Source organism: Dasypus novemcinctus, chromosome 8, assembly GCF_030445035.2.
Source record: "Dasypus novemcinctus isolate mDasNov1 chromosome 8, mDasNov1.1.hap2, whole genome shotgun sequence".
Lineage (NCBI taxonomy): Eukaryota > Metazoa > Chordata > Mammalia > Cingulata > Dasypodidae > Dasypus > Dasypus novemcinctus.
Genome location: NC_080680.1, coordinates 13,442,488 through 13,514,576, shown reverse-complemented (window position 1 = coordinate 13,514,576; position 72,089 = coordinate 13,442,488). Strand labels below are relative to the sequence as shown.

Genomic DNA, 72,089 nt, shown 5'->3' with positions numbered 1-72,089 from the left:
GCTGGCCTCACGCCTCGGATGGAGATGGCGGCCGTGCTGGAGGGAGGGCGGCGAGGACCCTGCCCTGCCTGGCCCGCGGGCACGAAGCCTGCTCTCCGCGCGGCCGGGCCATCGCGCCCTCCTCTTCCCGGAGGGAGCGCGCCGAGAAAGGGGCCCGGGAGGCGCGCCCAGAGCTGCGCGCGGGAGGCGGCGCCGGGACCCGAGCCTCGGCGGCCCTCGGAGGGCGCGGCTCGTTCCCGCCCGCGAGTCCCGCCCGCGGCGCCCGCGGCTGCCCGCACGTACCCAGGTGGCTGTGGAAGGGCCGCGCCGCCAGCAGCGCCTGCACGCCGAACTTGAGCAGCTCCCCCGCGGCGGCGGCGGCGGCGGCGGCGGGCGCGGCGCCCTTGGGTCCCGGCGGCTCGGTGAGGATCTCCTCGATCATGAAGCTGCGGTAACGGTGCGGCCGGTGGTCGGCGCAGCCCTCGGCCGGGCCGTAGCGCGCGGCGCCCGGCTCCCCCGGCCTCTGCATCGCGGCGCCCCGCGGCGGCGGCTCGGGCTCGGCGGCGGCGGGGCCCGCACGGAGCTCTAGGCCGGCCCGCAGCTCGGGGCCGCGGGCGGGCGCCGGCTCATGCCCCCTCCCCGCGGCCGGGCGGAGGCGCTGGGCGCGGGCGGGGCGCGAGCAGGGCTCGGCCGGTCGGACCCGGGACTGCGCCCCCGCCCCGAGCCGCCGCGCCTCTTGCCCGGCCCGGCCCGCGTCACCGCCCCGCCCCGCCCGGCCCGCCCCGCCCTGCGCCGCGCCGCCGGGGTCGGGAAGGCCCGAGCCGGGAGGGAGGGTGGGAGTGGCGGGAGCCCGCGCGAGAGGGGGGCAGGCCGACCGAGACCGGGGAGACCCAGCGAGCAGAGCGCCGGCAACCCACCCAGGCAGCAGGGGGGCGCGAGCGCGCGCGAAAGGGTGGCAGGCCGCGGGAAGACGCTCGGGAGAGACCCGGAGAGGCCGGGAGATGGAACCCCCCAGAATGGGAGCCACGGAGAGGTGAGAGATGGGGCCCGGGGGAGACGGTCAGGGCCAAGGGAGATACCAGACGACGGTTGGGGGGGGCGAGCACACAGGAGAGTGCGAGAGAGGGCGCCGAGAGACAGCGGGCCGCGTCGTGCGGGAGGGCAGGAGAGGTGCTGAATTAGACGCAGGGCCCCGGCACAGGGAGGGCTGCCAGGCAGGAGGAAGGGCCCGAGAAGAGAGGAACGACCTGGGATGCCAGGGGTGGGAGACAAAGACCCCCCAGCCTGGCTTTGAAGAGGGGATTGTCCAAAGGTCCGGGGAGGTGCAGGGGGTCCCCATCACAGAGCGGCAGTGGCACCTGTCTGCCCCTGCCTCAGTTTACCATGCCTGTCCTCATTCCTCCTGCGTGCAGCCCTGAGCGCCAAATTTTCTCCAACTGGTTTTGGCTTCACGTGTCCTGTGAAGCCAAAACGCTGTGAGTTGGGACTGTGACCCCTCCTTAGAGGAGGAGATGCAAGGAGGAAGACTGACACTTTGCCTTTTTAGATATCTGAAGCCTTAGAGAAAGAGGGTGCTGGGCAGAGTTGGGGTGAGGGGTTACAGGGGGCACTGGGAATCTGGGGCCCGAGCTCCAGTGTGACCCTGATCGTCTCGAGTCCCAGACGACGGACGTGACTGAGGAAGGCGCTGTGCCTTCTCCAGCCCCTTCTTCATCGTCATCGCAGTCTTTAGGAGAAAGCTCCCCAGGCTAAACACCCTGCCTAGTTCCTATCACCGGCCCTGCCGCTCCTGGGCAAGCCACTGACCCTTTCTGGGCCTCAGTCTCCTGTCCTGTCCTGTCTGGAGGTAATGATGATATTTGGCCCCAGGGAGGCTGTGAAGACACCCACGATGGGTGGGGGTGGGCTGCCCTGCCCCTCCTTTTAGGAGTTCCATCTCCCAGCCCTTCCCACCGCTGCCAGTCAGCACCACCGGGTTCACCCCCAGGGCTTGGGCTACTTCTGTTCTCCTGTGTGAGCTCTGCCTGGGCCTCAGTCTTCACCTCTGGGAAATGGACTTTATTATACCCACTGCCCTACCCCTCCTTGAGTTCATGGAGCTTCTCTAGCTCCAGCTGCTTGCAGAGAGGCCTTGAGGCTGGCCCCGGGCCCCTAGCACCTGCCCACCAGATCCTGTGAGGACTAGGAGATGGCTTGAGACCCTCTGTCCTTAGGGGCTGGGGCAGGGCACATAGGAGCACCCTTAGGAGTGAATGTCTTACCAGATGCTCTGTCAAGACGGAGACCCTGAGAGCCCAGCTGCTCCCACCCCCCAGGGGTTGGGGTCCCACTGTGTTGTGTGACTCTGGCCAGGAGCTGCCGCTTTCCAAACCTCAAGTCATCATCAAGACTGAAAGAAAGGTGGCCTTGGTGGCCTCCAGTTGCTTCAGACTCCACAGGGGCTAGTTCTGTGAGACAAAATGGCTCTTTGGGAAGGGGAGCTGCAGGGGTGCTCTGAGAGCCATCTATCCCAACTGATCAGGCCCTTTAGGGAGCAGTGGAGAAGGTGGGGGGCCACACCCATCAGTGCTGGCCCAACAGGCACCCCAGCTTCCTACCTGCAGACTGAGACACGGGAGTGTTTCCAGAGGGTCTGGACCGGCTGGCTGAGGCCCCTCCTCACTTTTAACTCAGAGAACCCCTCCCTGGAAGGGCTCTTGTATGTCACCCAGCCCAACCTCCTCCTTTCTCAGATGGGGAAACTGAGGCCCAACAAGAAGAAGGGACGTGGCCCAGGAACTAAGGTGAGGGGGGTTGGGCTCCATTTTTTCTGTTGCTCCCTCTACATACCAAGTCCTTCTTCCTGCCTCCACGCTCACCCTCCCTTCACCCCCAGTTAGGGCCTGCGTGGTCTCCTCTTCCCGACTGAGCCTCAACTTCCACATCTCCCCAGGGCTGTGACCTGAGGGGGTGCTCCCTGGAGGCAGCCGCTCTCGTCAGGCCCAGCCAGCCTTCCCCACCCTGTCCTCTTACCTCCTCTCTGGGCCCCTGGCAAAAGCCATCCCAGCTTTTAATCATTTCTGTCCGGATCCCACCCACTGCAGCCTTGGTGGTCTCGTGTCCTCGAGATTCCTTGCGGGCCCCAGCTCAGAAGGCCTCAGGATCACAGTGTCTGCCTCCCATCTCCAAACCTCCTTGCCCATCCGTCGCCTCCTTGGGTGGCTGGCCTGTCAAGCTGGGGGGCATCTTTTTCAGGATGGGAGGCCTCACCTCTAGCTATGGGGGAACCAGCAGACTAGCGTGGTCCAGCCCCCACCCCATCTCCAGGAGGCAGAGGTGGCAGAGTGGCGGTTGTGGCCAGCTCCTTGGACGCCGGCCAGAGCCGGTTCCCTGGCTGGCCTGCCCAGTTTCAGCAGCCCCAGGCCCGCTGCTGCGGATGGGGGCTGGGAATGGCTCTTTGGGAAATGTCCTCCGTGAGGGGAAGTGCCTTTCAAGGCCTTGTCTGGTCGGAAGGGCAGAGACCCAGGCCCTCTCTACAAGCCCTAGGTCCTCGAAGCAAACCGGGAGATAAACCCCTTTTAGGCGAAAAATACACATAAACGGCGGCGGGGGCCTCCTCTCCGGAATTGCAGCCTTGGCGGCAGAAAAGTTTACAGAAAGCCAGGTTGCCTCCCCGCATCCCCCCCCACTCCCCCCACTTCCCGTCGAGGACATGTCCCAGAAAAGAGAAGCCATCTCGGCAGGAGGCGTCGAGGCAGGCACCCGGGCCCCTCGGGCCCCTGGTCCCCCTGCCCTTTGCAGCCCCCTCCCCTGGGTTGCAGCCGTCCTGCCCGGCGCTCCGGTCTGCGCTGGGGCCTCTCTCCTCGCGCCGCCTCGAAAATCCCGGAAACCGTCAGCTCGCGGTGGGCGCCGTGGAAAAGGTGACCTCAGCGCCCGAGGCCCATCCGCCCTCCCCTAGGAGGCGGTTCGAGAGAGGGGCTACGGCGTTGGGGGGTGGCGGCTGGGGAGGGTTCTTCCGCGCCACCCAACGCCGAGATGCGGTGGGGCGCCCCGGGTGCGCGGACCCCGCTCCGTTCCCACGCTTGCTTTGCCCTGCGACCCCAGAGCCCAAGGTGATGGGGTTTTCACTCCCACAGCCCCAAACCCTAAGCACCACTGTGAGTTACGGAAACGCAAGTCCTAACGCTCCCCGCTCCTCCTCCTCTTCGACCAAATCCGCCTCCTTCCCCTGAGCGCCTTGGCGACGGGGTGTCTGGAGCCGCCACGGCCTGGAAAGGGTGTCAGGACGGCTGGTGGCTCAGATGCGCGCCCGGGTGGGAAAGGCGCAACCTTGCTCGAAGCCCGTGGCCGCAGGAGGCGCCTCTGCCTTCCTGGCCTTCCCGGGGCCAAAACTCGGGGTCCTGGGCCGAGCTCTCCCCTCCCAGTCCCCGGCCGACCTCGGGCCGTTTTCTTTGACTTTCCTTTCGCAACTGCCCGCGATTTTTCAAATCCAGCTGCCTCCTCGGTTTTGTATTTCGAAGCGGGCCAACGAAGTTAAGGGCGGGGATGGAAGCGGAGTTTTCTCTAGAATGTTCAACTCCCCTCCTGTTAGAGAGCGGCCTCCTGCGGGGGGACCCCAGACCGTCCCCCGTTTGACAAGAGGGGAAACTGAGCCCACGAGGGGCCTCGCGCGCTTGCACCGCGTCAGCCCAGCGGACCAGGGCTCCCGCGCTCCGCCTCTCCCCGCGCACGCTGCTGCGGCGTCCCGCAGCGCGCGCGAGGAAGCTCGCTCTCAGCCCTCGGTGTCTTCTCTTTCGACCCCCTGCAGCCCACTTCCCCGGGGCAGGCGGCCCGGGCTGCAGGTGGTCAGCGCGGCACAGGCCGGCCGCGGCTCGCGGCCACGACTTCCCCGCCCGCGCCCGGCTCTTTCGCCTTAGTTTCCGGATCCGACACTGACATCTGTCCCGTCCTCCAAACAGGAGGCCTCCGGGGCGATCCGGTTACCCGGCTCCCACGCCGAGGCGCTTTCTCGTTGGAGACACGGGTCTCTCTGCCCCGCGTTTCTTGACGCAAACTTCGAAATCGTCCTTCCCCACGAGGACCCGGGCGGGTGTTGGGCGCGAGGGGTGCGGGGGTGCGGGGCGCGGGCGGGGCTTGGGTGCCAGGAGTCGTTACACTGTAGAGAAGGTGTGGCCGGGGCCGGGGCTGCTGCGAGCAGCTCCTCGTTGTGGGGCGCGAGTGTGGACTTTCGTTCTGAACCATTTCTAACGGGGTCACATCGCGTTGCGGGTGGCAGCGCCTTTAAACACACCCCCTCCCTCGCCTCCGTTTCCCCCCTCTTTAAGTAATTTTTAAGTTTATTCCCTTGGATTTGGTTATTTCGTTTTTGTTTTATGCGGGTATTTTTTCCTTCTTTCTGTTTTTGGTTTCGTGTGTGTTGCTGTTGTTTTTAATACGTGGGTTTCTTTGGAAGCGTGGGTTTAAATGCGTAGATGGAGAGGTAGGTAATAACGCTCCCGCGTCCCGGCGAGGGCCGGGTTCTTGGCCCACCCGAAGACCAGAGGCGACCCCCGGCCCGCTCCGGGTCCCTGGACACCCACTGTGCGGGGCTCGCCTCCACTTCACTTCCCACCCCCGGCCCCGACGACTCGGGTGCAGCGACTTCGGATCCCGAGGCGGGTTGGGCAGCCGCGGCGCCGCGGTGGCCACACGAGCCCGGGAAGTCTTGGCCGCCAGGTGCCCTGGCTCGTTGGGACAGTGCGGCATGGGGCCCAGAGCTGCGGGGCCCAGGCCCGGAGGCCGGGCGAGGGTGCCGCCGGGAAGACCCTCGGCTGCGGCCTCCCTCGCAAGCGGGCGGAGCACCCACCCGCGTGTGCCCACCTCCGCGGGCGCGCAGGGACGCATCAAAAAGGTGCGGGGGCCGCACGTCCCCGGATTCCTTCTGGGGCGCGCGTCTGCCTGGAGAGCCCCGTCCAGGCTTAGAGCGCCAGCTGGAACTTCGAGGACAGAGAAGACGCCGCGGCGCTGCCAGTCCCGCGGGGGTCGCGGGGTCCCATGGGCGCTGCCCGGCCGCGGCAGGTGCCAGGCCCGCAGGCTCGCCGCTGGGCCCCCGAGGCCGCGGAACTGGCCTCCGTGAGGGGCCTCCACCACGCAGCAGCAAAGCAGGAGCCCGAGTGACCACAGCCGGGGGCACGCCAGCCAAAAACAGAGCCAGCCCCCTCCCGAACAGGAGCAGGCCGCCTTCTCCTTCCTTTTTACCTTTTCTCTGGCTTTCTTTTTGCCCCTACTTACTTTGCTCTTCTTTCTGTCCTCCCTTCATTTCCCCCCCTCCGCTCTCCTTTCTTCTCCTTCTCTTCCTTCCCCCCTTTGCTTCTGCTGCCCTCCCTCTCTCCCTTTTGGTTTCCTTTCCTCAGAAGGACAGCCAAGCCCTGCTTTCTCGTCCTGAAAACAAGGGGGCAGGGCTGTGCCATTACCCACAAGCGCACGGGTCCAGCCGCTCCACGGATTGCTGGGCCTGGGAGCCCTTGGAGGTAAGCGCTTGCACATGCCCCCCTCAAGTTCCGGGGTGTTTGCCTCTGCGCCTGCATATCCTGGCCAGGGGTCTCCTTCCAGCTAGCCACCCCCTCCCCCAGGCAGGTGAGCAGGGACCCTCCACCACCACCACCTCCTCTTCCACCACCCAGGGTGATACTGTGGCTGCAAGTCCGGCCTCCTCCAGGGCAGAGTTGGGGGTGGGGTGGGGAGCAGTGAGCTACACAGGGACACTGACCACCTCTCATAGGGTGTCCATAGGCCCCTGGGAGGCAGGCGGAACAGCTGGCACGGTGCTTACTTTGCAGGTAAGGACTCTGGGGCCTGGAAGAGGACAGGGGGGAGGCTGCAGCCACCCCACCCCTCAGAAGCCAGGCCAGGACCAGCCTCTGGCCCCCAGGCTCCCTCCTGTTGGCCTGGGCTGATTGGAGATGACCTAGGGGATGGAGAGAGAAGCCCAGTGCTCCTGGTGCCCACATTGGGGGCTTTCCCGGGTGGCCCCCTCCTCTGCCATATCACACCTGTGATTCCCTCCTTGCCTCGTCGTTGCCCCAGGTGCCAGGAACAGACTCAGAGGCCCAAATGTCCCTGCGGAACACACCAGGGCATTCCAGCGCTGAGATCACTGCCCCTGCGCCCAGGCCTTTTTCTGCTGCTGTGCTTGGGCTTGTGCCTTCTCCTGTCCAAGTCTCAGTTTCCTCCAATGAACAAAACCGGGAGGGGATGAACCGGACAAGTCCTCCTCACCAAGTTTCAGTCTAGATCAGGGGCCTGCACACCTTTTCTGTAAAGGACCAGAGAGTAACTATTTTAGGCTTTGTGGGTCAGTCTCTGTTGCAGCTTCTCAACTCTGCCATTGTAGCGTGCAAACAGCCAAGGACCACACATAAATGAATGGGCATGACTATGTTCCAAGAAAGCTGTACTTATGGACACCAACATTTGAATTTCATGTAATTTTCTTTTGATTTTTTTTTCAACCATTTAACAATGTAAACTATGTAAAACACAAAAACAGGCAGTTTTGGCCTGTGGGTCATAGCTTGCCAATTCCTGGTCTCGACTGCACATAGCAGAAGTATTATTGTAGCTTTTAAAAATAGTTTTTTCCCATGAAAATCTCCATTAGTTTCACAGTCCTTGAACCTTAGAAACACAGAATCACCTGATTTCGTTCGTACCCCTGTGATGGCATTCTTAATTTAATTTTTTTCCTGCTACTTAATACCCAGGTACTGGGCAGAATGCTTTTTCATCATTGTCTCTCTTAATTTTCACAAATCTTTGGAGTAGATTTTGTTTTCTCCCACCATACAGATGACACAGAAGGAGAAACAGCTCCTTGCACACCCCAGTGACAGGGCGCTCACTCCCTTCAATGGCAGCCCAGGCTGTTCTGTTTGCCCTGATTGCTGTCAGGCTCCTCAGGAGATCTGGGAGGGCACTCCTGTTGGGGCCAGAAGGTCACTGCAGGTGGGGTGCTCCTTCCTAGGCACAGCCCTTTCTCATCTCCTCTCACGGTCATCTAAATCTTCTCCACATGTTGAAATCTGGATGGACAAAGGAACCAAGACCTTGACTTTCTGGGAATTTCCAAGCCCTGATCCTTTGCAGGCCAAGCTCTGTACTGTTCAGAAGGCACTTTCAGCCGCCAAGTGACAACTTTTACAAGGACTAGGCAAAAGGGAAAGAATATGACAGAAAAATGACCATGATAAATGTGTTACTCGCTGAACGTGTTTCCAGGAAATCTCACTCAGATGGAGTTCTGTCTCCCTATCCACTGGTGCGGTTTCAATGGTTCCTGCGCCCTCTGCTGGTCATTTTGAGTCTCCTCCCCCCACCGACTAAGAAAAGTCGTATTTTCCTCTTTAAAAGGAAAAGCAATACTTTCTAGCCTCTGTAATGTACCAGACCACCTTGCTAGGAGCTGAGGATACAAAGAAAGAGGCTTTTATCTGTCCTTGGGGAGTGAGGTTTAATTGGATGGAGAGATAGGCGTGCGCAGAGCTGATAACCAGGGTAAAGCAGAGGCAAGTGAGGTCAAAGGGGGTGAAGAGGGAGGGTTTCTCAGGGACAGGGAGGGACGCAGAGCCTTCAGATGCAGGCTAGGTTAAGCTCATGTCTTCTTTTGTAGGGTGTTAATGCTCAAATAAGCGGCAGGCCAGTGCATTTTGGGTTTAAATTCTTTTAATGCCAACTGCAGCTGGCCTGGGGAGACACAACAGACCTGTGCTCCATGCTCTAGCTTTTTCCTAGTGTCGGGGGGCAAGTGTTCTGGCTCCTACGGTTGAGAAGGGGCGTTTGTCAGTGCAGTTCTGGGTTCCCTGGCCCCCTCCCCAACCTGGGCTAGGCCTGGGAGCAATTTGAGGGGCATTTTCTCTGTGCCCGTAATTGTGCCATGCCCCTGATATTATCTCACATATCGCACTGCAGGAGGTCGTTATTTTTAATCCTGGCTTTATAAATGAGGAAACTGAGGCACAGAGGGATGACCTCCTCTGCCCAAGTGTCAGAGCTGGTATTTGAACCAGCACTCCCTCCACAGCACCACAGAGAGGCCTTTTCCGGGTGCTCCACCTTCGGACTCAGCTCCCATTTTCTCTCCCCGATCCCGATTTGCTATTCAGGTTCTGACCCGTGGATCCAGCTGCCCAAAGACTGCCTCCGGCAGGGTGGCCGCCGGGATCCCACGCTCTCCGTGCCCAGACCTAGGCTCATCACCTCCGCCCCTCCTCCTGCTCCACGGGCCTCGCGCTGGGTGGGGAAGACATGCTAGAGGTCTCCCCTCAGCGGGAGGGCCTTGGCCATGAGGGAGGCAGCCTCCATGCCAGAGCACCCACAGAAGACAAGGCATCTCCAGTGGGAGAGGAAAGGACACTGCAGGCTCACATCTGGCTCAGGACCCCCAGTGCTCCTGTCCCCGCCGGGTACAGCTCCTGGGCTAGCTCCGAAGGTGTGGAGATGGACCCAACCTGCTCTAGCCCAGCTCAGTCTAGGCGAGCAGAAGGGAAAAGAAAGAAGATGACAGACACGGTGGCTTTGGGAAGGTCAGGATGCCCTGGGAACACAGGGGCGGGGCCTTTGGGAGTTAAGGAAGGCTGAGGAACGGTGCCAAGCTGAGATGGGCTGATGAGTAGGTATCTGGTGTGTCAGGCAGGTAGAAGGAGTCTGAGGAGCACCATTTGCCAACCCTCTGGAGTGCTGAGCTCAGAGTGGGTCCGAAACCCTCTGGGAAATCTGGGCAGTCACCTAATTGGAGGCTGAGAAACCTGACCCAGGAAAAATCTTCTTCCCAAATGGTTTTGCATTTGATGATTCTCAGTTTGTCCTCAGCTCTCAGGGTGCTTAGGGACAGCTAAGGGAGACCCTGGGGGAATTCAGGAGACCCTCTGTTCTAACCAAAGAATCAGGACTGCATTTATAGGAGCTGTAACACTAGGGGGTGTCATTGACTCTGATATGAATAGTGCTTTCTGAATTGCACAGTGCACAACCTACACAACTGTGTCCAGAAGTCCTGTCAGGGATTTGTTTCCTTCTGTTTTCATAGAACCAAATGGGCTTAAAGAGTCTATAATTATTGTCTTAAGTGATATCAGCTTTTATGTCCCCCTTTCCCAAGATGATAAGCTACATGTTGAAATAAGGGAGGAAGACATTCTATCTGCTCACTTCCTGTTTTAAAATCTACCTTAATTTGGAAATGTACTGGCTTGCTAGTTATGCTTCTATTTTAGATTAGAGCAAAATTCATCCTCTGACATTTTGAATAAAACTAGTAGGCAGAATTCTAAGATCGCCCCCTGGTGTACATGCTCTGTATGATCCCTCCCCTTCAAGGTGGATGGGGCCTCTGAATATGATTGGATATCACTTAAGTTATGTTAGATGACAAAAGGGATTTTGCAGATATAATTAAGATTCCTAACTGGTTGGCTTTGAAAGTGATCAAAAGGGAGATTGTCCTGGGTGAGCCTGATCTAACCAGATGAATCCTTTTTTTTTTAAAAGATTTTATTTATTCCTCTCTCCTTCCCCCCGTTGTCTGCTGTGTTCTTCTGCATCCACTTCCATTATCCTGCGACACTGGGAAACTGCATTTCTTTTTTGTTGTGTCATCTTGCTGCGTCAGCTCTCCGTGTATGTGGCGCCACTCCCGGGCAGGCTGCACTTTTATCACGCAGGGCAGCTCTCCTTGAGGGGTGCACTCCTTGAGTGTGGGGGACGCCTACATGGAAATGCACCTGTGTGGCTTGGCACTCCTTGCACGTGGCAGCAGCACTGCACGTGGGCCAGCTCACCACACGGGCCAGGAGGCCCTGGGGATTGAACCCTGGACCCTCCATATGGTAGATGGATGCTCTATCAGGTGAGCCACGTCCGCTTCCCCAGTTGAATCCTTTAAATGAGGGACTGGGGCCCTCCCTGTGGTCAGAGATTCTCCGGCTAGCCTTGAAGAGGTGAGTTGCCGTATTGTGAGCTGGCCTGTGGAAGGAGCCAAGCGGCAAGACCTAAGGACAGCCTCTGGGGCCGAAAAGAAGGAATTGAATTCTGCCAACAACCAGTGAGCTTGGAAGAGGACCCCAAAGTCCAGAAAGCCACACAGGCTGCCAGCACCTTGGCCTCGCAGCCTTGTGAGATATCTGGAGCAGACGGCCCAGCTAAGCCATGCCAGAGGTCTGCCCCACTGAAACTGAGAGCTAATGAATGGACATTGTTGTAAGCCACTGAGTTTGAGGCTGATTTGTTATGCAGCGGTAGAAAACTAACTCAATAAGGAGGTTATGAGTGGATGAAACCACACACCATCACCTCTGCCTTAGGAGAGAATAAAAGAGGCAGGGCCCTTGGGTGGCTTGGAGCTACATACCCCAGGAAAACACGTTCTTAAACTCAGTCACCATGGTGTGAACCCATTCTGAGTAGGACCTTTTGATGATACCTCAGCTGAGGTGTGGCCCAGCTAAAATCAGAATGGGACTTAATCCTATTACTGGAATCCTTGTACTGAATGTCAGAGAGAGAGAGAGAGCCAGAAGCCAAAAGTCAATGGAACTGAGAAGCCAGGGGAGGCCATGTCACAGAAAAGTCACAGGCCAAGGATTGCCGGCAGCCCAGCCCTGGAGTGCCACATCACCTGGTGGAAAGCATTGCCTTGCTGATGCCTAACCTCAGAACCATGAGCCAATCTATTCCTGTTGTTGAGGGACAGCCAATGGCATATTTGCTTACCAACAAGGAAACTAAAACAGCACCTCTTTGTGACTCTGCCTAGCAGTGCCCTCAAACCCTGGAGTCTGCCCCCCAGTCAGCCTTGCCGAGGGGCCATGACTGCTTCCCTAGCTGAGAAAATCACCCCTCTGGCCTGCCTCTGGCATGGTGCATGCCTTAGATAGAGGAAAAGGGGAACACGTGTGGCCAGCCACTGTGTCTTAGTGTCCTGAAACTACTGTCTGGCTGTAATTAAGAGTGAATCTAAGGAAAACCCTGCTCAGAGAGGGGAGGCTGCCCCTCACCTGGGCAAATCTTAAGACAGGAGTGCACCATTCTCTGCTGAGACCACGAGAGCTGGCCGGGCAGTGGGGACAGACCAGTGGTTTGTATCTAGCTCCTCTTCCTGCTGGATTCTGCAATGCAGGAGAAGGTAGCAGCTGAAATGCATCCCATTTTCTCAGACCCAGGACCTAAAGGCTCTAGAGTCAGCCTGCTCTGCTCCAGATGGGGGTTTCCTTTGTGGTCCCAGTCTTACCCCCACCCCACCCCAGTCTCACACTCATTGGTTGTCTTGCTCTCATTGGTTGTTGCAAACTCCCACGCCTACCCAATCTCACCCTCCTGGCCAATGCATTGCCCACAGGAGTTCCTCTCCTGCCTCCCCATGACAGACATCAATAGTCAATCCCAGACTCTCCCCACCTGAACCCAGATGGAGGCCCCTGGGGAAGCTTCCTGGCTCTGAGGCTCTGGGCTCCACTGCCATCGCCTGACTTGGCCCGTGAGATGGACTTTTCCAGCCAGCCCACGCCCTGGTCAGCTTAACCTTGATATATCACCCTGACCAATCCTGTTAGCCCTCCCTTTAGTCTTCTCCCTTCTGCTAAGCTTTGGGGAAAAGAAGGGAATGCCTATGGGAGTGACCCCTGCTCTCTTCTACCCAGGTTTTGAAATCACAGACTATTTTAGCTGACATGAACATAGCACTAATTAACACTGAATTACGTGGCGAGAAAGTCATTCGTTTTCCAGTGATATTTTTGTCCCTCTGATTATGTGGAGTCCCAAGCCATTGCAGGAATCAGATCTGCCATGCTCCTTAGCAATGGCACAATTTAGGCCTCAACTTCAGAGCCCTGGACAGGATATATATAATATCTGGGAAAACTGAGTAATAATGTTATGTTTTGATTGGGCTCATTTTTACCGTTTATCGCTTTCCACTTCTGTTAAGCGATGTTGTTTTGCTTTTCTTTAAAATTTAGTATCCAGATCATTTAAAAACACATTAGGTAAGAAAAATGCTGTCATTAAAAAAAAAAAAATCCAATAGAGATACAGGTTGTTCAAGAGGAAATGACAAAATCATGGTGGTGCGAGAGAGACCACAGAGCTCACTGAGCTCAAATTCTGCTTGGATGCATTACCTTCCTGTGCCTCAGTTTCTTCTGCAGAAAAATGGGATAATAATAATACTTGCTTCATGGAGTTACTGTGGGTCCTCCCGGAGCCGTCCCTGGCTTGTGGTCAGTGCTGCATAAGTTCCTGGAATAAAGCTGAGGACTGAAGTTCGGGAACTCTGAATTAGGGTCCCTGCGTCAGGCTGGGAAACGCCTCCCCGAGGCCGTCGCCTGCCCCCACCCCTGGCTGACCACCCTGGGCCCTTCCAGATTCTGGCAGTTCCTCAGGGGTCCTGCCGACACACACCAGCCTGCGTGTGAGGTTACCAGCACCGAGGCCCCGCGCCCCGCGCGTTCCTCTCCCACGCGCTTTTTCTGTGTCTCCCACGGGACTGTCAGCTCCTCCGGGAAAAGCGCCGGGCCCAGCCAGCCCCCGGGGCGGGGCTAGCTGTATCCGCGACTTGCGGATGAGGGAAGGGAGGGACCCCGGCCGCTGGGGTGCCGAGGCGCGCCTCGGTCCCCGTGGGGCGGGAGCTGCCCACGCGCCTCTGCGCTGCGCTGTGGGGTGCCCTGACGCGCAGGCGGCAGTCTGCGGCTTGCGAGGGGAGAGCCCTGAGCCCGGGGTGGGGGGAGGCCACCCGAGCCCAGGAGAGGTTTACTCAGATCCGTCTGTGAGCGAAAATAATCCCTTGGCGGAGGCCCCGCGACAAGCGGGAGACAATCGTTGCGGAGGCCCGTGCGCCGCTGGGGCCCGTGCGCCGCGGGGGCATACGGAAGAGTAAGAGCGCAACCCGCTGTGGACAGGGCGTCCCCCCCAGGGTGTCAGTCACTCGGGGCACACCGGGCCGTGGGTGGCCGCTCGGGGGCTTCCCTGGGAGTCGGAGCGCCGGGCGGGGGGCCCGGGGGGCCTGGGCTGGGTGGACTTGGGAGAGGGCTGCCGAGGCCCCGGGGGTGGGGGCGGAGGCGTGAGTCTGCCGCCGCCGGGGAGGGGCCGGGGCCGGCGGGGGGGGGGGCTGCGGCTGCCCAGACGGTGCCCGACGGCGAGGCGGTGTTTGTTATTTTTGTCAATTTGCAATGCTGGAAGCCAAGCGAGCCATCTCCAGGGCTTCTGAGATGACAGCCTAATCCCCTTTCCAACCCAGGCCCTCCCGCCTTCCGCAGCACCGTGACGCAAGCCTGGAGGCTGGGCAGACGCTTTGTTCAAAATAAATCCTGGGGGGAAGTGGAAGTCTGGCTGGAATGCCCTTCCCCGGGGCCTTTGTCGCCGTGGGGGGTGCGGTGTCTGGTTCCCGCACCCCCAGCCTGGAGAGCTCCGGAGGGGTAGCTCGGGGGTGGGGAGCGGCCCGGGCTGGCCGCCTTACTCTGCTCTGCCCAGGCCCGCCCGAGTCCCTTCTCCTGCTCTCCTCTGGTCACCCTTCTCCGGCCCACAAACTTCTCCAGGCCCACGGCCCCTTTCCCCACCACCACCCCCGCCTCCCCCAGCCTGTGTCTTGGTCTCCCCACACCAGCCGCTCCCCAGACCCTCCTGCCTGCAGACCCTGTGAAGCTAAGTATCGCCGTCCTCATCTTTCCGAGAAGGCATTACAGAGCGTGCCCAAGGGGAAAGTCAAGATTTGACTTAGCCCCCTGCTAGCAAACCCGAGGGGGCCCTGCGCTGGGGCGGGCTGGGGGTGGGCGTGGGGAGATCTTAATGGCCTAATGGCTGAGATTGAAAAGTAGAATGAAGGCGTCAGAGGGCCTTCCTGGGGAGGAGACGTGGCTGGAGCCCACATCCACGTTTTCAAGAGCAGCCTCGGAGGTCGCGGTGCAAAGACGCTGTCACCACCTCACGGGCCTCGGCAGGTGCAGCCACTGGCCAGCAGGAGGCAGAGCTGCGTTAGGGCCCAGGTGTGAAATTGCCCCCCTGGCTGGAGGCTCTGGGCACATGGGTGGGGGAAGCCTCCAGCCACCCCCATGGCACGTGCCTGAAGCCCCCAAATCTCCCTAGCACAGGCCCAGCCCTGAGTTTCGGATCTTGGGGTGAAGCTGGCATTTCCCGGAATGAGTGGGGCGCGCGCCATCCCTCGCCTTGTGCCTGTCTGCAGCCTTGCCACGGGGGTGGGGGTGGGGGGGTGAGGAGACTCAAATGCCCCCTGATGGGAGCGTCGACTCGGGGGGTGAGCCCTTCCCTCCTTCTGAGCCTGAACTTTCTCCTCTGGGGCACGAGGGGTCAGATTCCGTGATCTAAAAGGTTTTTTTCCACGTATAAAATTCCTGAGTGCGGTGGACACTTTGGCAGTTGCCTCTGATGAGGACACCTTCCCCGGGGGAGTCCTGGGCCTTGGGGAGCCAGCACTGCATCCAGGGAGTTTCTGAGGAAAGGAAGAGGGGACTGGAGGAAAAGGAACCCCAAGCCCTGGCTTGGAGCTTGTTCATTGATTTGCTCACGAGTATTTTTCGGGTACCTACTGTGTGCCGTGCTTGACGCCAAGCAGAGGACGTGCGTGATGACAGCACAGATCACGCTGGCCTCTCTGCCCGGCTCTCCTGGGGCACTTGTACCACCTGACGTCTTAGCTGTGGCCTGTCCACTTCACTAGCCGGGTCTTCCTGAAGCCGGCTGGTAAGGCAGGGAATCAGTAGATGGATCTGGAAGCTGGCAGAGAGTCCACGTGGACATCAGTAACCTCCCAGATGGCTGCTGGAGGACCCCCACCCCCAAGAGCCTGCCATTCAAAGCAAAGGCTTCCTCTAAAAGCCAGGAGAAGCCCCGGATATTCCCCAAGGACTTTATCATTGGGCCCTCCTGGGGGATTGACGGGTGGGGTAATCAATCAAAACAGCAGACAGCTGGAGCTCCTCCCCTGCCATTAGCAAAGGGGTGGAATAAATAACAGTGTAAAAAGCCAGGCGCAGACTGAACGTGTGCTATCACCCTTAAGCTCTCTTGCCTCTGGACCTGTTCCTGCCCTCGGCACTCGGCACACCACTCTCGCCATTTTTCCTCTGCCACGTGCCACGCAAGTAAACCCTGGGCATTTATAACCTACAATGGGGAGTTGTAATCTGTAAACCAGCCCTCTTTTTTTTTTTTTTTTTAAAGATTTATTTATTTATTTAATTTCCCCCCCTCCCCTGGTTGTCTGTTCTTGGTGTCTATTTGTTGTGTCTTGTTTCTTTGTCTGCTTTTTGTTTCTTTGTCCGCTTCTGTTGTCGTCAGCGGCACAGGAAGTGTGGGCGGCGCCATTCCTGGGCAGGCTGCACTTTCTTTTCACGCTGGGCGGCTTTTCTCAGGGGCGCACTCCTTGCGCGTGGGGCTCCCCCACGCGGGGGACACCCTTGCGTGGCACGGCACTCCTTGCGCGCATCAGCACTGCGCATGGCCAGCTCCACACGGGTGGAGGAGGCCCAGGGTTTGAACCGCGGACCTCCCATATGGTAGACGGACGCCCTAACCACTGGGCCAAAGTCCGTTTCCCTAAACCAGCCCTCTTTATCCCTTTTCAGCCCCTTCCTCTCTACCTGGAAACCCTGCTCTGTTATTTTCTCCCGTTTTTTTTCCCTCCCTGCCTGAATAAAGTACTGGCGTAACTCACCCGGCATGCTCCTGAAATTCACTTCTGCAGCATATAGCCAAGAACCTAAATAAAATCAGGTAACATTTGGGTGGGACATAATGCCAAGGTGGAAGGAGGGGGCGTGGTGGTTTTAATCTCTGCCACTAAGTTCCTGGAGGACAAGACGCACTCCCACCTTCACCCCATGGGGGAGCCTGAAGATTTTCTAGGCAGATGGAGAAAGTCCTGATATTTGAAAGCACTGAAATGGAGGATTCTAGAACAGGGTCATTACTACCTGAGCCAAAGCCCCCCCTTCCCCCCCCCCCCCCATAGACGTGGCTGCAGCAGCAAAGCACAGAGCTTGGCAAGGACAGCTGAGGCTGGGGCTGAGCCTCGACCTCCCTAGCTGCCCGCCCTGAGCGACCGCACAACTCCAAGCAGAGACCCAGCTCCGGAAACTCCCCGTTTACAAACATAACATCCATCCTATCACAGGTGAAAACTCCAGGTGGAATTTCAAACTGAACCCGGGCCAGAAGGCGTTGCAAAGTCCCAGGAGCAGGGGCCCCAGCAGGCTGCAAGGGGGAGGCAGAGGCAGGGTCTGCCGGGGGTCAGGCCCGGAGGCGTGTACTATCTGCAAAGGATTTCACAACAAGAAAAAAACTGGCTAAAAGTTGGTCTGCTTTATATTATCACCACGCACCCATAATCCTATACATTGTCAGTAATAAAACACACCCCGGTGCCCGGCCCCAAAGCTTTGGTTGGTTTAAATTCTCAACAACTGCTGTGGTTCTTAGTGAGTTTTCATAATATCTCTGTAAGCTTCAAACAAGCACAGCCTTATAACATCTTTTCATTCACACTGTGTTCTACAGGAAGTTACTCCAGGAACTCGAAGTTATGCAGGTGGCCCCAACACATACGTGAATGTGAAGAATGAGTGTGTGAAGTTGGCAATCGTGGAGACGGCTTCTAGCACAGCCCATTTGAACGGTGGGTTCAGTGTCAACACCAGTAGCCCAGTGATTGTGAAGACAAAGAGAACTTGAGTTAGAATCTGTCATTCTGTGAGACGATCCGCAGTTTTTATTTGTGTCTACACATTTCAACAGCAAAACAGAGCCATCGTTGTAAGAGGTAATTGTTTCATATCTTGAAAGTTGTGGGGGTCCCATGAGTCTACACTGAGCTAGGCACTCACATTGACCAGTGTCGACTTCCTGTTTTTGATTCTGTACTGCTGTGAATTAATGTAGGACGTCACCAAGGGAGAATTGCGGGAAGGGTACATGGACCTCTCTCTACTACCTTTGCCACTTCCTGTGAATCTGTAATTACTTCAAAATAAAAAGTTAAAAAAAGTAACAGCAGACAGGAATGATCACCCCCCCCAACAAGCAAGCAAAGCAGCGAAACAGTGCAAATTCAAGGCATAATACTTTTGTTTGTGAGTGCAAATTTCAGTTTGTACAAGAAATATTTTTTACTGAATTTGAATATCTTTGAAATTGAAATTTAGTATTCATTCTTATTAAATTTTTATTTAATGGTTATTGAACCACAGACGACTGATATGAAGGTTTAAGGTCTCCTTCCTTCTAAAAATGCTTTGATGTAAATTAAAAGTATTGGTTTCTTTTCCTATTTTGTATTACAATAATTTTCAGTTTTAGTTTTTTACTGGTATGAAGTTCAATAAAAGTTTACTGTCTGATTTCCTTTTTGCCATCATCATCATTATTAATGTCATTTCATGATTATTACCGAAAATAGTTCTGTTGTGTCCAGGAAGGCGGATTAAGTAATGATTCCAGCTGTCAGATATGTTAGGTACGCTGCCTGGCCCAGCTGGCCCTGTTCACTGGAAGAATCTTCTCCCTCTAGTGGACTTCTAAACCAAACTCTGTCCAGTCCCTTTCAATTTCCAATGTGTCTATAAATCTCTGGGCCCCTGTAGCTGAGCAGATGATGACACAGATGGTCAAAGCAGCCTGAATTATAAAGCACACGCTTGTTCTGCATTTGGGAATCAGGAAAGCAATATACTTTAGAAAGCTTTGTCCCCAAAAGACTAAAATGGACCAGGTCTGGTGTTTAAAGACTACTGGGGGACCATGATAGGTGGCCATGGTGGGGAGAAGTTGTAGTGGGTGACGGAAAGAACACAGGTGCCTCATATGTGAAAGGGGGACCAGGAAACCTGCCCCCCACTGGAGCACAGCACATCGTGCAGGGAAGCACCAAGATAGCCACCAAAGTGGATCAGTAGAGGCGAGGCCTGTCCTAGGTGCCTCTGAATCCTTCCTGCAAACAAGGTACCTGTTCTCTGCTACTCTCAGCAAAGGCCAGGGGTCACACACATGATGACGTGCAAGCTTTAGTGTGCTGACCTGGTAGATGCTCCAGAGTGCCACTTCGAAGCTTTGTGGCCTTAGCAAAGCCATGGTTTTCCCATTTGGGTTAGGAAGGCTGGAGTCAATGGTTCTTAAGGCTCCTAATAGCTAGGGCAGTATTTTTAACCTAGCTATCATTTATTGAGCACTTATTTATCCATGCAGATATTCAATCCAAAAGCTCAATTTAAAATCCTACAACCATCCAGTGAGGTTAGGCATTAGCATCTCCTTTTTACAGATGGGGAAACTGAGGCTTAGAGAGATGATGTGATGTACCTGGCTTTCTCTGTGAGTGAGTGGCAGAGCTGGGATTGAAGCTGAGGCTCTCTCTCAAAGCCCCTTAATCACCGGGCTTCACTGTCTCCATGAGAGGTGGAGGGAAACACGAAGGTCCCAGGGCCCCGACCTCTTGGGGTCCCGAGGAGGACCTCACGGCTTCCGCTGCTGGCAGAGCTCCCTGATGCCTTGAGGGTCATAGGAGCCCAAGGGCCTGGGACACAGGTGACTCCACAGGCTGCAGGCTCATCCTGGGAGGTCCTGGGCCCCAGCTGCACCCCTGAACTCTTTTCCCACTGCTGAAGAGAGTGAATCGTGTCCCCACAAGACCCCTGATGCTGGGTCTTCAGAGGTACTGAGATATGGCCAAATTGAGTCAGGGTGGGCCTTAATCCAATATGACTGGAGTCCTTGTAAGTAGAGGAAATTGGGACATAGTCAGTTGACAGAAGTCAGAGGAGGAGACACAAGGAAACAGATAGCCATGTGACTGAGGCAGAGATCAAGTGACGGGTTGCCAGCAAGCCACCACCAGAAAGCTACAGTCTTTGGAGAAAGTATGGACCTGCAGACACCTTGATTTTGGACTTCTAGACTCCAAAACTGTGGGCTAATAAAATTCGTATTGTATAAGCCAACCAGTTTGTGGTATTTTTTACAGCAGCCCTGGCAAACTAAGACACCCAATGAGGCCGAAGGCTCTGGAGGGCCAGGCAGAGCCAAGAAGGCAGGCTGAGCTCCAGGAGGCACTAGGTAGTCAAAGAACCAGGGAAGCTCTGCCTGGCAGAGGCAGCTGTAGCATAATGGAAAGAGCAATCCCACGGTTCCAAATTCTACCCGTTACACCACTCACTGGTTGTGCAACCTCTGGACTCTTTGGCTCTAGTTTCCTCTTCTGCAAAATGGGAGTTGTGGTAAGGATAAATGAGAACATGCATGAAACGGCAAAGGTACACTGCACAAATTTGAGGGATCTATAGTGATTTCATTTGGGGCAAACTTTTGGTTTGTTCTGCAGAGGAACCAAGCTCACACCATCTGGTAGATCAGAGGGAAGAGGCTCATTCATACATGGCAGTTACAGTGGTTGGGACTGCTTGTGATAGGTCGAAGTTCAGGTTCAGACCAATATAAAATAATTTTCTAACAGTTAAACTGTCCATTAGTGAAATTGAAAGCATTGGGTTGGTGAGCTCCCTGGCACTGAAGATATGCAAGCAGAGATTGATTTGTCAGGAAAGTTGGAGAGGAGCAGACAGAGGATCGGTTAAGCCCTGCACTTCTCAATGGCAGCATCTTATTAGAGTAGCGTTTCCGGTTTTGAGAGGTGCCCCAAGTAATTCGTTCTTAGTGATGATTTGTGTATAATTTATATTTTAATATAAATGAGTGAAAACTTAAGGTTTCCTCTATAACAGGGGTTCTTAACAAGGGGTCTGTGAGCTTCAACTGAAATTCAAAAAAATATTATTCCTGTGGGGACGTGTTGGTGCGGGTGTGATATATTTATTAAATAATGCACAGCACAGTGCAGACTTAGTAAGGGTCCATGGTTTTCACCTGACTGGCAAAGGGGTCCTGGAACAAAAAAGGTTAAGAACCCATGTTCTAAAATGACACCATCCTCAGTCCCTTGTCTTCCAACACACTCTCTTGAGGGGGAGCCACTGGGGGCTACAGCCCTGGGTTTGCCTCTTCTGAGCCATCTCCTTCAATGAAAACCGTTACTCTAAGATGGCCCTGTATATTCCTTCTCATCTGGAGATGCCGAGTCCTGTGATCCAACACTGCGCTTTTCACAGCACCACAGCCTGGGGCGAGGAATTGCAGCAGCACTGGCCATATGCCCTGGGACTCTAGGCATTCTCACAGGACAGCCTGAAACCAGGACAGACAACCCCGGGGGGCCCTTTTCAACTGGGGCGTCTCAACACCTAGGACCACATCTCCTGGGCACTGCCTTTTTCCTCCTCTGTCTGATCCTACGTCCCATACTGAGTCAGCAGTTTGGACAGGATGACCTATTTCCAAAGGTTAGAGTACCACTACTTGCTTTAACAAGTGAACAACAGTTCAGTGGCTTAGCACGGCTTAACACAAGAGCAGTGAAATTGTCATTCACCTAACTGTCAGGTGTGCATGTTGCTGGGCTGTGGGTGCCTTTTCTCCATGCAGTGATTATCAGGGAGCCAGGCTTCTTCCTTCTTGCAGCTCTTCCATCCTCTGGGGACTGGGAGTCCTCTGCATCTAGGTGGTAGGTGGGGAAAGGAGTGGTGAGGCTGATCACAGTGCTTTGTATTAAGCCCTGCCCCAAAGTGCCATACTTCACTTCTGCTCATTGCCACTGGCCAGATCTAGTTACTTGGGCACAAATGGACCTGAGAAAGGTCATGTCTGGCAAGACAGCTGCCTCCCAGCAACCACTTCAAACCCTGGATTGAGAAACGCAGTTGTGGTCGGTAGCTGGTCATCTCTGCCACCCAACCTTACTCCAGGGTAAGGGCGTCTTAGGTTGGGCCTCTATTAGGCAAGTAAGGGATAGACAGGGAGTTACGAATGCTATCATTTCCTTGTTTCTTTCTCAACTCATATAAAACTGCTCTCACCTATCTCTTCCAGCCATAGAAAAGCACGGAGCAATCAGACAAATCTAGAATGGGCAATATACTCTGGGGCAACTGGCCCAGACTCTTCTATAAGTCAATGGCATGAAAAAAGGGACAAAAGAGAAATTAACAACTAAATACATGCATGGCCTTGATTGGAGCCTGGCTTTAACAAACCAGCTATAAAAGACTTTTGGAGGGGGGCTAACAAGGGAACTGGAATTTGGATTGGTGTGCTGGATATTCTCTGTCTTGATTTTCATCCTGCTCCGTGCCCCAGTAGCTGAACTCCGTAAAAGATATCAGTATAAAACTGCATTTTTCCATATATTCCATATATATATGGAAACCAGAGTTTACTTCTCTACCTACTGCCATGCAAAAGGTAGAGACGGCTCCAGCTCTCTCAACTTAATGACCGTGAGAGGGCTATGGGAGAAACAGGGTCGTTTTTACTTCTTGGTCCACTGACATCAGAACTTTTCACGTGACTCACTTTAGCCAATGGAAAGTGAGTGGCAGTGACCTGTGCCACTTTCTGGAAGGAACTTTAACAAAAACCATCCCATCACTGCATCTTCACTCTCTTCTCTGTGCCATGAGACATGAAACGGCCCAGACGGGGGCTGCTGCTTCAATCTGGTCCTGGGATGAAGCCAGTAAGTGGAGTACGTTTTCAGGCAACATATGACAGGAGCAAGAAACAAATCTACATTGCCAGAAGCCACTGAGATGTTGCGATTGTTGCTTAGCATGGTACAACCTACCTGAAGATAACTAGTCCACTAGCCCTCTGTTTCCAGTGGGCTCAGCCAATAGGAGACATTGGCAGGAGGCAAGAGGTCCAGAAGAGGAGAGGACGAGGCATATATTCTCCTCCCTCTCTCTCTCTCTGCTCTCTCCATTCCTCAGGTTGGTCGTGGGCCTCTACCAAAGGTCATGGACATCTTTGGGAGATGATTTTTCTACCTGCTACATCCTGAGAGTATGGTAACCCACTTGGGCTGTAGGACTGCAGAAGAGGTGACGTGCAAGCCAGGTGCCATCACCATGCACCAGGTTGAGTGAGGATGCTGAATAGAGAGGGTGCTGTAGGCGTGTAGGGAGTCCGGGAGGCTACGGAGCTAACTAGCATTTATGGAGGCACTACCGTGTTAGGAGCTGTGCTTGGTGCTTACACCCTGCTCTCTTTTAATCCTCCAAGCAACCCTGGGAGATCACTATATTATCCCTTTTTGGAAGAGAAAACTGAGGCTCCAACAGGTTAAACCATTTTCCAGAATTTAGTTCAAGCCATTAAGATTCCAAAATGTGTGTTATTTTTGTGATGTCACAACGAGCAATGGCACTGTGGTAGGAATTTGAGTGGCAAGCAGCCTTGGGCTTGAGCATGGGATATCCTATACATATATATGAAAAGGAGATTAATACTGAGGGCCAGCATTCACCTAGCACCAGGCAGGGCCCTTTTACATGTCCTATCTTCAGTCCTCATGAAAATCTTATGGATGAGTCTGCTCACAGCCATTTGTACAGATGAGCAAGCAGAGGCACCGAGATGTTGAAAAGCTTAACCAAGATCTGCTAAGCGAGGGGGGCTTGGCTGAGCAAGCTCCCTCATTCAGGTTTGTTTGGTTGGCCAAGGTCAGGTTGTAAAGAGTTCCCTATTCCAGTCAAAGGAACTGGGACTGTGTCCTGCGGCCCAGCAATGAAAGGCCTTGAGTGCTAAAGCAGAGGATGCCCAGCCGTGGCTTTTAGACACTTCAGAAGGGAATTCTAGGTAGTGGAGAAGGACTGGGAGAGTGTTTGGTGGGTTGCAGGATCCAGTTGGAGGCTCTAGAAGTCATGCGAATGGAAATGGACGTGGTCATTAAGGCTTGATGGTGGGATTGGAAAAAAAGGGCAAGTTTGAAGTTCTAGGGCCAAGAAATTTGTGAGGGGCGAGAACCAGGCATCACTGACGAATCCAGTTCTCTCACCTTAATGATTGTGAGAGGAATATAGGAGAAACAGGGTTTTTGTTTTTGTTTTTGAGAGATTTATTTTTTATTTCTCTCCCCTTCCCTGCCCACCCCCCTCCGCCCCAGTTGTCTGCTCTCTGTGTCCATTCACTATGTGTTCTTCGGTGTTCACTTGTGTTCTTGTCAGCGGCACTGGAAATCTGTGTCTCTTTTTGTTGCATCATCTCGCTGCATCAGCTCTCCGTGTGTGTGGTGCCACTCCTGGGCAGGCTGCACATTTTTCGCACTGGGCAGTTCTCCTTACAGGGTGCGCTCCTTACATGTGGGGCTCCCCTACACGGGGGACACCCCTGCTTGGCACAGCACTCTTTGCACACATCAGCACTGCACATGGGCCAGCTCGTCACACGGGTCAGGAGGCCCTGGGTTTGAACCCTGGATCTCCCATATGGTAGGCGGATGCTCTATCCGTTGAGCCAAATCCACTTCCCAGATTTGTTTTTATTTTAAGAGCAATTCTTTTTTTTTTTAAGTTTTTTTTTTAAGTTTTTATTTCCCCCTCCCCCTCCCCTCCCCTCTCCCTCCCCTTCCTCTCTTCCCCCTTCCCTTCCTCCCACCCTGCTGTTTTTGCTGTCTGTATCCATTAGCTGTATGATCTTCTGTGTCTATTTCTCTTTTTGTCTTCTCTTCTCATTTTTTCTTCTCTAGGATTTACTGGGATTCAGTCCTGGGGACCTCTGATGTGGAGAGAGGTTCCCTGTCAGCTGTGCTACCTGGGTTCTTTGTCTCTGCTGCACTTCACCTTGACTCTCCTCTTCATCTCTCTTTTGTTACGTCATCATCTTGCTGCATGACTCACTTGTGTGGGCTATGCCTTACCATGCAGGCACTGGCTCACTGCGTGGGCACTGGCTCACCATGTGGGCACTCACATGGGCACTCGGCTCACCACCCAGGCAGTCCTGCAGGCACTCGGCTCACCACATGGGCACTCGGCTCACCACCCAGGCAGTCCTGCAGGCACTCGGCTCACCACATGGGCACTCGGCTCACCACCCAGGCAGTCCTGCAGGCACTCGGCTCACCACATGGGCACTCGGCTCACCACCCAGGCAGTCCTGCAGGCACTCGGCTCACCACATGGGCACTCGGCTCACCACCCAGGCAGTCCTGCAGGCACTCGGCTCACCACATGGGCACTCGGCTCACCACCCAGGCAGTCCTGCAGGCACTCGGCTCACCACATGGGCACTCGGCTCACCACCCAGGCAGTCCTGCAGGCACTCGGCTCACCACATGGGCACTCGGCTCACCACCCAGGCAGTCCTGCAGGCACTCGGCTCACCACATGGGCACTCGGCTCACCACCCAGGCAGTCCTGCAGGCACTCGGCTCACCACATGGGCACTCGGCTCACCACCCAGGCAGTCCTGCAGGCACTCGGCTCACCACATGGGCACTCGGCTCACCACCCAGGCAGTCCTGCAGGCACTCGGCTCACCACATGGGCACTCGGCTCACCACCCAGGCAGTCCTGCAGGCACTCGGCTCACCACATGGGCACTCGGCTTACCATGCAGACACTGGCTCACCACACAGGCACACTTTCTCTTCTCTTTTTTCACCAGGAGGCCCCAGGTATTGAACCCAGTTCCTCCCATATGGTAGATGGAAGCTCTATCATTTGAGCCACATTCACTTCCCTTAAAAACGATTCTTGTTCATGGTTTCAAAACATTTTTTATGGGTATAGAAGAGCAAAAGGCAAAATGTGAAAACCCCCATCTCCCATTTCTACCCCTTTCCAATTCCACAGTTATCCTTTTAAGAATTTTTGCTTAAAAATAGGGATTTGGGGGAAAGATGGTAAGTTAAGAGACCTGTTGAGACAGAATTACTGTCAGACAACCAGGGGGAAGATGTCCTAGAGTTTAGGGTAAGGATTTGGGCTGACGATTTTTATGTGATATGATTAGAAACACTCAACTTGTGGGATCTGGATATGCCAACAACTGCCATTATGGCATTTCCTTTTCATGGAAATTGTGGATATTAACATTTTAGCTCCTAAGCACGTGTTATTATAGGTCACTGTATTAGTCAGCCAAAGAGGTACTGATGCAAAATACCAGAAATTGGTTGGTTTTTATAAAGGGTACTTATTTGGGGCAGGAGCTTACAGATACCAGGCCATAAAGCATAAGTTCCTTCCCTCACCAAAGTCTATTTGGAGCAGGATGGCTGCTGACGTCTATGAGGGTCCAGGCTTCCTGGGTTCCTGCGTTCCTGGGGCTGGCTTTTCTCTGGCTTCAAGGTTCCTTCCTTCCTGGTGCTGGCTTCTTCCTGGGCTCAGTGTTCCTCTCTTCCTGGGCCTGTCTTCCCTTTCCTCTGTGGGCTTACTTCTCGGTGCTCCAGCTTAAGGCTTCAGCATCAAACTCCAACATCAGAAACCCTCGCGTCAAAAGCCCCAACTCTGTCCTTTGCCAAGCCTCTTATCTGTGAGTCTCCACCCACCAAGGGGTGGGGACTGGGTGGGGACTCAATGCCCAGATGGTAACTCAATCATGCCCAGGTACAGATCAGATTACAAATATAATCCAATATTTCTTTTCGGAATTCATCAATTATATCAAACTGCTACAGCTGCTATGCCTTTTTTTCAATAAGACATTCGCACATGTCATGGTGGTAAATATCCTCTGCTTGAAATGTTTGAGTTCAAGGGTCCTGGCTCTATTTCACTTCAAGGATCCTGGCTGCCTGGCTCTACTGAAAGGTGTATCTACCAGAGCTACTTAGGGAGAGGTCTGTTCCTCATTTAATTATCTTGAGGATCAAGGAATTAGAGTTAGCCTTGAGGACAAGGAGGTGTTTAGTTGAATAGATTTCATCATTGGGCACAACCTCTGCCCTCTCAGGTTTGAAAAATATTATTAAAAAGAAATCAGGACTGAGTTTCATTTCCTGCAATGGTAGGCTATCTTGTTCCAAACTACCCCTCACACCAAGAATGACTAGAAAAGCTGGACGAAATATAAATAAACATGTTTTTGACAGAATTGTACAGCTACAAAGTCAGCAACAATTTGTAGCAAGGATTTTAAGTGGCAAGATGCCAAAGAGACCAGAAGTACAGAGAGGGGAGCCTGCCATCTGGGTACCTTTTCCCCTCAGGACATTTGCCAATCACAGATGCTACTGCCGTCGAGAGTCTGAGAAGCTGAGCACGACTTGTGGTCGTTTCATGGGCCTGGGGGGACTAGAATTGTCATTCAAAGTCTGCTAGGGAGGAGGGGTCTTGTCAAATACCCCAGGCTTTCAGCCGAATCCCAGGGTGGTTACACCCTAAGAGAAAAAGCAAACAGGAAGCAGATCAGCTCTCACAAGGACTAAACCCCAGCTATAAATCAGCTCAATCTCCGATTTGGTTAATGTAATCTGTCCCTCACTAACTGCCTGCCAGAAGCAAAAGTAAATCCTCTCTGTATGAGAAAGAATCCAAGTTTCAAATTATCTCCATAATTTTTAAATGACAAATGTCTGGCACACAATAAAAAATAGGAAGGCATACAAAAAGACAAGAATTGACCTAAAATTAAGAGAAAAAAAAAAAGACAAAAAACAGACTCAGATATTGGAATTACTAGACATGGAATTAAAAATATATATATTTCAAAAACAAACAAAGATACAAAAAAACTTATGCTTCATATTTCATATCTTCAATACACCAGACGAGAAGATGGAGAATTTTGTTGGAGAACTGGAAACTATTACAAATAATCAAATGGAAATTCTAGAATTGAAAACTATAATAACTGAAATTAAGAACCCAATGGGGAAGCGGATTTGGCTCAACTGATAGAGCATCCACCTACCATATGGGAGGTCCAGGGTTCAAACCCAGGGCCTCCTGACCCATGTGGTGAGCTGGCTCACGCTCAGTGCTGATGCGCGCAAGGAGTGCTGTGCCACGCAGGGGTGTCCCCCACGTAGTGGAGCCCCACGTGCAAGGATTGCGCCCTGCAAGGAGAGCTGCCCCTCATGAAAAAACTGTAGCCTGCCCAGGAGTGGTGTCACACACGGAGAGCTGATGCAGCAAGATGATGCAACAAAAAGAGACAACAGGTTCCCAGTGCCGCTGACAAGAATGCAAGCAAATAATAAATCTTCAAAAAAAAAAAGAACTCAATGGATGACTTTCACGTCTGTACAGGAATAATTTAATTCAATGGTAACCACCCTTTGGCCATTAAAAAATATATAAAACTGGACAAAATATCTGAAACAACATTCACAGACACTGGAAAACAACACAGGACTGAGAAAGTGAGAGAAGGGAAATAAATAAGTGAGCACTCTGATAACCCAATTTACAGCCTGGAGTCAGCTCCCAAAGTGCAGTGCAGGACAGGCTAGGGAAACGCAACAGGGTCCAGAAATCTCACTGAGTTGAGGAGACAGAAATTAGAGTTTAGGAGTATCAAGAAGGTTAGAAATTTCAGGACAGAATGCTCAAGAGGAAGGTGCTGCAGAGAGAGTTCGAGAAATATGTGGAGAGATTTCATTGACTCGTCAGATTACTTATTTGTGCATATCTCAAAACCAAGTAAAGAAATCACAGAAAGCAGTAGGCAGAACAATTCCTAGAGCTTGGATAGGGTTGGGAAGAGTTTGTGTTCCTATAACTCAAAGTTGAGAGGCTTTGTAATGTACTGAGTAGTGTTCACAAGGGTCATGCCTTACAAGTAGGGCTAAATTATCCCCAGAATAATTCTCCAGAGTATCCTGCTCTGGACTCATTATCCAAACCTTAAAATCAAACCTCAAAAGGAATAAATTGATCTGCAAATATAATTTGCAGTGAGAGCAAAATATGAGAACAATAGGAACAAAATGGAACACTCTTTAAGATTTTCCAACACTGAACAATTTAAAATTTACAAATTATAGGCATGCAGACAAACAAGAAATATGGCCGAAAATCAATCAATCAATAAAATCAATCAATAAAAACAGAATCAGAAATGGAAGAAAGGATGGAATCAACTTAAAAGGACATTAAAGCAACTATTAAAAATCTCAAATATGCTCAAAGATATAAAGAAAAATGTAAACATAATGAAGAGAGAAGTGGAAAATATTTTAAAAAACCCAAATGCAACTCAATAGAGATGGAAAATAAGATACTGGAATGAAAAAATACAATGGATGGGATTAAAAGCAAATTAGACTCTAAAGAAGAAAAGATCAGTTAACTTGAAGACATAAAGAAGCACACAGAGGAAAACAGATTGAAAAGAGAAAAACAAATCTTTTGTGACCTGTGGGACAATAACAAGTAGTCTAACATTCTTATAATTGGAATTTGGAAGGAGCAGGGAGGAAAAACAATATTTGAAAAAATGACAGCTGAAAATTTCTAAATTTTAGGATAATTATAAACCTACAAGTCCATAAAATTCAACAAACCCCAAGTAGAAGAAACATATAGGGAAGCGGACTTGGCTCAATGGATAGAGCGTCCACCTACCACATGGGAGGTCTGCAGTTCAAACACAGGACCTCCTTGACCCGTGTGGAGCTGGCCCATGTGCAGTGCTGATGTGCATAAGGAGTGCTGTACCACACAGGGGTGTCCCTGGCATAGGGAAGCCCCAAGCACAAGGAGTGCACCCCATTAGGAGAGCTGCCCAGTGCGAAAGAAAGTGCAGCCTGCCCAGGAGTGGCACTGCACACACGGAGAGCTGATGCAGCCAGATAACGCAACAAAAAAGAGACATAAATTCCCGGATCGCTGACAAGAATAGAAGTAGACTCAGAAGAACACACAGTGAATGGACACAGAGAGCAGACAACTGGGGGTTTGGGGGGAGGAAAGGGAGAGAAATAAATAAATAAATCTTAAAAAAAAAAAAACATACAATGATATACCAAGGAACCTCATAATAAATTTGCTGAAAACCAATAATAAAGAGAAAATCTTGTACAGCAGCTAGAGGAGAAAAAGGCACATTATGTATACAAGAATAAAGGTAAGACTGACAATAGACTTCTATTCAGAAATCATGCAAGTGAAAGGATACTAAAATAACATGTTTAAATGCTGAAACAAACAATTTGTCAATTCAGAATTCTATACTCAGCTCAAAATGGAGCTGAAACAAAAACTGAGATAATTTATCACTAGCAGACCTGTATAAAAATAAATATTGAAGGAAGAGAAGAAATAAAATGGTATCAGGTAGAAATTGTGTTTCTACATAAAAGAAATGAAGAGCACTTAAAATAGTAATTATGTGTATAAACCTGAAACACATTTGCCCAGTTTTTGATCTTTTAAAAAGGTAATTGACTGTTTAAAGAAAAAAAAAAAAAACATGCATTGTGGGGTTTACAACAGATATAGAATTAAAATGTATTACAACAATAGCACAAAGGGAGGAGAGGGGGAAATGCAAATATATTATTATAAAGTTCATATACTATATGTGAAGTGATATAACATTACTTTAATGTAGACCATCAAATCAGTGAACATTATGGTTCAGTGAAACAATAGAACAACCAATAAAAAACAAAAGAGGTTTAACTAATAAGCCAAACATGGAGATAAAATGGGATCATAAAAAGTACTCATCCCAAAAGAAGACACGGAAAGAAGAAAAAAGCAACAGAGAACAATTAAAAATCAATATTTTAGATGTAAATCTAGCAATATTGTTAATTACATCAAATGTAAATGGCTTAAGCATTCATATTAAAAGACAGAGATGGATGAAAAAGCAAGACCTAATAATATGTTGATTATAAGAAACTCAATTATATATTAAAACACAGATAAGCTGAAAGATTTTTTAAAATGGAAAAAGATATTGTGATGGTTACGCTAATGTGTCAAATCGGCCAGGTAATGGTGCCCAGTTGTTTGATCAAGCAAGCACTGTACTTCTGTAATACAAGGGCATTTCATGGACTTTAATCATCAAATCATCAATGAATTGATTGCATAGATGGTTGATTACATCTACAATCACTGAGGAGACTGCTGTGCGCGATGAGAGACATCTCATCCAATTAGTTGAAGGCCTTAAAAGAAGTGATTTCAACACTCAGAGGGAGAATTCCCATCTCCATTTCAGATAGACAGCATCTCCTGGGAACTCATCGAGGACCTTCACTGCAGTCCCTGGCTTGCCCTACAGAATTTGAACTTGTCATGTGAGACAATTTCACAAAATCTCATACTATTTATAGATATCTCTTTTTGGTTCTATTTCCCTAGAGAACCCCAACTAATACAGTTATACAATACAAACGCTAATCAAAATAAAGCTAGAGTGGCTATATTGATATTAGAAAAAGTTGATTTCAGAAGAAGGAATATAAACAGGGATGATAAAGGCCAATACATAATAAGAAGGGGGTTGATTCATGAAAAAGACAGAACAATGCTAAATGGGTATGTACCTCAAAACAGACCTTCAAAATACGTGAAGCATAACTGATAGAACAAAAAGGCGAAACAGAAAAATCCTCATCTATAGTTGGAGAATTATATATTTTTCTCTGAGTAACTTATAGAACAAGTTGACAAAAACAAAATCGGAAAAGGATATAGAATACTTAAATAACACTATCAACCAACTGACTGTGTGAGTTTTTTATAGAAAACTCACACAATAGGATTATGCACAGTGTGTTCCAAAGCATATGGAATATTCATCAAAATAAACTTAATGTTGAGCAGAAAAACAAGTGTCAGTAAACTTAAATGAAATGAAATCATATAGAGCATGTTGTCTGACCACAAGTAAATTAAACTACAAATAAATAAGACTAAGATAACTGGAAAATGCCACAGATTAGAAATTAACCAATGCTTTTGGGTAACACATCAGTCACAGAAGAAATCACTGGGAGATCAGAAATATTTTAAACTAAAATAAAAGACAATAAAACATGACAAAATTTGTGGGGTGCACCTAAAACAGTGATTAGGAAGAAATTTTGGACTTTAAAGAAGAAGAAAGATCTAAAATTAATGATGTAAACTTTCGCATTAAGAAATCAGAAACAAAAAGGAGAAAAGGAAGTTAAACCCAAAGTAAGTAGATGAAAAAAATTAAAAAGATCAGAGTGAAAATCAATAAAATGTAAAATCTATAAAATAAAATTAATGAAAGTCAAGATATTTGAAAATATATATATATAAAAAAGGTAAACCTCTAGCCATACTGATGAAAAGAGATTTATCAATAGCAAGAATGAGAGGGGGGGTTTTAAAAATCCTAAATACATCAAGAAGATAATAAAGGCACCTTGTGAACTTCTTCAGGCCAATTAAATCTTTACCTTAGATAAAATGGACAAAAGGCTTGAAAGACACAAACTAACAAAACTCACTCAAGAAGAAACAGAGAACCTGAGTAACCTTGCCCCAAAACAGCCATAGACAATACATGAATGAATGGGTGGGGCTGTGTACTAAAATAATTTTATTTACAAAAACAGGTGGGGGCGGGGATTGTGGGAAGATGCCAGAACAGGAAGCTTCAGAAATCACTACCTCCACCAAAACAACTATTGAACTGGCAGGAACTTTCCGAATCAACTATTTTGAAACTCTGGGGTCTAGTGGAACACTGTGCAACTTCCAGGGAGGAGCAAGAGGAACAGGCCGTTCAATTGTGATAAAGACAGGTGAGTTTCACCCTCCCTGCAGCAGCTGCCACTCACCCTCCTCCAGCCTCGTGGCAGTCAGCAGTGAGGACTGGGACACAGGCTCCTGGCACAGCTTGCTGGTGGCAGGGTGGGAATAAAGATCTAGTCCTCCAAACTCCAGGGATGTGTGGTCTGACCCCAGATCTCTACCTTTGATCATTTACTTCAGATCACTGGGGCCAGCTCTGAGGGTAGCCATTGTTCCAACTCCCCTTGGGCAAAGGCGGCAGAGGAATGTTAGACAGTAAACTTTCTCAAAAATATGAAAACAGTTAAAGGATTGCATTTACTGGGGGAGGTGCTGAATCAAGAAAATGCAGCTTTAAAAATCAAGAAGAAGCTCCTGATGCCCTTGATGGCCACTCCTTCAACCCCTCCACAACACAGGGTGGAGCCTGCTTGGGCTCCCATCCTGGGTCCCTGTCCCTGTCCCAAAGGAACAGAGTGACTGCTGTGTGCATACTGGGGTGCATATATGTCAGTGCCAACCTATCAGGTAGAAGTCTGAGAGACTGAGCCAGGGAATATGTCTTGGGCTCACCCTCTTAGAGTTTGTCCTGAGAGCAGAGAAGCTGCTTGCAAAGAGCTAGGACAGTATAAGAAACAATTAAATTGAAGAGTCCTGGGGTGAAGGACTACCTGCATTAAATCACTCAAATGAGTACCCAAGAGGCAGAGGAGGTCTATGTCAAAGGGTATAGAAGGGGCTGTTTTGTCTGCTCAAGCAAATACCATACAATGGTGTATTAATCAGCAAAAGGGGTGCTGATGCAAAATACCAGAAATCTGTTGGCTTTTATAGAGGGTATTTATTTGTGCTAGAAGCTTAAAGGCCATAAAGCATAAGTTACTTCCCTCTCCAAAGTCTGTTGCCACGTGTTAGAGCAAGATGGCTGCTGACATCTGCCAGTGTTCAGGCTTCCTGGGTTCCTTTCTTCCCAGGGCTTATTTCTCTCTGGGCTCAGCTGCTCTGTTTCTCTGTGTGCTTACTTCCTGGGCTCCAGCTCAAAACTCCAACCTCCCTTCTCTGTGGTACAGTTTCCATGTAAGTCCCCGCCACCAAGCAGGTGGAGATGCAACATCATACTGACGTTGATCAAAACCTTAAGCATTACTTAAGCAAGTAAAAGTGAAACCTCTGAATCCAGTATAATCTAATATGCCCAGAGGAACAGACCAGTTTACAAACATAAGCCTATATCTATTTTTGGAATTCAAAAACAATACCAAACCACTGCATAACCCAACATGTAGTCCTGGAGAATGATCCATGTGCAAATGAGAAAAATGTATATCTTGCTGTTTAGGAGTACAAGGTTCTGTATATGACTCTTAGATCTATTCCATATATCATATTATTCAAGTTCTCTGTTTCCTTACTGGTTCTCTGTCTAGATGTTCTATCTACTGATGAAAGTATAGCATTGAAGCCTCTATTATTATAGAAGCAGGTGTCTATTTCTTCCTTCAGTTTAGCTAGTGTTTATCACATGTATTTTGGGGCACCCAGGTTAGATGCAAAAATATGTATGATTGCTATGTCTTGTTGGTGAATTGCCCCTTTTATTAATACATAAGTTCTTTTTTGGTTATTGTTTGCATGGAATATATTCTTTCCAACCTTTCACTTTCACCCTATTTGTATCTTTGGTCTAAGCTAAGTCTTTAGTAAACAGCATATAATTGGATCACACTATTTTTTATCCATTCTGCCAATGTATCTTTTGATTGGGGAGTTTAATCCATTAACATTTGATGTTATTACTGTATAGGTAGTACTTACTTCAGCTATTTTATCCTTTTTTATATGTCATTTCATTTTTTTGTCTCTCTTTTTATACTTTTAGTTTCCTTAACTGGTAGTCTTCATTCCTATACTCTGTTCCAAACCTCTCTCTCCTGTTTTTTTTCCCTTCCAGCCAGCAGAGCTCCCTTTAGTATTTGTCATGCAGGTCTCTTGTTGGCAAACTCTCTCAGTTTCTGTTTATGTGTGAATACTTCAAACTCTTCGTCATATTTTTTGTTTTTGTTTTTAAAATTTTCTCCTCATTTTAAAAGGACAGTTTTGTCAAATAAAGTATTTCTTGCCAGCAGTTTTTTCTGTTTCAGTACCTTTAATATATCATTCTGCTGCCTTATTGCCTCCATGGTTTCTGATGAGAAATCAGCACTTAGTTTTATTTCAGTTCCCTTGTATACGACAAATCAGTTTTCTCTTGCTGCTTTCAGGATTCTATCTTTATCTTTGGCATTTGACATTCTGATTAGTATGGTCTATTAGGATTTATTCTGCTTGGAGTACTTTGCACTTCTTGACATATATATTTATGTCATTGATTAGAGTTGGAAAATATTTGGCCATTTTATCCTCAAATATTTTTTTCTGTCTGCTTTCCTTTCCCTTCTCCTTCAGGACACCAATGACATGTATGTTTGTATGCTTCATGCTGTCACTCAAATCCATAAGATCCTGCTCAAGTTTTTCTCTTCTGCTCTCTATCTGTTCTACTGATTGTAAGATTTCAATTGTTTTGTCTTCTGGTTCACTTATTCTTCTGCCTGTTCAAATCTGGTGTTGCATGCCACTAGTGTATGTATAATCTCTTTTATTGTGCCTTTCATTCCCATTATTTTTCTTTTGTTTCTTTTTATACTTTCAAATTCTTCTTTATGCTCACAGTGTCTCTTTTTTTTTTGCTTGCGTCACTGATACATACTTTTTTTTTTCTTTAGTTTTAGAGAAGCATTAGATTACATATTTCTAGAAGGAAAGCTAAAAATTGTAACATGGGATGTATAAGATAGCAAAACCACATGTAAAGCATGAAAGTAGGCGATATTGCATATATAACACTGTTTTTACAAAATATAAATACAAATATACTAGAGAGAAGGAAAAAGAATAGCAGCTATGTATGGCAGGTGAGGCATAGATTGAGAGGGGATGAGTTTTGTTTATTATTATTATTGGAATAATGAAAGTGTTCTGGGGATGACTGGGATGATGAATGCACAAATATGTGATTACCCTGAATACCATTGATTGTAACCTTTGGGTGGATTTATGCTTTATTAACATGTAACAATAAAATTGATTTATTAAAAAAAAATATAGGGGATCCCATATACTCACCACCCCCTCCCCCCACACACAATTTCTCCCATTAACAACATCTTTCATTAGTGTGGTACATTTGTTACAATTGATGAACACATTGAAGCATTGCTACTAACCATTGTCTATACTTTACATTATGATTTACACTTTGCACCACACAATTTTACAGGTATTGACAAAATGTAGAATGGTTTGCATCTGTCATTGCAATATCATGCATAACAATTCCAATGCCCAAAATGCCCCAAGTTACACCTATTCCTTTCTCTCCCTCCCCTCAGAACCTCTGGTGACCACTGTCTTTTTATCAATGTTACAAATTTTTCTATTACTAGTATAATAATAAGCCTACTTTAGTCCATAGTTGCATTTCCACCTTAGGTTTGTCCATTCCTCAATCTTGAGGATTTGGGGATGGTGATGCCCACTCTGCTTCTGACTAAGAGGGGGCTTAGATCCCTTGGGGCAGATGAATGGAACTCTCTTGTTTGCAGTTGTAGATACTCTCTGTTTTTTGGGATGGGCATTGTCCATCATCATCGTTTTGCTAGTTGCCCTGGGTAAGTCCAATGAACTGGAGAGTTGGTGTTGACTGTAACTCTGTTGAGATTCAGGGCTCAACCAACATATAAACAATCAGAAGATTTAAGTCTCTTGGACATATATTTAATGAGTATAGTGCTAATTAGAAGTTCAAATAAAAGGGACAGAAGAACTATGTAGGAAAATTATAAATGAGTCTAACTCTGATACATTGGGGAGATGTTATATATTCTAAGGTAAGACCCACCAATGGGTTGCCAATTTTCTGAGGTTGTCTGCTATGCCTATAGTGTCTAGATGTCTCTAGAACTCTCAAGAGCAATCCTGCTTGAACCACTCTTTACTGTGGCAGTCAGTGAGATCCTTCTGAGAAATGCGTTAGTGTAACCTCTGGAATGACATTCTGATTCACTTTGAAATCTCTTAGCCATACCTCCCTTTAATCCAAACTCAACATATAAATGCATTACCTTCCCCTCAGCATGGGACACAACTCCCAGGGATGAGCCTCTGTGGCACCAACAGATTATTACCAAGTGTCAACTAGAAATGCATATGGAAAAAGACCTTGATCAAAAGGGGGAAATGGTAAATGCAAATGAGTTTTTATGGCTAAGAGATTTCAAAGTGAGTTGGGAGGTCATTCCAGAGGTTATGCTTATGCAAGTCTCAGCAGGATCTCTTTGAGTGTCACAGTAAACAGTGCCTCAAATAGTGGGGCTTCAGGGCTCTAGAGACATCCAGAAACTATAAGCAGGGCAGACAGCTCAGAAACTCAGAACCCTGTCCCTGGGCCTTACTTTGGAATTTATGCTCCCCAGTGTAGCAGAGTTAGACTCATTTATAGGTTCTCTGCCCCTTTTATTTGAACCTATAATTATCACTATGCTTGACAAGTATATGTCAAATAGACTTAAATCTTTGATCTGTCCATGAGCCAGTTGAGCTGCAAACTTACTCTGCAGTTCACTGGATCCACCCAGGACAACTAATAGGTGATGATAGACAATGCCCATCCCAAGGAACAGAGAGTGTCTGCAACTACAAGCAAGATAGTTCCATCCATCTGCCCCATGGGATGTAAGTCCCCTCTCAAGTAGAAGCAGAGTGGGCATCACCATCCCAAAATCCTCAAGATTGGGGAATGAACAGTGGAGTAAAGTAGACTTATTATTATTTTAGCAATGGAAGAACTCTTATCATTGATATAAAGGCAGTGGCCACCAGAGGTTCTGAGTGTTGGGAGAGGGAAGAATAAGTGTAATATGGGGGTATTTTTGGAACACTGGAGTTGTCCTGCACAACATTGCAGTGATGGACACAGACCATTGTATATTTTGTCAAAACCTACAAAACTGTGTGCAAAGTTAATCTATGGTCAGTAGCAATGCTTCAATATGTGCTCATTAATTGTAACAAATGCAGCACACTAATGAGGGATGTTGTTGATGTGGGAAAGTATGGAACAGGGAGGGAGTGGGGCATATGAGAATCCTTGTCTTTTTTATGTAACATTTATATAATCTAAAGCGTCTTTAAAAATTAAAAAAATTAATTAAAAAAGAAATCTCTTAGCCATAAAAGCTCAAGTGTATTTAATATTTATCCCTTTTGGTCTGGGTCTTTTTCCAAATATATTAGTGGCTGGCACTTTGTAATAACCCCTTGGTGCCAAGGAGGCTTATCTCTGGGAGTCATGTCCCATGCAGCGGGGGGTGGGGGAAATGGTAGTGAGTTTATATGCTGAGTTTGGCTTAGAGACAGGCCACATTTGAGCAACAAGGATGCTTTCACAGGTAACTCTTAGGCAATATATATTACTAGACTGTTTCAATTTCATAAGAACAGCGTTCATAAGTGCAATCATCAATATCAAGATCAAGGGCCTTGTGTATTGGTCTGTCCTTTTTTTCTTTTCTTTTAAAAAGATTTATTTATTTATTTATTTCCCCACCCCTACCCCAGTTATCTGTTCTCTGTGTCTATTTGCTGCATCTTGTTTCTTTGTCAGCTTCTGTTGTCAGTGGCATGGGAATCTGTGTTTCTTTTTGTTGTGTCATCTTGTGTCAGCTCTCCATGTGTGTGTGGCACCATTCCTGGGCAGGCTGCACTTTCTGTCGCGCTGGGCGACTCTCCTTACGGGGCGTACTCCTTGCACGTGGGGCTCCGCTACGTGGGGGACACCCCCGCGTGGCACGGCACTCCTTGCATGCATCAGCACTGCACATGGGCCAGCTCCATACGGGTCAAGGAGGCCTGGGGTTTGAACCGCGGACCTCCCATGTGGTAGGCGGACGCCCTAACCACTGGGCCAAGTCTGCTTCCCTGGTCTGTCCTCTTTAGCTAGGCACTGCCCATGTACTCTAGAGATTCTTGCCACTCTATTAGAGGATGTAGCAGGACTCACCAGGATGGGAATTCAATATTCTGTTGGTTATTGTATGGGTCCCCACTCACCAAGACAACACCCCATGATTACATGAAAACATTCATATTCCAAAGAGACATGCCCCAGGGGCACCCCTCCCAAACCCATGCCCCACCATCAACACCCCACACCAATAATCCTCCCTTGCCACAGTTGCAACCCTTCTGCAATCTAAAACTTCACCAAAAACAAATCCAAAAAATATTAAATAATAAATAAATTTTTGCATTGTGCCTTTCATCACTGTAACATGTTATCTTTTATGTATAATGACAATTTCTTCGGTATGTTCTCCCAGTGTCTTTTTTTTTTCACTTCATTTTCCAAGAAGCTTTAGGTTACATAGAAAATATAGGGGATTCCCATATTTCCCAGTCCTACCCTACCCCCACATTCTCCCCTACCAATAACATCCTACATGAGTATGGTACATTTGTTACAATTGATGAACAAATATGAAGCATTGCTACTAATCATGGTCAATGGCTTACATTATGGTTTACATTTTGTACCATATACATTTATTGGTTCTGACAAAATGTATAATGGCCTCTATCCATCAATGGAAGATCATGCAGAACAATTCCCATGTTCTCAAATGCCCTATGTTCCATCCCTCTCCTCAAGACCTACAACAACCAGTAAGTTTCTATTTTTGAAGAATAAAGTTCATAGTTACATGCATTGCTATTGAGGGCTTGACATACTGGTCTGTTTTCTTTTAGCAGGCACTGCCTATGTAATTGAGAGATTCTTGCCCCTCTGTTTGAGAACAAAGCAGGACACCCCAGGATGGGAGTTTAATATTTTCTTGTTTTATTGTGTGGGTCTCCACCCACTGAGATGACACCCTATGACCAGATGAATGCATTCATATTCCATAGAAGCATGCCCCAGATGCACCTTTCCCACATATCCCCCTACCACTGACACCCTGCACCAGTGACTCTCCCCTTCCATATCTGCCAAAAGAACATTCCCACAATTGTATTCTGAACCACAGACCTACACACCCTCAGAGTTCACTATTTCCTTCCTCCAACCCTGCCCCCAGTTCCATGGATACCCCAATCAAACCCACCACCTTGCTTACCCTCACATGCCAACACCGTCAACCCCATTCACATCCCTATACCACCATCATCCCCATCCAGTGCCAAACCATCACCTTCCACCTTATCATAGGTTCTGTCCAAACTGAACATCAGTTCACTACTCTCTACTCCCTTTCTGTCTCTTGATAACCCATCTTCCAGACTCTACCTCTGTAAGTCTGCTCAGTAGGTTTAGATCATATCAGTGAGGTCATGCAATATTTGTCCTTTAGTGACTGGCTTACTACTCTCAACATAAAGTCTTTAAGATTCATCCTTGTGGTCATGTGTGTCGATACTTCATTACTTCTTACAGCTGAGTAATATTCTATTGTGCAGTTGTGTGTACAAATGTGTGTGTATGTGTGTGTGTGTATATACCACAATTTGCTTATCCATTCATCTATTGATGGATACTTGGGTTGTTTCCAACTTTTGGCAATAGCGAATAATACTGCTCTGAACATTGGTGTACATGTGTCTGTTCATGTCTCTGCTTTCAAATTCTCTGGGTACATACCAAGCAGTGGGATTGCTGGATCATATGGCAATTCTATAGTTAGCTTCCTGAGGAACTGCCAAACCATCCTCCACAATGGCTGCACCATTCTACATTCCCACCAGCAGTGGATGAGGGTTCCCATTCCTCCACATCCTCTCCAACATTTATAACCCTCTGTTTTTTTAAAAAGCCACCAGTCTAATAGGTGGAAGATGATAGCTCGTTGTCATTTTGATTTGCATTTCCCTAATAGCTAGTGATGTTGACAATCTTTTCATGTGCTTTTCAGGCATTTGTAATTCCTTTGGAAAAGTGTCTACTCAAATCTCTTGCCCATTTTTTAAATGGGTTGTATCTCTTTAATTTTTTTCATTTTAATTTTTTAGAAGGTACTAGGGATTGAACCCTGGACCTCAGACATGTACAGCAAGCACTCAACCACTGAGTTACATCCACTCCCCTGTATTTTATTCTTGAGATGTAGGATTTCTTTATATATGCTGGATATTAGACCCTTATTGGATAAGTGGTTCCCAAATATTTTTCCCATGGAGTAGGCTGCCTTTTCACTTTCTTGACAAACTCCTTTGATAACTGTGATAAACTGTGATAAAAGAGTGACTATAACAGTCCTAAAAGAACTCTGAAATGTACCCTAGGGCTCAAGGTGAGTACCCAAAGGACAAAATAGGAAGGAGGGACCTTTTCCCCAGCCTGGGATTCAAAGCACCATTGGATGTCTGTCTCTCTTCTTACCCCCACCCTACCCTCACCTAACCCTGCCTCCAATGGACCATGCAGGAGAAGCAACCAAAAAAAAAAAGGAAAAGGCAGCACACTGGTACCAAGAAGATAAGTCCTCTTCCCCCTGCAATGTCCTTCCAGCATACTCTGACAGTTTAAGTAATATCACATTCACTGTTAAAGAGAAATGATTGTAGAGTTCAGTCCATTATTGTGCAGCAGGTATTGAAGGGTGAATTTGGAGCTGAGAGGTAATAAATTGCAACTATCACAGCATACCCCTTTGGCTACTCAGCTTACATTTGTATCCTCTATAAATATTTGAACTCCTATTCCCAAACAGCTCTACACGGCCACTTAACAAGATACAACTATCCTTCTTACAAGTGAAGTTCTCACTCTTCCCCAAAATGAGAAGAGTCAATCCCAGCAATCATTGCATCCATTGCCAGCTATATTAATTACAGCTCAATTGTATTCAGGTTCCACTGAATATCCTGTTATCTAAAGACTAAAATGTAAATTAACTTTCAATAACATGGATATAAAATAAAAATGGCAAGATTAGTATTCATAAATAAACACATGCATATAATAGTCAGAGAGAAAATATGCAAAGCTACCACAGTCTTCCTTTCTATAATTGGTCATGAGGTAGTTGACACCTATGGCTTCCTTTATTAACTGCTCATTCCATAGTTTCTTGTCTTCAGCCAGTGCTCTGGGTTCTTTACCTTGTGGAGTGACCCAAACCTTTATTCCCAAAGGGCCTGAGTCCTTAATTGTTCTGCCTTATTTTCATTTGCTATAGTTTTCCATTAATTCTACAAGTGGATATGAAGTGCTAAGAGGTACCCCAGAAATTTCATGGTTTGCAGACAGTTCTCCTTGCCTCTATTTCCCCTTGGTAACTGGGATCACTCACTGTAGCCAGTAGGTTAACTCCTTTATGCCTGCTGATCCATTGCACAAGAAGCCCCAGATGGCCCAGTGGCAGTCGCATCATCCAATTCCTTGGGTTCATTGTGTCCCCCAGGGAAAGCATTCTCCACTTGCAAACTAAGCCTTCCACACCAGCTGAGTTTAAAACTGCTGGTGCAGGAAGCAAACATTCTGTGAGTGGTTTATTAGGTGTAATAGTGAGAGGAGTCACTCCCATTTCGACTTCTCTGATTCCTAGACCCCTTTATTCTGACTGTGGGGAGACTGACCATATAACTGTCTCTGATTTAAAACATATACTGTATTCTGCAAAGCAAAGTACTCTTTCCTTTCAGGGTGTTGGCTCCAGAGTGGCACCGTGAGTCTTTAATAAGTCCTTTTACCTTTCCATTTGAATAGATGCTTTTGGGAGCTGGGTATGTGGTAAGACCAATCCATTTTATGGGAGCATCACCAAAAGACATTTTCTCTCCAAACTCAGTTGTGGGCAGCCAAGCACACAGAAGGGCAAAATGCTCGTCTGCTCATCTCTTCAGCCTCCAGCTGCTGCCTGGGCCTACCCTCTCGAGGGCCTCTCCTGTGCCTCTGTGTCCCACAGATTCCAGCCTCTGGCCTCTGGGACCTTCCTTCTGTCTCTGAGGCTTTTTTTTCTGTGTGTCTCTGCTTTCAGTCCTCTGTTTATAAAGGACTCCAGCAAAAGGACCAAGACCCACCCTGGGTCATGTCTCACTGAAGTAATGCAATTCAATCAAGGGGTCCCACAGCCACAGGACTGCATTAACTTAAGAACATAATTTTCCGGGTCCACAAAAGACTCAAACTAGTACAACCTTACGTCAGGGTCAACCTTGAATGGGGTTAAAGTGCTATTGCTGTTTAGCTGTGGATGGCAAATCAGGCTTGAATTTTTCTCCTTCAGTCAAGTGGTCATAATGAGCATGATAGAAGCTCAAAGGCATGCACTGAGGAAGAGAAGGCAATGCAACAGCAGTGGTCTAAGCTCATGTGACTTACTTGTAATTTCCAGACCAGCCTTAGCATGGTCTCTTCCAATTCCTTTCCATTTTTTTAATGAGAAATTTCACTTTTATTGGTTAAAAGAATAATTGCCTGTGTACCTATACATGAAAACAACATTAAATACATATTTGGAGACTAATATTAAATACATATTTTCTCTATGACTTAAAGGCTTTATATAAAAGTATTAAAAGTTCAAAGCAGTATTATACTTGTTAATAATTACCAATGTTTTCATTTTGCTGTACTTTTCATCAGAATTTCTGGGACACCTCCAACATTAAAATGTATTAAGACTCTCCATTCTAGAGTCATGGCCCAGTTTGTTGGAAACCTCACAGAGAAGGTTCTGGTGCTGGTCAACGCTGCTGTAACTTACTCAAAGCCTTGATTGGCCGCATTTTGGCATTATGCTAAGTTTGAGCTGGTTCCTCCAACCCCTGCTGAGATCCCTACAGCTATTCAGAGCCTGAAGAAAATGTCAGAAGTGCTCAGACTGATAGCTTCAAACAGCTCACAGTTAAGGAAGCTCTTCTGAATGGTTTGGTGGCCACTGAGGTGTGGATGTGGTTTTATATCGGCCAGATCATAGAAAAGTGTGGCATCATTGGCTATGATGTCTGAAGACCAGTCTTTAACATCTGATTATTTTTGGTTTATTATTTGACTCTTTTTGGATCATGTATGATCAGACTGCTATCTGGGTAAATAAAATAATGTGTGAAACAAAAAAAAAATGTATTAAGATTCTAGAACAATAAATGATGACAATAAAACTCGAAGTAAAAGCAATTTGGAGGTGACAGAGCTGCTGCCTATACAACCAAACCACAGTGTACATTCAAGTTAAAAAGGTTTTCTAGTTCAAATTTTTGAATTTCCTATCAAAAAACACACTGATCATATTTTAGATATATATCTTAAATACCTTAAGCAAATATTTTTTTCTTTTACCAAAAAAAAGAAAATTAGTGAAGTTGATAGTGGGAATGTGATGAAAAGATGCTTTGAACATGAGCTATTTGAAAGGTATTCTATTTGCCGAATTTTCTCCTAGTAAAGCAATCAGGATAAAAACAAATGGACTGCAGCCTATCTAGTTTTCAACTTTGTGGAGCTTGTTATATAGGAATATATTCTTCATGTAACTTTCACAATCCCTTCCTGGCCTAGAAAATTAATTTTGCTTATTATAGAGCAGTTGGAAAATATGGAAATGTATGGAGAAGAAAATAAAAACCCTGTAATCCTACTACATAGAGACAATATTTTGGTGTATTTATTGTTTTTTTAAGCATTCAAAACTATAAACATATATATATAAAATAGAATTATGTTGTTTATATAATTTGATATCCTGCTTCTTCACTGAATAAAATGGTCTTGAGTTGCTTTCCCTTGCCCTTAATAGTCTTACAAAAATTTATGATTTTAATGGCAAAAAAATTGTTGAATGGATATATCATAATGTGATATTACAAACACTTGAAAAAAACACATTATTTTTAATTTTATAGCTTTATATAGTTTTACAGCCGCTCAACATGCAATTCGATTGCCACATTATCTCTGCATGTTTTTTTAACTCCTTGAAGACTAGAAGGGTCAGCAAGTGAGACAAAGATGCCATATCCCAAATATTTATGGTCATGTTTCCCAGGGTCCAACCGAAAGCAAAAGATTCTGTCTGGAGTAACTGAAGTTCTACTTGTAAAATTCACATGCTGAACTCTTACACTCTGTAGAACTGAGTTGATGGGCTTGTGATCCAATCTATTCCTATCACGCATATAAAATGAATGTTATTACCTGGACCTAAAATGAGGGATCTGCCTTGTTGAGCTGGATCTACATGAAAATCAAAAGAAGGGCCAGTCACCACCCACCACAGGCTCTGAATGCTTCTTGAGAGTGTATCTAACTTAACATGTGAGTTCTGTCCTGAGGAAACAATTTCTTCACCTCTTTTCATTCCCAATCTTTTATAAATTTCTCTCTCAGGATCAAAATAGATTTCATGAAAATATCCAGTGTATTAGTCAGCCAAAAGGGGGCTAATGCAAGATACCAGAATCTGTTGGTTTTTTATAAAGGGCATTTGTTTGGGGCAGAAGCTTACAGTTACCAGGTCATAAAGCATAAATTACTTCCCTCACCAAAGTCTGTTGCCATGTGTTGGGACAAGATGGCTGCCAGCATCTGCCAGGGTTCAGGCTTCCTGGGTTCCTCTTCCTGGGGCTCGTTTCTCTCCAGGCTCAGCTCCTCTGTTTTCTTCACAAAGCCAGCTACAGACTATAAGGTGACTGGCTCTGTCTCTCACTCTTGGGCTTGATTATCTCCAGGCTCAGCTGCTCTGCTCCTCTGTGTGCTTACTTCCAGTTCGAAACTCTAGTATCAAAACTCCAACATCAAAACTTCAATCCAAAAACTCCAATCTCTGCTCTGCCATGTAGTCTTATCTGTGAGTCCCTGTCCACCAACTCAACGCCCTACTAACATGGCCCAATCAAAGCCCTAATCATAATTTAATCACACCCAGGTACGGCCCAGTTTACAAACATAATCCAATAACTATTCAGAATTTCATAAACCATATCAAACTAACTGCTACACCCAATTTGCAGAAAGGCACAGTATGATGGTAGGACAACTGTCCAATCACCAGAAGGGTGACATCTTCTTCTTTCAAAAAACTCTTGGGGATTTCGGCCAGGTCTTCCACATATTCCTTACAGATGTAACAGGAAATTCTGCACGAAGACCATGCCCACCTGGTGCTCTCAGAACAGCAAGCCCAGCAGCACCCACTGCCCGGAGGTGTTCAGTACAGGCAGCTCGGCCACTGAGGCATCCAGAGGCTGCCCACGCTTGAAGCCGGTCAGGCTGGGGCTGCATGGCCGCTGACCTGCAGTGTGACCAGGGCTGGGGCGGGCACTGAGCCCTGCGACGTAGGGCTGCCTTTTCATTCCATTTCCATCTCATGATAGATTGCTGCTCTGTACACTCAATCTTACAACTATGTGCATCAAAAAATACCAAGTTCATGATAGGAAGCTCAGGCACCTGGTTTCCTGATGTTTCATGGTCAGGCATTCAGTCTCTATAAAGGCCCAGTAGCAAACCGGACGCTGTTTCTCAAAGGATGAACAGTCACTACCTGACCAAGTTTACAACAGTAGATAGTATTCTTCAAGAGCCAACTGGTGGGAAGCGGACTTGGCCCAATGGATAGGGCATCCGCTTACCACATGGGAAGTCTGCGGTTCAAACCCCGGGCCTCCTTGACCCATGTGGAGCTGGCCCACGTGCAGTGCTGATGCACGCAAGGAGTGCCCTGCCACGCAGGGGTGTCCCCCGCGTAGGGGAGCCCCACCGGCAAGGAGTGCGTCCCTTAAGGAGAGCCACCCAGCATGAAAGAAAGTGTAGCCTGCCCAAGAACGGGGCCGCACACACCGAGAGCTGACACAACAAGATGATGCAACAAAAAGAAACAGAGATTCCCGGTGCCACTGATAAGGCTAGAAGTGGTCACGGAAGAAAACACAGCAAATGAACACAGAGAGTAGACAACGGCGTGGGGGTGGGGGGCAGGAAGGGGAGAGAAATAAATTAAAAAATAAATCTTGGGAAGCGGACTTGGCCCAGTGGTTAGGACGTCCACCTACCACACGGGAGGTCCGCAGTTCAAACCCCGGGCCTCCTTGACCCGTGTGGAGCTGGCCTATGCGCAGTGCTGATGCGCGCAAGGAGTGCCCTGCCACGCAGGGGTGTCCCCCGCGTAGGGGAGCCCCACGCGCAAGGAGTGCGCCCCGTAAGGAGAGCTGCCCAGCGCGAAAGGAAGTGCAGCCTGCCCAGGAATGGCGCCGCCCACACTTCCCCTGCCGCTGACGACAACAGAAGCGGACAAAGAAACAAGACGCAGCAAATAGACACAGAGAACAGACAACCGGGGGAGGGGGAGAATTAAATAAATAAATAAATAAATCTTTTAAAAAATAATAAATAAATAAAATAAATCTTTAAAAAAAAAAAGAGCCAACTGGCTTCTTCCCAGGCTAAACTAATGAATTAAACGGGGATGTGTAAGTATCACCCTCCTGCTTCTTTCAAGGCTATGATGGTGGCATTACTTTTTGCAGTTCCCCCAGGGATGCAGCATGGCTTCTGATTTACTATCCTGGTAAGGAGGGGGAGTTCCAGGGGCTACTGCTTAGCCTTTTCTTATCATAATGGCGCTCACTTCATGGATCAGAAAGGCAATTAGAATCTGCCAGTTGCCAAATATGTCTATTCCAATTATATATTCAGGAGATAGGAAAAAAACACAGGGTCGGTGGACCAACTAGGCCACCCACCCAAGTGAGTAAGTGAGACTTAAGACTCCATCTATCACCTGGTAACTGCAAGTCTCTACTTTGACTCATGGGCTCCAGAGGCATGATGAGTGCCTGGGAATTAGTGCTGATTCAGAGCCAGTTTCTAGTCATCCCTAAAAGGTCTGGGTATTTTCTTTTCTCCTATGCATACTTTAGTAAATAGCTACAGGTCCCTTCGGGGGAAGACTTGGAGGAATGTTTATAGTGTGTACCTGCAGAAATAGAGTAGGGTATTTTTTTCAAGGGAACCGAGCCACCCCTGCAATCAAGGGATTCTGGGTCTTAGAAATTGGGTAAGAGGCCATGACTCTCCACCATGGCAACTCAAGTCAGGTTTTTGCCTATAAAATCTAGACTTTTACCTTTTAAATAGGTCGAGCAATATCCTAGCAGGCTGCTCATCTATTTTATTCCTAGAGACACCAGCAATGTGTTCTATAGGCATTCAGATGACAGTACATCTCTGCTGCCTTTTATGGTTGATGTGCCCACCTTGTTTTTGATGGTGAAGTCTGCCACTTATTCTCCTCATATTGAAATCAGGGAGTCTATCTCAATGGCAGAATTCCCTGTAGTCATACTTGGCTTACAAAAGAGATTAGCTTTTCGGATGCAGGTGCTCCTTGCACCCATCTATTTCTCAATGGCTTAGAAAAGGGAGCGTTTTCTGGGTCCTCTTGTGGAATAGTTGAAGACCAGGTGTGCTGTTCATACATGATAAATCCAATCTAACATTTCTATCTCCCTAAGCCTTTGAGTTCTCTCCCTCTAGTCATGCCAGGGAAGCATGGCATCTCGACCTCATTAAATTTAGGTCAATATATTAAACTGTTGAATACAAGTTTCAGTCAACCAACTATGTAAACTGTTAGAGCCACTCCAGCTAATACTTTGACTCCAGAATCATATCAATGAATTTTGCCTCATCTACTGTTATATTTTATTGTTGTTGGTCTAACACAATTAGAATCCATTTCCACATGTGTTTCCAGGTGTTTGTTGATATATATTAGTGAAGTCTTTAAACTTGGTGTTTAAGCCATATCCTCTTGGGTCTTAATGTGTGTCTGTTCCCATAGATCATACTGCAATTTGACTCTAGTTATATGTTTGTGGGGGTCTTCCGGGGAGTCTTGAGGAGAATGGTATCCCCTTTCTATGCATCTGCTCCAGGTGAAGTTAGTGCAAGGTTTTCAAGCAGAAGAAGGCTAGTTTCTTCAGACACCAAAAGGTAAGCCATTTCCACTGATAAAGGAGGCTCAGAATGATTGGGGTTCAATATTTCATCTCGATCCAACTAGATGTCTCCATTCCAAGTTTCAGAATACAATTCCTTCCTGATCACTACCCTAACTCTCACGTGAAAAACTGGCAAGACTATATATTCAACTACTGTTGTAATTCAGCAATCTCTACAGCTAAATTTTGCATTTGGTATCAACACTGTGGCTACAAGAAATGAGATTCTGTAATAGAAGCTTTCTGGTTCTCAGACCATGGCATGAACTGAAAGTTAATGGACCTGGGGTTCTCATTTTCTCTCTGTAAGAGCTCAAGTGCACTCAAAAGAATCCATCCCACACCACAAACCCCAGAGTCATCCATACTGCCATAAAGGGCAAAGGCCCTGGCCATTTGGCTCACAATCAGCCAATGCACTGCTGCTGCATGGTATGGGTCACCAGCATTTGAGCTCCCATCACCAAGGAGCTCAGTGCTGCACACAAGCCAGAAGACATGACCAACCCAATCCCCAAATCTCTTCTTTACAGTTTTATCCCTGAAACGAATCCCAGAACCAATTTTATATCCATCTGGATCCAAGCAAGAGCAGAAACTACAGAGCAATATGAACAGGGAAAGTTAAATATAAAGAATTATTACACTGAGATTAGGGAAGTCACTATAAAGATGGAAAGAGAACTCTAAAGGGTAGCCTGTGGCTGGATAAACAAACTGTAGTACATCATAGGAAAAATATATGTGGTACTTATGATCTTGTATGTAGTAAACATAAGAAGGAACAAACGTAGAAGTGGGGCACTCCATCCCAATCCCTCAAAGGGATTAGCACACTTATTGAAGGTGTGATTATAGCTCCCTGGATAGCAAAGAATTTTGCTGGGTCCCTGGCCAGATTTGGCCCACAGTCCCTGAGCAGCAGGAAACAACCTGCTGAGCTCACCCACTCACTAACAAGACAGTATTTGGCCTCTGGTGCAAGGTATCCACATTGGGAGGGCTATTGCAAAGTGGCCACTGGGCCCATCCGAGGGCAGCAAGGTGGCAGAGGGATGTACCACTGGACCACTGACAGAGGGTATAGCAGAAGCAAAATTAAAAAATAGCATCAGTTGTAGCAAATGTAACATCCATATTTAAATATATCATTGTTGGGGAAGGATGGTGGATATACGGGAATCCCCTATATTCTGTATGTGACCTAAAACTTCTTTAAAGGCATGATTAAAAAAATAAAAACAGAGGTAAGACCCTGAGGAAGAAATGGAAGAGATTGTCTTGTCACTGTACATACAGGACAACAGCTATTAAAGTGATGAAAGGCAACCGTCAAAAAATTTTTTAATATTTTTCATTTTTTTAACATCTCAATTTTCTTTACTTTATTTTAGTTTTTCTAAATTGTGTATTTTATTTCTAATATTTAAACCTATCATTACTACTTCATTTTCCTATTAATTAAATTTGGCAATATATTAGGCTTCATATTTGAAGAAATTTTGTATCACTGAAGAGCTCATCTATGGCAGGGGAGAAACAGTGGTGTGGGGTATCACTGATGGGATGCATGGGAGGGAGTTCGCCTGGGTATGCTCATAGGGTATGTAGATATGTTCAGATGTTCATTGAATATTGACACAGTGGGTAGAGAGTCACACGACAACTGAGGGAGTGCTGGATTCCCACCCTGGGGAGCTCTGTTGCATTCCGCAATGGAACAGCAACAGTCCCCCAAGTGCAAGGGCAATGACCAGTGAAGAAGGATGCTCCAGTGATGAGCCCTTGATACTGATGACTATGCTTATGAGCCTGTTGCACTTGAAATTTCAACTTGGCCTACTGTTGCACAGTGCCTAAGAGTTACATCCTGACAGCCTCCATGTTGCTCAAATGTGGCCACTCTCTAAGCCAAACTCAGTATACAAATGCATTGCCTTTCCCCCAGTGTGGGACATGACTCCCAGGGATGAGCATCCCTGGCATTGAGTGATTACTACCAATCACCAGCTGGTGACACGACTAGAAAAAGACCTTGAATAAAAGGGGGAAATGGTAAAGACAAATGAGTTTATATGGCTAAGAGACTTCAAAAGAGTTGGGAGGTCAGCAGAGGGGTCACGCTTACACATGTCTCAGCAGGATCTCAGGGACAGCCAAAGTAGATACAACCCCAGGTACTGGTGCTCCTATGGGCTACAGAGACACCCAGGTCCTACAGTCATGTTGATGGCTCCGAGTTTGGGGCCTTGCCAGTGGGCCTTACTTTGGAATTTGTGCTCCTGACTGTGATGGGTTGGACTCAGATGTAACTTCTCTACACATGCCTCTTCTGTCCCTTATATTGAACCTGTGGTTGGAGCTGGAGTTGGTGTTTGCCCAGGAGACTTGAATCTCTGGGCTGTCTGTGTGCCAGCTAGGCCATGAGCCTCAGCAGTGTTGCAGCACCTACTCTCCAGTTCATTGGTCTTACCCACGTCAGCTGACAGGGAGGTGAGGATGGACAACCACCACACCAAGGAACTGAGAGTCTACAGCTGTAAGCATGAGAGTTCTATCCACCAGCCATGAGGGATTGAAGCTCCCTCTCAGCTGAGAGGTAGAGTGGGCATTGCCATCCCAGGGTCCTCAGGATGGAGGAATAAAATATGGACTAGGGTAGACTTACTGTATTCTACTATAGAATTATTATGACTCTAGCAATGGACTAAATTATAGGGAGACAGTGGCCAAGGGAGTTGCTGAAGGCAGGGAGAGGGAAAGGAGATGTGATATCAGGGCATTTTCAGGACTTAAAGTCATCTTGAATGATATTGCAGGGACAGATGCACACAGGACATTATATATCCTGCCATAACCCACTGAATGGACTGGAAGAAAGTGTAAATTATTATGTAAACTATCATCCATGTTGTGTAGCAGTACTCCAAAATATATTCATCAAATGCAATGAATGTACCACCCTAATGAAAGAAATTGATAATGTGGGAAAAGTGGGGGGTGTAGGGTATATGGGAAACTCCTATATTTTTTAATGTAACATTTTGTGTCATCTATGTATCTTTTAAAAATAAAAAATACATATATATTTTAAAATGCAGCATATCCGTACCCAGAGAAGCCCCCTTCCTCCTGTAATGTCCCTCTAGCGCCCTCTACTGACAGTGCTCAATATTGTGCTCATTGTAAAGGAGAAATGCTCTAGAATCCAGGCCATTATCACAGAGAAGTACTCTTTAGGGGAATTTGGAGCTGAGGCAATACATTACCTGTGCCCATCTCCACGCTTGCCACTGTGGGGTCCGGCCCTTGGATAGCTCACTGGTGACAGAAAGGGATGTAAAAATCCTCTTCCCCAAGACCAGGGGTGGGGACAGCCAATCACTGATACTGTTTTTGATTAGCAACTTCAGATTGCTGGGGGGCCCAGCTCTGAGGACAGCCATTGTTCCAACCTGCCCTGGACAAAGGCATCAGTGGAGGAGACTTAAAGATGCTACACTTGCTCACTTCCTCGGGGCTGTGGGAACAGTTAGTTGAAAGTCTGCATTTGCTGTGCAAGTCAAGAATCTCCAAGCACCCTTCCTGGTCCCCTCCGCAGGGCATTTTGGAGCCAGTCTGTGCTCCCTTCATGGGTCCCTGGCCCTGACTTGGGAAACCCATCTCTGGCAAGCCCCACTCCCAGAATGTGCCCCCAGGCAAAAGCAGCTGAAACAGCAAAAGGAGTGTAAGAACCTATAGCGGGGTGAGTCTGGTCACAGGCTTACCTGCTAAAACACCCAGGAGAGGGAGGGTTGTCTCCTGGGAAGCAGAGGGGGCATTCATACTCCTGTAAACAGGAAACTCCAAAACAACTAACAAGCACAAGTTCAGTACAAGACAGAGGTCCAGGAAAGACAGAGGATTGTGCACTTCGCATTTGCCTTGGGGGTCCTTCCTGACAGGAGGACTGAAGCTCAAGAAAATCTCTGTCTTGTTACCAGCTAATTACAAAATCCAGAAGCAGACATCTCAGGGAATAAATCCCAGAGTTAACATTTTAAAATACTAAAATACAAAGTGTGTACCAAAAGAGTATAAGACAGACAGGAAATGACGGCCCACCCAAAGGAAGAAGATAAAAATCCAAAAAATACCAATGAAGAGGATGAGAATGGGGACAACCTGAACAAAGCCTTTAAAAAATGACCTTAAAAAATGCTCAAGGAGGGCAGGGGAGTGTGGGAGGTCTCGAAGTTTCAGATGCGGGGCAGGGCAAGGCATCCTGAAGCAGGGCTAGGGCAGGGGCACCAAGACTTGCTCTGAGGTTCAGCTCTTCCCGCTGCCAAACTAGCCGGAGCAAAGCGAAGGTGGATATGCTGAGGCAGCCTTGTGGTGGCTGTGTGTTCATAAACATATTCCTGGAGAACACTGAAAACTCAGTGGATTCAAATCCATTAAAATTCCAGAAACGAATGGCATGTCGGTCTGGTACAGATGTAGAGGCAGCAAACCTCAGGGAAATATTCAAAACCGGAACTATGAAGTCAGGTATAAAAATGATCTTACAGGTGAAGAAATTATGGAATTGTTACACTATGTTTCTAAAGAAGATCATCGCAAAAGGCACAGATTTATTTGCATGATTCTAAGCCATGGTGTGGGAGGAATAATTTTTGGAACACATGGACCTATTGACCTGAAAAAATTAATGAGTTTCTTCAGAAGGGATTATTTAGAAGTCATTGGGAAACCCAAACTTTTCATTATTCAAACCCACAGAGGTACAGAGTTGGATGGTGGCATGTGAGAAAATACCAGGGGAGGCAGACTTCTTGTATGCATATTCTCCAACACCTGGTTACTATTCCTGGTGAAATTCAAAGGACGGATCCGGGTTTCTCCAGTCACTTTCTGCTATGCTGAAACTCGCTCACAAGTTTGAGCTTATGTGCATACTTACTCAGGTTAATCGAAAGGTAGCCACAAAATTTGAGTCCTGTTTCCTTGACTCTTTTTTTCATGCAAAGAAGCAGATTCCATGTATTGTGTCCATGCTCACCAAGGAACTGTATTTTTATCACTAAAGAAATGGTTGGGTTTTTTTTAGTTTGGATGCCAAATATGAAAATGTTTGAAATTACATTTTCTTTTGTCATTTAAATCTAGCCTAATATTTCAGATAGTACTTTGGAACATAACATTTTCATGCAATAGAATCACCATGAAACTACTTCAAACTCAAAATAGTTGAAATTAAACTTAATTAGGAATAAAAAATGGACAATGTAGAATCATTGTGAGAGGAAATGATTTTAAATTATAGCTTTCATAGTTAGCAAGTTTTAGTGATTCTATGCTATGAATTTTTAAGTAATTATGAAAAAGCTAAAATTGCAGTAATGAACTTTAATGGTATGCCCCCACTTAAGAATATGCATTCTAGTTTTTGTCAAACTATAGAAATGATGATGTGGAATGCTGGATCCTGGACTTGGGGGTTCATGGGCATAGATGAAGGCTTGAAAAACTTTATATTTAGAATTGGTATTTGGAGTTAAGTTAACTATATTTTAGATTATTTATCTGAGCTCATGGTTTTGTCTAAAGCTGTCCTTATTGCAAAGAATTAGGTTTAATATTGAAAAGAGAGGTAGAAGTTTTATTTGAGAGAAGATGTGAGCAAACTGAGTTGATTCTTTTAAGGCCAAATACAACATGAGTAGAGTTACAAACATAACATGCTGAAATACCACTGGTTCATCATAAGTAGCCTCACTTGTCCCTGTACAACTCATTTGAACTTCAGATACCAGGAAAATATCTAAGAACTGTTACATAAAAACCTCAACCTGTTTACTATAACCATAGGGGATAAAGAAATCCTATAAGAACAAACGAAATACAATTTATATAACAAAAAGAATGGAAAGAAAGAAGGCTAAATCAGTCATCTAGGCACTCCATAATTAGAGAAAAGGTGGTTTGGTCCTGAGCAGACACATGGCACAACCTATGCAAGGAAGGTAGAGCCACAGCCTACAGCCTTAGGTAAAGGACAGCCAGCTCACTTCTTCACACATACTGTCTGTGTGGAGGATGCCCCTGGCAGGAAATGCCAGTAAGAGTGTGAACCAAGTCAGAAACCTTGGAAATGGAAATTTCCCAAAGGTGGTAAGAGTCACAGTAAAAAATCATAGTACTCTTTGTGGTGAAATTTGTAAATGTTTGAGCATGTTATTTTCTGTTGAAATTTACAATCATAGGAAAATAGTGGTAACATTTTATACTGTTTTCTGAAATGAAAGGACCATGGAATGCAGGATTTTAGAAATCACCCAGTCTTAGCCTCTACTTTGGTGCATGAGGAAACTGAAGGCCAGAGAGAAGAAGCAGAAGGACACATACAGTTAGGGAGGACAGATTCCAAGCCTCCTCTCTCCTAGAGGTATTCAGCTATCACTGCCCCATGGCGTCTCATTGGCTTTCAGTCTGGCATTTGAGGTGAGCTTTCTTTTTGCTCAAAGTAAGGAACTCACATTTATAAATGACATTGATTCATTTTTATTAGTTCTGTAACTTTTTTAAAGTAAATGTGCCATGTATCTTCAAGTTTGTTTCTGTGTGACAATTTTGTAAAACTTCAGTTTGAATTTTTATTGCAAAATACAAAGTTTAAGTTAAATTAAAAAAAAAATGCTAAAGGAGGTGAAGGAAAGTACAGAGAAAGAAATAACAGATGTTGGGAAAGCAATGAATGAACAATATGAGAATTTTAGTAAAGAAATAGAAATTTTAAAAGGAAACAAATAGAACTAGGAGTTCAAGACCGCACTGACTGAAATGAAAAAAATTCCAAGAGGATTTCAACAGCAGATTGGAGCTGGCAGAAGAAAGAATCAGTGAATTTGAAGACAACACAATTGAAATTTGTCGGGCTGAGGAGCAGAAGAAAAAAGAATTATAAAAAGTGAAAATATGCAATGTGGGAGTCCCAGAAGGAGAAGAAAGAAAGAAAGGGGTATTCAAAGAAGTGACAGAGAACTTCCTAAACTTAGCAAAAGACATAGATGTACACCTGCAAGAAGCCCAGAGAACACCAAATAGGATAAGTATGAGAAAATAAACACCCCATATTTGATCACACCATCGGATGCAAAGGACGGGAAGAATGTTCTGAAAGCTGCAAGAAAGGGGTAATGGGATATGTAAAAGGGAGCCCCAATTAGATTGAGTGGTGATTTCTCATCAGAAACCATGGGAGTAAGAAGGCAGTGGATCCAGTTCTCCCAGCGACCCTACCACTGGTCCCAGCAACTTGGGCAGCAAGAGGAGTGATAGCAGTCAGCAGCCTGGCATCAAGAAGGCTCTCAGTATCCCATGTCCCACAGCACCACCAAGATGTCCAAGAGGAAGGTCGGGTCAGCCAAAGCTGTGCAGAAAGAGGAGCCCAAAAGGGGGTCAGAGAGGCTATCCACTAAACCTGCTCCTGTGAAAATAGAAGCGAAGCCAAAGAAGGCAGAGGGAAAGGCTAAACCTTCAGACAAAAGAGTGCAACCAAAAGGAAAAGTGGAGCAAAGGGAAAACAAGCTGAAGTGACTAACCAAGAAACTAAAGAAGATTCACCTGCATAAAATGGAGAAACTAAAAATGAAGAGAGTCCAGCCTCTGCTCTTCAAGCAGGAAAGAAAGAAGGCAATCTGGTTAATACAGTATACCATGTCTTATCAGCTTATCAGTGGTCCCTGTTTCTCCCTTCTTGTACAATCCAGAGGAATATTTTTATCAGTTATTTTGTAAATGTATAGTAGCTCTAGAAGAAACATTTTTCAGAAGGAAATTGGAATCCCAGCTCATCCCATTTTTTAAAGTCTAAATGCTTTTTTTAATAGAGGTTGTTTATTTTTTGGTACAACCAGAGAATAGTGGGATATTGAATCATGGGAGGCTTTGACTGTTTTGGGTGTCAACTTGACATTGCATTGGGGACTGTCAGTTTTTATACTCTATAATGCAACACATACTAAATGGTGATTTGGAATCACTATCATGCATTTAACATGTGGTGAACATTTTAAATTACTCCTATTCCCGTGTTTTTTAGTAGTCTTGTTTCTTAAAACCACTCCCTTATCTTGGCTCTCCCTGTGAGAACTATGGAACATCCTTGGTTGTGGTCCTCCAGTTTGTGTAATAACTTTGTTACGTGCTATAAAAGATTGGAAATGTGTGTATGTATTGTGTATGGTATTAAATTGTGAATTAAAGATGTAACAGCTTATCAACATTTAAAGATATTGGTACTTGATATCCTCTTAAGGAAAACTTGCCTCCAAATTTTAAGGTGGAAAGTCAGTGGAATAACTTTAGAAAAACAGCTACATGGTTTTGTAGGTTTTTGGTATATACATTAAGAATTGTGTACAAATTGTTCATAATGTCTGTACTGATCTTCAAAACAACCAACAAAATCTCAATTGTGAAAGAAAAAAAAAAGGCAGTGGGCTGAAATACTTAAAGCACTGAAAGAAAACAACCGCCAAACAGGAATTTTATATTTGGTGAGATTTTCTTTCAAGAATGAGGAGCAATTAAGACATTTCCAGATAAACAAAAGCTGAGAGAGTTCATCACCACTTACACCTGCCCTAAAAGCAATGTTAAAAGGATTCAGTCTGAGAAGAAAGGACACTAGACATGGATAGTTTTACATTAATAAATGATTAATGTAGTTTTACATTAATAAATGATTTTCAAAAATAGATAGAACATCTAGAAAGAATATCAGTAAGGAAATACAAGACTTGAATGATACTCTAAACCAACTAGACCTATCAGACATATATAGTATACTTCACACAACAGCAACACAATACACATTCATCTCAAGTGCAAATGGATCATTCTCCAGGACAGACCATATGTTAGGTAGCAAAACATGTCTCAATAAATTTAAAAATATTGAAATCATACAATATATCTTCTCCAAACACAACAGAATGAAGCTAGAAATAAATAACAGAGGGAGAAATGGAAAATTCACAATATGTAGAAATTAAACAATGTACTCTTAAATAGCTAATGAATTAATGAGGAATCACAAGGAAAATCAAGAAGTATCTTGAAGCTAATGAAAATGAAAATACAACATAACAAAACTTATGGGATGCAGCAAAGCAGTGCTCAGAGGGAAACCTATAGCTCTAAATGCTTACATTTAAAAAGAAGAGAGAGAACCAACCTCAAATCAGAGAACTAACCTCAAAAATGGATGAACTATAAAAAGAAGAACAAACTAAACCCGAAGAAAGCAGAAGGAAGGCAATAGAAAAGTTTAGAACAGAGATAAATTAAATAGAGAACAAAAGAGAGAAAGGATCAGCAAAACCAAAAGTTGATTCTTTGAAAAGATCAATAAAATTGACAAACCTTTAGCTAAACTGATGAAAGGAAAAAAAGAGAGGAAAAAATTAACTAAAATCAAAATTGGAAAGGGGGACATTACGACCAATCCCACTGAAATAAAAATAACTATAAGGGGATACTATGAAGAATTGTATACCAGCAAATTAGATAGCAGAGATGAAATGGGAAAATTCTTTGAAACACACAAAACACCAACACCAATTCAAGAAGAAAGAAGATCTCATTCAACCAAATACTAGTAAAGAAATTAAGTCAGTAGTCTAATACCTCCCAAAGAAGAAAAAGCCTAGACCAGATGGCTTTACAGGATAATTTTACCAAACATTAGAAAAGACATAATACCAATTCTGCTCAAACTCTTCCAGAAAATTTGAAGAGGAGGGAACAATCCCTAACTCATTCTATGAGACCAACATCACCCTCACACCAAAGCTCAATATAAATACAAGAAAAGAAAATTACAGACCAGTATCTCTTATGAATATGGATGGGAAAATCCTCAACAAAATACTAGCAAACTGAATCCAACAATATATTAAAAGAATTATACACCATGATCAAGTGGGATTTATCCCTGGTATTCAAGGGTGGTTCAACATAAGAAAATCAATTAATGCAATACACTACATTGTCAAAATGAAGGGGAAAAAACATATTATCATTTCCATTAATGCAGAAAAGGCATTTAAAAAATCCACCACCCAGTGTTGATAAAAACACTTAGAAATCTGGGAATAGAAGGAAACTTTCTCAACATCTTGAAAAAGAAGAATGAAGTTGGAAGACTCACACTTCCACATCTTAAAACTTATTACAAAGCCATAGTAATAATAATTTTAAAAAGCATGGTAGTGGCACAGGGACAGACATATAGTAAAATGGAAGAACTCAGAGATTAACCCTTGTATTTTTTTAGCCAAGAGATTTTTGACAAGGAGATAAAGACCATTCAATTGGAAAAGAATATTCTTTTCAACAAATGATACAGGGAAAACTGGATCTCCATTTGTGAGGTGGTTTAGAACCACGTATCTCAGAAAATCATGTTCCTAAAACTAATCCATTCTTGTGGGCATAAATCTATTTTAAGTAAGACCTTTTGATGGTACTTTAGTTAAGACCTGGCCCAGGGTATACCTTAATCCTCTTAATGGAGTACTTTATAAACTGAATGAAGAGAGAGTGTGTGAGAGAGAGATAGAGAGTGCATGCATGCATGCGCCATGGGAGCAAGAAGCTGAAATCGACAAGACCCAGAAGAGAAGGGAGAGAGCAGCAGACACCACCATATGCCTTCCCATGTGATAGAGGACCAAGGATTACCAGCAGCCAGTCTTTGGGAAGAAAGCATTGCCTTGAAGATGCCTTGATTTGGACATTCTTACAGCCTCAACTATAATCTAATAAATTCATATTGGTTAAACTCAACCCATTTTATGATATCTGCTTCAAGCAGTCTAGCAAACTAAAACAGATTTAGGTAACAGAAGAGTGGGGTGCTGCTATTACAAATACCAAAAATGTGGAATCACTTTATAATTGGGTAATGGGTAGGAAGGTCCTTGATAGAAAAAGCCTAAAAAAGCCTAGATTGTTTTGAAGAGACTTGGTAGAAATATGGACACTAAATGTACTTCCAATGATGCCTTAAACAAAAATGATGAATATGTCATTACAAACTGGATGGCAACCCTTGTTTTAAATTAGCAGAGAACTTTGCAAAATTGAGTCTTGATGACTGATGGAAGGCAGAATTTGATAGTGACAAGCTTGGATATTAATCTGAGGAGGTTTCCAAACTAAATGTAGAAAGCAAAAACTGGTTTCTCCTTGTAGCTTAGAGTAAAATGAGAGAGGAAAGGGATAAGATGAGAACTGAACTACTAGGCACAAAGCCACCAGAAATTGATGATTTGGAAAATTCTGAACTTCTGGAAAGTGATTCCCTAAAGACTAGTGTTCCAAATGAGGGTTTAACTGAACATGGAACCAGACAGTTATGTCAGTGCAAGTCAGGATTAGAAATTCAGTTATCCAGAAAGGATCTGTATTAAGTCCTAAAGTCTGTTGGTTTGGACCCCTAGGTACTACTTGCAAAGCCTACAAATTTTTTTTGCAGGATCTGTATGAATAGAACCACTGCTAGCCTGAACTAAAAGGGAAAGAAAAGGAAGAGATTGAAGGAAAAATGACTTCAAAGGCAGGACCATGGAAGCCAAGGTCTGGGCTTGGCTTGGTATCTTCTTGAACCAAGAGAGCAAGTTCACTCACGTGTGTAGAAAGAGTGAGTTTTCTCTGGCACTTGGAGAAGATGGGCCTTCCACCTTGTTGTTCAGGAAAAGTGTTACCATCTCAGTTTTCTCAGATGTCTGGGGGATTGCAGAGAGCCTGGTTGCCACCTCTGTGTTTCACAAGTGTGGAGCCAAGAGCCTGGCCAGCACTTCAATGTTTGATGAGGATGGATCCCACACCCCAGGATTTGGGGAGAGCTGGCCACTGTGCAAGCACTTGGAAAGGATAGGGATGCTGCTCCATCAAGCCCAGAAGTCAAAACATAATTCTATTGAGTTCAGACTTTGAAATCTAATGGAGTACACCCTGCAGAGTTTTGCAATTGTTTGGTACCTGTGACCCCTGTTTTTCTCCCAATTTCTCCCTTCTGAATGGAAATGTTCACCCTATGCCTGTCTCTCTTTTATATAATGGAAGCAGATTACTTGTTCTGTAAGTTCCACAGGTCCACAGATGGAAGGGAATTGTGCCCTATGACAAACCACACCTAAAATCAATTTTGATGAGACTTTGTACTTAGTATTGTTACTGAAATGATTTAAGACTTTTGGGATGATATGATGGAATGAAGGTATTTTGCACATGGAAAGAGCATGCCCTCTGGGAGTCCAGAGGGTGGAGTGTGGTGGTTTCAAATTGTATGTTCCCTAGAAACTCATGTTCTTAAAGCTAATCCATTTCTGTGGGGTAAACCTATTGTAAGTAGGACTTTTGATGAGGTTATTTCAGTTAAGGCATGGCCCAGGGTGGATCTTAATCTTCTTACTGTAGTCCTTTATAAGAGAATGAAATTCGAACAAAGAGAGAGACAACCACAGAAGCAAGAAGCTGAAATCAATGAAACACAGAAGAGAAGGTAGAGAACAGCAGATGCTATGTGTCTTGCCATGTGACAGAAGAACAAGGATCGCAAGCAGCTAGTCTTCAGGAAAAAAGAATGACCTTGATAATGCCTTGATGTGGACATCCTCACAGCTAATAAATTCCCATTGTTTAAGCCAACCCATTTAGTTGTAGAAGTTGAGAGAGGTTCAATTATTTGCGTATAGAAAGACCAGGACTCAGGAATGATTTTGAGAAGGAAAAATGACTTATTGACAGCCTGCTGGACTCAGGAGCTTTCTGTTTCAAACCCGAGACACGAACAAGATTTTCAAGTTCCTTTTATACAGGTTAAGGGCTAAATCGTCCTTTGTTTCAATGCTCAATAGTTTTGAATTAGCATATATCTTCTACATCCTAGGTAAGCTTTTAGCATGGACTTCATACATTCTAGATAAGCTTTTAGCACATTTGGTTTGCATTTTCCCTGAATATTTGAAGTTTATAGAATTTGCATTGCTAAACTGTCTCTCCGGGACTGGAGTCATTGCCATGGTTACCAAGGGCAGGGCTGCAGCCTCTTATCATCCCACACTCACAAGTCAGGACAGACAGTTTAGGTTATCTACGAATGGATGAACAGCCTCCCACCCACAGCTCACATCAATTTCATTGTCTCTACTTTACACAGTTTAGCAAACTAAAACAGTTTGCAAAAGAAAGGAGGACCCCTCCTCATACTTTAAACAAAATCAATAAATCAACTCAAAATGGATCAAAGACTTAAATATAAGAGCTAGAACTATCAGACTCTATTTTTCAGCCAAAGGGCTGTGGGAAAAAGCGTTTAGATTGTATTTGAACTTCATATGACATGTTCCTTATTGTAGATGATGTTGCAGCTCTTCCCTATTATTGGAGATGATGTTGCAGCTCTGATAGCAAACAGCTGCTTAGTAGTTTCCCATAAATACAATGTGGAAACTAGGGTCAAGGCTCTCAGTTCCAGAAGCTGTGAGTCCCCTGGTCCCATCTTTATTTCCTCTCTTGTGTGTATCTCTCTCTGTCCTTTATTTCTATAAGTTCTGCGTTGCCTTCCCTTCGAGCCAACCTATTGCTGAGCTGATCTCAGCAACTGGCACCCAACTGGGGCCCAAAGGGAAGCTCAGCAACTGGCGCCCCAACAGGGACCTGAAGAGAAGAAGGACCGCTTTGAGCGAAACTAAAATTGGTGTAATGGCGCAGAGCCCTGAGTGGTTTGGAAACCTTTAAAGTCTTCATGGGTTTGCTTGTCTTTCCCCAGGAGATGGAGAAAGCCCTGTGTGGGTACCAGCTCGTTGGATAAAGCCATACCATGAACACCAAGAGACAACAAGAGTTCCTGTGGAATCCAGAACTTCCGGTCATGCAGATGGAGGGACAGACACTGGAAACTGGACGGTTGGGTCTCATTCCGAAGACTAGACTGGCTTTACATCAAAGTATCTAAACTACAGAACTTGTTCAAGCATGGCATCATAAAGCAAGTATGGCTTGGGAACAGAAAGAGATTAAGAAAGAAATTGAGAGGAGGAAAACTGGAAAAGAAATGTTGAATTATAAAAGGAAGCAAGGAAGAAATTCTAGATTAATAGATTTGGAACTGCTTTTGTGTTTGTCTATTTGTTCAGTGTCAGTGTGTGTGTTGTAATTGTTTCAGTGTGTGTGATTGTTCAAAAAAGAAAGAAAGAAAAAGGAAGAAAGAAAGAAAAAAGAGAGAAGGATAAAATGAAAGATGTAAAACTTAAACGAATATTGAAAAAGGTAAAAAGTTTATGGGACTGCTAACTGACATGTAATAAGGTGTATTTTGTCTTAAAATGGTTAGTTTTATAAAATTAGAAATGGCAGAACTAGTAAGGATAAAATGAATGATATAAAAGTTAAGCGAATATTGAAAAACGTAAGTTTGTGGGAATGCTAACTGAAATATTATAAGGTGTATTTTGTCCTAAAATAAAATGGTTAGTATGGAGATATGTGGGACAGAAGTAGTATGCATATAGCAAGTTGTAAAAGTATTGTGGTAGCATTCAGTGAGATAATGTGTTTTGTAAAAGTAAAACATACCTGAATGAATAAAAAAAGTACAAAAACTGAAAAGGTCAACAATGGACTTTTGCAGTTCTTCAAGACTTTCTGCCCTGGCCTGACGGCAATGAATCTGGCTGCATAGAAGAAACCTGTGGCAGTGACCCTACTGAGAAACATCAGAGACAATGGTATTTTAAGGACCTGGAATAGGCAAACAATTGGGACAAGCTGTAAGGTCCCTGCTACTCTATCAAATTATTAAATGTTGTTTGGTTGGATAAAACAAAACTATACCATCTGCTGTAATTGATAAAGTACAATGCTTTCTCATGTTAATGGAGTTTGACTAAAAATCTTTTATCCCTCCCTGAGATGTGTTAATTGGGAAAGGTCCTGCATGGGAGTAGGAGGACCTCCAGCAGGCTGCTTTAAAGAATAAAAAAAGAGGGAGAAGGTGGATACTGACTTAGCCTGTGAATTGGTTATGGCCCCAGGTCCAGTGAAGCGTGTAAGAGCACTATACATACTGGGGAAAATGAGATTGTTTTTGATCAAGTACTGGCCTTTATAGCCTTGTTCATTGGGAATCTTAAGCCCATGAGAAATGAAAGTCTATTTATTAAATGTCTGCTAGTTGAAAGTCTTATTGTTTGTCGTTGCAGTTGTGGATTATATATAAAATGCTTGAATACTAATCAGAACTTTAATAATGAAACATATCGTGTACTTGAGTGATTTGATGAACTGTAAGTGATATATAAATGTACCTTGTTGAATGTATATGTGAATCTCTTGTTTTAAGTTTGAACAATCCTGGAACTGAATGTACTGAGAAAAAATTTAATGAGTATTGTTCAGACCTAAAAGTGAAAATATCATGCAGGAAGCTTTGTTAATCAGTGAACCAATGCCTTATGGGTCAGCACATTCAAGATTCTGGTCGGCTGCTGGTTCAGGACTTCCTAGCCATAAGTTAGATGTTGCAAAGCATTGGAAAAGCATTTTATCTAGCGGAACACTTACTGGAATAAATCTAGTTTTTGTGACCCCTATGTGCAAAAACAAAAAGGAGGAAATGTGGGGAAAAGAGTTTAGATTATATTTGAATTTAGTGTGACCTGTTCCTTATTGTAGATGATGTTGCTGTTGGTTCCCTATTATTGGAGATGATGTTGCAGTTCTGATAGCAAGCAGCTGCTCATTTATTTCCAATAAATATGATGTGAAACTAGGGTCAAGGCTCTCAGTTCCAGAAGCTGAGTCCCCTGGTCCCATCTTTATTTCCTCTCTTGTGTGTCTCTCTTTGTCCTTTATTTCTTTATGTTCTTCTTTGCATTCCCTTCAAGCCAACCTATCGCTGAGCTGATCTCAGCAAAGGGCTGCCAACATCTGCCAAGAGTTCAGGTTTCTTGGGGGCCTCTCTTCCTAGTGCTCCATCTCTCTTGGGCTCAGCTGCTGGCTCGTGCCACAAGGCCAGCTGTAGACTATCAGGCTAACGACTCTTTCTCTCTGGGGCTTCTGCCATGTCTAAGGAGCTGTCTCTATTTCTCTGCATTCTTCTCCTGTGTGTTCACTTTCTGGGCTCCAACTCTAAACTCCAACCTCCCTTCTCTGTGGTGCAGTTTCTCTGTGAGTTCCCAACTCATTGGTGCAACATCCTACTGACATGGTCCAATTAAAGCCTTAACCATTATTTAATCAAGTAAAAGTAAAGCCTCTGAATACAATATACTCCAATATGTCCAGAGGAAAAGGCCAGTTTACAAACATAATCCAATATTTCATCAATAATATCAAACTGATACAAACTGCTAGAAGAAAACATAGGAAAGTATCTTCAGGACTTTGTGTTCAGCAATGGTTTCTTAGACTTCGACAAAACCCAAGTAGCAAAAGAAAAAAATAGATAACTAGGACCTCATCAAAATTTAAAACTTTTGTGCCTCCAAGGGGTTTATCATGAAAGTAAAATGACAACCTACACAATGAGAGAAAATATTTGGAAGCCAGATATCCGATAAAGGTTTAGTATGCTGAATATATAAAGAAAGCCTCCAACTTAACAAAAAGACAAACAACCCACTTGAAAAATAAGCAAAAGATTTAAATAGATAATTCTCCAGTGAAGAAATTCAAATAGCTGAAAACACATAAAAAGATGGTAAACATCATTAACCATCAGGGAAATGCAAATCACAACAATGAGATACCATTTCATACACACTAGAATGCCTACTATTTTTTAAAAAATGAAAAATTACAAGTATTGGAGAGTGTTTTAGTGAGGGTTCTCAAGGGAAACAGAATCAACAAGAGATATCTGTCAATAGTAAGAGATTTTATCAGAGTCTCTCACGTGACCGTGGGGATGCACAAGTCCGGGTTCCGCAGGCAGGCTGCAGCCAGGGGCTGCAATGAAAGTCCAGTGAAGGTTCTTGATGAGTTCTTGGAGACGTTGGCTGTCCAAAGACCAGCTGGGAAATTCTTACTCAATGCTGAAATCACTTCCCCTTTTAAGGGATTCAACTGAGTGGATAAAGCGTCACTTGTTGCTGAAGGTAGTCTCCATGATTGATGTAATTGTATTCAGCTATCTATGATTTACCACTGCAGTAAAATCAGTGGTGACTAAAGTCTATAAATGCCCTTGTATTACAGTTAGCCCAGTGCTTGCTGGACCAAACAACTGGGCACAATTACCTGGTTGAGTTGACACATTAGCTAACCATTACAGAGAGGATACAGAGAAATAGGAACACTCATTCATTGTTGCTGGCAGTGTAACTTGGTGCAGCTGCTATGAAAAACTCTTTGGCAGTTCCTCTAAAAGTTGCGTGTAGAATCACCATATGACCTGGCAATCCCACTACTAGGTATGTACCCAAAAGAATTGAAAGTAGGGATTTGAACAGATATTTGCACACCAATATTCACTGCAGCATTTCTCTCAATTGCCAAAAGATGCAAGCAACCGAAGTGTCCCTGAACTGATGAGTGGATAAATAAAATGTGGCATATACACAAATGAAATATTATTCAGCCATAAAAAGGAATGATGTTCTGATACCTGTGACAACATGGATGAACCCTGAAGCCATTACATTGTGTGAAATAAGTTAGATGCAAAAGACAAATATTGTATGATCTCACTGATATGAAATAATTAGAATAAACAAACTCATAAAGTCAGAATCTAGAATATAGTTTACCAGGTAATGAGAAGGGGATAAGGAATGAGAAGTTGAGGCTTAAAGTATACAGGATTCCTACTTGGAATGATGAAGGTGTTTTGGTGATGGATGGTGGTGATGGCAGCACAACATGGTAAACATAATTAACAGCCCTGAAACATATATCTGAATAGGATTAAAAGTGGAAATGTTAGGTTGGATATAAGTCAATAGAATAAAAAACTTTATTTTATTTATTCCCCCCCCCCCCCCCCGTTTTCTGCTCTCTGCGTCTATTTGCTGCTGCATGTTCTTTGTCCACTTCTGTTGTTGTCAATGGCATGGGAATCTGTATTTCTTTTTGTTGCATCATCTTGTTGTGTCAGCTCTCCGTGTGTGTGGTGCCATTCCTGGGTAGGCTGCACTTTCTTTCGCACTAGGCGGCTCTCCTTACGGGGCGCACTCCTTGCGCGTGGGGCTCCCCCACATGGGGACACCCCTGCGTGGCACGGCACTCCTTGCGCGCATCAGCACTGAGTGTGGACCAGCTCCACACGGGTCAAGGAGGCCCGGGGTTTGAACCGCGGACCTCCCATGTGGTAGACAGACGCCTTAACCACTGTGCTAAGTCTGTTTCCCAGAATGAAAAAACTTTAAACAAATCCATGGAACCGCACTACACAAAAAATGAACTCTACGTTAAATCATGGACTACAGTTTTAATACAATCATAAAAATGTGCTTTTATCAATTGTAATAAATTTACCACATCAATGCAAGGTATAAATAATAGTGCAGTATATGCAGGATTGTTCTGTAGACTGACAACTTCTCTGATTAAAAAAAGTAGGGAAGTGGATGTGGCTCAACTGATAAAAGTATTCGCCTACCATATGGGAGGTCCAGGGTTTGGTACCCAGGGCCTCCTGACCTGTGTGGTGAGCTGGCCCACACACAGTAGTGCCATGCCACACAGGGATGCCCCCCGTGTAGGGGAGCCCCACATGCAAGGAGTATGCCCTGCATTGAGCCACCCCGCGTGAAAAAAGCATAGCCCACCCAGGAGTGGCGCTGCACACACAGAAAGCTGATGCAGCAAGATGACGCAACAAAAAAGAGACACAGATTCCCAGTGCTGCTGACAAGAATGCAAGCAGACACAGAAGAACACACAGTGAATGGATACATAGAGTAGACAATAGGGGCAGGGGGAGAATGGGAGAGAAATAAATATAAATCTTAAAAAAAAAAGTAATGAATTATTCATAAGCATAACATAGATGCATCTCAAATCATTTTTGCTGCGCAAAAGCAGCCCAGGCACAAAATAGTACACATTATGTGATTCTATTTCTACGAAAATTTTTAACAAGCAAATCAGTAGTTGTCTGGGACTAAGGTGGGGAGGACTGATTGCAAAGAGGCAGGGGGAATTTTCTAGGGTAAAGTAGACGTTTTACATTTTGATGTTCATGGTGGTTACATTGGTGTGTCTATCTTTCAAAACTCATAGAAGGGAGAGGATATAGCTCAAGTGGTTGAGCACCTGCTTAAGCTGATTCCTGGTACCTCCTAAGAAAAAAATAAAACAATAAAGTAAACAAAAGTAAACAAAATGACCATCTCTCAGTGGAGGAGTGAATGTGGCTCAGTGGTTGAGCACCCGCTTCCCATGTGTTAGGTCCTGGATTCAATCCCTGGTACCTCCTAACATAAATTAATCAATAAATAAATAAATTAATTAATTTTTTAAAATTAAAAATCTCATAGTGTTCTACACCTAGATGGAGGCCTATTTATGTAAATTATGCTTCAATAAAGTTAATTTTTAAAAGTTAATGGGAGGGAAAGTGAGGGAAGAATGGGTGGAAGATAGGGCATCTTTGGGGCAATTGGAATTGTTCTGAATGATCTTGCAATGACGAATACAGGCCATTATACATCTTGTCAGAATCTATAAAAGTATATGGTGCAAAAGATAAATCATAATGTAAACCACGGACCATGGTTAGTAGCAATGCTTTGATATTTGTTCATCAAGTGTAATAAATTTACCATACTCCCATATGATGTTACTGGTAGGGGAGGGTGTGTGGGAAGTAGAGGGTGGGGTATATGGGAATCCCCTATATTTTCTTGAGACTTTTCTGCAAACTAAAGCTTTTTGGAAAATAAAGTGAAAAAAAAAATAAGACACGGGAAGAACATATAGAATAAATTATTACTATATATAAAAGATAATAGATCTTACAGTGATGAAAGGTACAATACAAAAAATATTTTTTAATTTTTAAAATTTTATTATTTTTACATTTTTGTTGGCTTTGTTTTTGGAGAGGTTTTGGAGTGCAGAAGTGTTGCAACTCTGGCACGGGAGGATCACTGGTGCGTGATATCGCTGGTTATAGGATGTGTGGGGAGGGGTGCACCTGGGGCATCCCTCTATGGAATATGAATGAGTTCAAGTGCTCATGGGGCCTTGTCTTGGTGGGTGCGGACACACATAATAACCAATGGAATATTGAATTCTCATCCTGGGGAGTCCTGCTACATTCTCTCAGAGTGGCAAGAATCTCTAGAGTATATGGGTCGTGCCTAGTGCAGGAGGACAGACCAACACACCAGGCCCTTGATACTGATAGTTGTACTAATGAACCTTATTCTTGTGAAATTGAAACTTAGCCTTGTAATATATATTGCCTAAGCATTACCTCATGAAATCCTCCTTGTTGCTCAAGTGTGGCCGCTCTCTAAGCCAAATTCAGCATGTAAATTCACTACCTTCCCCCCAACATGGGACATGACTCTAGGGGATGAGCCACCCAGGCACTGAGAGATTAATAACAAACACTGACCAGCGATGCATTTGGAAAAAGACCTTGACCAAAAGGGGGAAAGATTAAATACAAATACATTTTTATAGCTAAGAGATTTCAAAGTGAGTCAGGAGGTCATTCTAGAGGTTACAGTTCTGCACATCTCAGGAGGATCACAATGACTGCCTCAAGAAACAAAACCTCAAACAGGGTGCTCCCAAGGACTCTAGAGACATCTGGATACTATAGGCAGGGCAGACAACCCCTGGAAATTGGCACCCTGTTGTTAGCTTTACCTTGGAATATATGATAACCCATCTTCCCAGTGTATCAGGGTTAGACTCATTTTTAATTTCCTACACATGGTTCTTCTACTTCTTTTACATGAACCTATAATTAGCACTATATCCACTAAATACAGGTCCCAGAGACTTAAATCTTCTGGCTCTTCATATGCTGGTTGAGCCCTGAATCTCAGCAGAGTTGCAGCCCACACCTATTCTCCAGTTCATCAGACTCATCCAGGACATCTAATAAAAGGATGATAATGGACAGTGCCCATCCCAAAACAGAGTGTCCACAACTGCAAGCAAGACAGTTCCATCCACCTGCCCCATGGGATTGAAGCCCCCTCTCAACTGGAAGCAGAATGGGCATCACCATTCCCAAATCCTCAAGATTGAGGAACAAATGTAAGGGGGAAATGCAACAATGGACTAAAGTAGACTTTTATTATTCTAGTAATGAAAGGACTTGTAACATTGATATCAAGTGGTCACTAGAGGCTCTGAGGGGAGGGAGAAGGAAGAATCAGTGTAACATGGGACATTTTGGGGACACTGGAATTGTTCTGCACCATATTGCAATGATTCAGGCCAACATACATTTTGTCAAAACCTATAAAATCGCGCAATGCAAAGTACAAAGCATGATGTAAACTATAGACCATGCATAACAGCAATGCTTCGATATGTGTTTATCAATTGTATCACACTAATGAAAGATGTTGTTAATGGGAGAAAGTGTGTGGAATGGATAGGGTATATGAGAATCCCCTATATTTTTGATGTAACATTATGCAATTTAAAACTCCTTTAGGGAAGTGGACTTGGCCCAGTGGTTGGGCGTCCATCTACCACATGGGAGGTGCAAGGTTCAAACCCCGGGCCTCCTTGACTTGTGTGGAGCTGGCCCACACGCAGTGCTGATGCGCGCAAGGAGTGCTGTGCCACGCAGGGGTGTCCCCGCGTAGGGGAGCCCCTCGCGCAAGAAGTGCGCCCCGTAAGGAGAGCCGCCCAGCACAAAAGAAAGTGCAGCCTGCCCAAGAACAGCGCCGCACACACGGAGAGCTGACACAACAAGATGACGCAACAACAACAACAACAACAACAAAATTCCTTTAAAAATAAAGAAAAAAAAAAAGAAAAAGTTAATGGAAAACTATAGCAGCTCAACAGAAGGCATTGAGAATCCAACTCCTTCAATATTGAAGGTTTGTGTCAGCACTAGGCTTAGAATCCCAACCAGCTGTGGGGCCGGCTGATAGTAAGTAGAACATGGAAAGGGGTAATGGAGGAAGGACTTACAAATATTAATTATATTTCATTATCAGTTGTATAAATAAACACTGTAGGGAAATGGACTTTGGCCCAGTGGTTAGGGCGTCCGTCTACCACATGGGAGGTCTGCGGTTCAAACCCCGGGCCTCCCTGACCCGTGTGGAGCTGGCCCATGCGCAGTGCTGATGCACGCAAGGAGTGCTGTGCCAGGCAAGGGTGCCCCCGCGTGGGGGAGCCCCACGCGCAAGGAGTGCGCCCATAAGGAGAGCCGCCCAGCGTGAAAAGAAAGAGCAGCCTGCCCAGGAATGGCGCCGCCCACACTTCCCGTGCCGCTGATGACAACAGAAGCAGACAAAGAAACAAGACGCAGCAAATAGACACCGAGAACAGACAACCAGGGGAGGGGGGGAAATTAAATAAATAAATCTTTTTTAAAAATAAATAAATAAATAAATAAACACTGTAAAAGCTCTGCACATTTTCTTCCGTTTCTGGTGAGTGTGTATATGTGTGTGTACCAACAAGTTTTTCATCCTTCTGTTGCCTATTACTTACTAAGCAGTTCTGCGAGTGATTAATTTTCATTACTTTTTGGGCCATAGAATTTCCAGCTGGGATTTCAAATTAATCAGTAAAAGAATGATCATCCAGACATTGTTATGATGACTAATAGGACTGTATGCTTGCTGTTTGGGGGAAAAGAATGAGAAAATTTCCCAGACCCCCACCCCAAAAACAAACAGAAAGTATGCTGCATCATGCTGGAGGAAGCCGGAAGTGTTTGTTAATTTTGCTGCATATAACTTTAAATGTAGGCAGCGAGGTGTGAGTGGGTGCTAAGTTGCTAAAGGAGTCAACTACATGGATTATTCATAAATATGTTGTAGTTTAGCTGCCTTTTTGTTCCTTGCTTTTCACTACTGGAGCTGGGAGTGTGGAAAGTACGTTTCCTAGATTCGCTTGCCAGCTGGCTTCTTGTCAAGTCCTGTCAATGGGAGGCACTGGCAGGAGACCAGAATCTGGGACGAGAAGCTTTCTGCTCTGGGCTCTAATACTGCATAGTTGCTTAGAGGCAAAGAAGAGAAAACGAGGGAGAAACATCAATGGGTGACAAAGTTCAGTATGTTTATTACAAATTAAATGTGGAAGAAATCTCTGATGTGTGAAAGTCTAGACCCAGTGGTTATCAGCTGGTGGCACTCACAAGATAAATTCCTGCTACAATCCTTACCTCCTGAAACTGTGTGGTTCCTTCTTCTACATTTCAACAGAAAAGTTTTGGTATCTTAATTTTATTGGAGAGCTCATCATTGAGTCCAGGTTTTAGTCCACTAGGTAAACAAATTGTTAGTGCTG

The 72,089-nt window shown here is 45.7% G+C and overlaps 1 protein-coding gene and 2 pseudogenes across 1 annotated transcript in view; 1 reads left to right on the top strand and 2 right to left on the bottom strand.

Annotated features, from left to right (window-relative positions):
• Positions 1 to 624, bottom strand: part of BARX1 (BARX homeobox 1) — a 3,589-nt gene extending 2,965 nt beyond the window's left edge. The window contains exon 1 of the mRNA XM_058302911.1: positions 283 to 624. Within this exon, the coding sequence (XP_058158894.1) occupies positions 283 to 508 (226 nt within the window). The 5' untranslated portion in view covers positions 509 to 624. The remainder of the gene's footprint in view (positions 1 to 282) is intronic.
• A 43,886-nt stretch (positions 625 to 44,510) lies between these two features.
• Positions 44,511 to 52,042, bottom strand: LOC101427211 (peroxiredoxin-like 2C pseudogene; annotated as a pseudogene).
• Positions 52,043 to 52,951: 909 nt separating this feature from the next.
• Positions 52,952 to 53,662, top strand: LOC101424097 (caspase-3 pseudogene; annotated as a pseudogene).
• Positions 53,663 to 72,089: the final 18,427 nt, after the last annotated feature.